The following is a 72,089-nucleotide window of genomic DNA, read 5'->3' on the forward strand; positions in this document are numbered from 1 at the left end:
ATTCTTGTGATTAATTGCAATGTTCTCCTAATCTTTTATTGTTATTTATACTTCTGCCTTCATGCAACTGATTATGCTGTACATTTACACCATTCAGAGAGTAACAAGAGGGACACAAAGTGTGAGTTTGCATGATGCAATAGAGTCTTGTGGAGATATATCTGAACTTGTGCTGACCCAAGCCCAGAGATGTACATCACTAGAAATTCTCATCTCAGAGCTACAAGGATGCCACGTTGAGCGCATAAGCTCTGCCTCAGAAGGATTTGCTACACTCTATGAAGAGCATGGAATCATGGTTTTTCTGCTTTCAGTTAAGCTCATGCTGTTTCCAGTTGGTGAAAAAATTGCAGGCAGTTCAGTGCAGGTGTCTCTCAGGAACACCCTTTGAGTGTTCCTTCCTGTATGTGATTCCTGTATAAATATCAGATACCAAATTTCTGCTAAACCCTTAAGGCTCCTAAACGTGTCTTTAAAACGATGTATATCCACTGTCTGTGCACTGATGTACATTAAAGAATCTACTGAGCAAAACCCCCATAAAAGTCTCTGCAGCTCCCATCATCAGGAAGAACAGAAATTTTGAGTTATCCATGATAACTTGCCTGTAGCAGGATTGTAGCTTGATCCACCTTGAGTTTACATTCGTCATTAAATGATTTCTGATTTTCCTTTGATGATTGTAGCTAAGGTAGCAAGCAATTTTAGGTGCCCGTTATTGGATACCCCAACCTGAGACAGATGTCAATAAATTGATTTTTGGAGAAATTTCAAAGTGGCTATCTCTGAAAATGAGTTAGTCCCTCATGTACACTAGTGTGGATGGCTTGGAGAGGTGCACACTTCATCAAGTAAAAAACTGGCTGGGTGGCTGGGCTCAGAGAGTGTTGGTAAATGGAGTTACATCCAGCTGGTCTCAGGTCACTAGTGGGGTTGCCCAGGGCTCAGTGCTGGGGCCAGCCCTGTTTAATATCTTTATTCATGATCTGGATGAGGAGATCAAGAGTACCCTCAGTCACTTTACAAATAACTCCACTTTGGGTGGGAGTGTTGATTTGCTGGAGGGCAGGAAGGCTCTGCAGAGGCATCTGGACAGGCTGGACCAATGAGCCAAGGCCAGTGGTGTGAGGTTCAACAAGGCAAAGTAACAGTGCTGCACTTGGGTCACAAAAACACCATGCAGCACTACAAGCCTGTGTAAGAGTGCTGGTTGACAGGATTTGAACATGAGCCAGTGTGTACCCAGGTGGCCAAGAAGGCCAATGGCATCCTGGTCTGTATCAGCAATAGTGTGACCAGCAGGACCAGGGCAGTGATTGTCCCCTGTACTCAGCACTGATGAGGCTGGACCTCAAATCCTGTTTTCAGTTCTGGGCCCCTCAATTCAAGAAGGACATCGAGGTGCTTGAGCATGTCCGGGGAGTTGAAGGATTTGGAGCACAAGTCTTACAAGGAGCAGCTGTATAGCCTGGAGAAAAGGAGGCTCAGATGAGACCTTATCACTTTCTACAACCACCTGAAAGAATCTTGTAGCAAGCTGGGAGTTGGCCTCTTCTTGAAAGTAGCAAGCAATAGGACAAAAAGGAAACAGCCCCAAGTTGTATTAAGGGGAGGTTTAGATAAGATATTAGGAAAAGTTTCTTCCCTGAAAGGGTGGTAAGACCTTGGAACGGGCTGCCCAGGGAAGTGGTCACTGTCCCTGGAGGTATTAGAAAATTTGTAGACGTGGTGGTTAGGGATAAGGTTTAATGGTGGACCTGGCAGAATTAGGGTAATGGTTGGACTTGATGACCTTGGAGTCTTTTACAACCTTAATAAATTTATAATTTTATGATTCTATGCATGTGCATAAAAAATTGCAGCATTGAAATGCCAGCTTAAGTTTTGGGGTGTTTTTTCAGAGAAGCCAAAATGTTCTGTGTTGTTTGAGATCTTTCTTATGTCTTCCTCTTCTATTAGTTTTCTGCTTGCTACACACCTGCTCTGATACTCTTCTGTTCCTCAGTCTCAAGCTTTTAGTTGCAATCTAATGCTATCTGCACTGCATTGTTGCCCAGAGGCCTAAGTCAATGCTGGCAAGATTCCTACTGGCATGTTATGTTAATAAACACTTGGTTTTGTTCTCAGTGAAAGCAATTTGTCCCAGCAACTGGGATTCATCCTGCTTTTCTTAGTGAGTACACAACTACACTCTAGTACAAATATTAAAGGCCAAGATCCTTAAAAATAGAAAGGTAGGAACCACCAGCATCACTTCATCCAAGCCAGCAGCTGCAGGATGCATGGAGTAGCTGCCTGGTCCAAACTGTACACCAGCACTTGTCCCCACCATCAAACCAGTGCTCCTGAGGGCAAATTTACATTTGCTTACTTCTGATTGAGGATTTTGAGCATCCAAGCATCCCCCTGCCAGCTTCAAATATTCAGACTTTTTAGCCAGGCAATTGTTGACATTTTGGCCCACCCTGGCATGTAAATACTGCAGGAAAAAATCACGCAGATAAGGACTAGCAATATACTGCATTAATTAATACACAGTAATGGGAATTAAGGTTGCAGAGAGCATGCTTGTCTGTAATGTACTTGTTCTTCAGTACATGCAAAATATGTCCCTAATATTACATGTACTTGTATTTGGCACTACAAGGATGCATCTCTATGGTGTAAGCTTGGCATTTTGACTGTCTGGGAAGTTTCAAAATAAATACCCCAGACAACAACAACAAAAAATGCTACTCACAGGCAACAAAAAGAAGTATGTTAAAATCTATATTTTTAAAATAAGTCTGTGAAATTTTACAGTCATTTGCATTTCAAGTCTGCAATTAGATTTTAAAAAGCCCACAACTGCAGCTGTGACAAGTACTCTGTTATAGGAAAAAAACCCCCATGTAAATAAACCTCTTGTCCTTCAGTGACAGCTCTGATGAAAATGAATTTTAGCATAGCACTCAACAATTGCCTCTTCAAGGTTGTTTTCATGCTTGATACAGTATGAATGGTAAACCAAAAAGAATTGGCATCCAAACAAGATATGTATTTAATTCTACAAATTGCTCTTGGTATTGCACATGACTCTTTACAGAGCATCTTCTCAGGCTTTTTGGATGAGCTGTAGAGCATCCCCAGAGCCACAGAGAAGCTTTTCCTGGCACACAGGGTGATATGGCATCCCATCAGCTCCATCATTATTCAGAAAAAGGGGAGATGAAGGTTTCTAGGGATGGACATCCATCAGCTCCCCTGGAGCTGGGAGTGCACATCCTCCCGGGAAGTGGAGCACAATACATAGTGGGTAGCCAGGTGTGCAGTGCTGGTTGTTGCCATTGCCAATGGTTTTCCCTGGTGCTCATTAGGGGTGATATTTGTAAGCATTTTTTATACTTAGCCGAGTTGGCAAAAGGAGGTGTTGAAGTTTGACACAGCCTTGCCCTGAGTACCTGGCTTCAAGTATGGACAATGACTTCAGTTTTAAACCCCAAAATAATCCAGCATTTAAAGTCTCTTCCTGCCAGCATTAATGCTGAAATTGTAACAGAGATGTGTTAGGTCTGAGCCCCAAGACCTCATGGAGGAAATGTGGCATCTTGGAAAATATCCATTGCCTATATCAGAAAGCAAGTGGACACAGCAGGGAAAAGTGAATTACAGACACAAAAGACAAATAAAAGTAAATGATGAGCTAAGGACTGGGCAGGGGAAGACACTGATGATAGTTATTGGGAGAGTGTGTTGAAATGACACAAGAGAGGACATGATAAGGAGGAATAAAAACAGTAGGAACAGTATATAATAATTTTGTCATTTATGATCCATAAAGAGGGTTATTATATTTTTTTTTCTACAAGAGGTGAAAGACTAAGATGGTGGTCAGGGTAGAAAAACACACAATGTGACTTAAAATAACCAAACTTGTTTCAGCTTAGCAAAAGGAAGATTGAGAAGGATGTGATTTCTCTCTAGAAATATATCACGAATAAATGCCAGATGGAGAAGGGCTATTTGAGCTAGTGGGCAATTTTGGCAAAAGAGCAAAAGGGGGAAAATCAGCCATAAATACTTTCATCTTGGAGAGCTTTCTACCCATCTGAGCAGCAAGGGTGTGCGCTGTCCTCTCAATTGGTGCCACTGGGGCAACATCTGAGATTTAAAACTAGAGCCTGATCACTGCATGGAAAAGAGTAAGTGACAGGACTGCCTGGCTTTGGCAAGGCAGGATGCTCCTAATGTTCAGGTCTTTGGGAAAAGCCAGTGAAAATGGAAATGAATGGATGATTTGCTACAGCCTTTTTGTTAGCTAGCAGTTATCAATAAGACTGAGTGTACTGAAAATTTCCACAGTTGGCTTCACCCTCACCCAGCCAGTCCCCTGAAGCTCTTACCTTCATGTTTTACAATCACTTTACAATGGAAAAGAATGCGTATCCGTGAAGACAGTGCTTTAGAAGTTACCAAGACATTTTCTTATTACATCTGAAGCTACTAAATATGCTTTTCAAAGTCCTTTGACATGCCAGCCAGTACTGAACTCCAAATAAATGGCACCTAAATAAATATTAGACAGAAATTCTTCCAAAGTTGCTAAATTATTGGCAGCATGAAGGTAGCCCCTCCTTGGAGGTTCTCCTTCATTTTGGTTGTTGTGATTTCTCTGTTCCTTAAACCTCTAGTAACTCACTCTGAGACTGCTGGACTGGTGTCAGTGGGCAGGAAGCAGCACAAGAGCCAGGCAATGTTTTTAGTTTTGTATATAGGAAAGTTTCTGGCCAAAAGATCTTCACTTCCCAAATTAGAACTGTCCCATAAATTCAACATGGTTCAACACTGTTAGGTCTCGATAAACATTTCCTTTCCAACAAAGCATGTAATATGTCTGATTAAACATCAATAATACATTAAATATTATATCAATATTTTTATTAATGAAGAATAATGAAAATAATTAAAATACCTATCTGTTGCAGTAGGGTGCCAGCCATCTGGAGATGGGGAGAGTTTTCTGACCTGCCAGATGAGGTCTGCTTCCATTTTTTGGTGGCGGTTTGGAAGGTTTTTTCATTTAGTTTAGCATTTTGCTGCTAAGGGGCAAGACTGGGTTTTGTGGACAACAGTGGACAAACAAAAACTCAGCCTGGTTGTTTTTCACTTCAACAGCAACAATGGAGTTGATTAAACTAAAATCACAAAAAATTCTATCCATTGTCTCTATTGCAATTCCTGGTTTCAGTCCACTATTGTATTTTGATCTTTCTTATAGTCATCTTATAGTCTGGAAATTTTTATATCTTATCTTCATATAGTCAATTAAGATGTAAATTTTCCAGCAGTCTGGGTAATATTAATTTCAGGTGGTATGAAAAGCCTGTTGAAACCTCTGAGAGCTTTTCTTTCAACTATAATGGGCTTTGGATCAGAACTCATAATAGCAGTAATTTGCTTGAATCTATTCTAGCTAATGAGTGATTAGCAGATGCTTTTTCCCCTCTTTACCTAACACTTGATAAACCAGAATCCATGAGGAGCTGTGTACTAAATAATGGTGTGATTTTACAACCCTCAAATTGCTTTAGAAAATAGATTTATAAATCATGCACATAAAGGCAGCGGATATTGACAAATTCTCTGTTATTAAAGAGGTGGCTTGCTGTGCTTTATGTGAGCCTCTCAACAATAAAGTGTTACCTGTGATGGGGCACTGGGAAAAACTATCAGGTCTTTATATATATTGGTGTCTCCTTTCTGTTCTCTTTTATTTGAGGTGATTTACATGTTTTTGGTATTTCAGCTCAAATTTCCTATTTTTTTAGGACAAAATCCCTGTTTAAATGCTGTTAAACAGTTGTTGCTTTGTGCAGGAAGAGAGTTATGCAAAGGAATGACTTGCTGTTATTCTCTAAGTCATCTTTCAATCCAAGCAACCTTTCTAAAACTGAAAGATACTGACTATCAGGATTTGTTCTACTCGACCTTTCTTGATATTTAGGCATCTGGCTTTCCAGCTCAGGTAATCAAGATGATAATTAAACCTACATCTTTGTGAATGTCAAAACTGTCATCTGCATTCAGGATGTTACAGGTCTGTAAGAAAACATGATCAAGAGAAATTTAACATCAGTGAGGTCATTAGCAAATTGTTCCAGCATTGGCTTCACCAAAAACTACCTTGTCAAAGCAAATGAGATACATGGAAGCGTGTTATATTAACTTCCCCTATAGAATACCTAATCAGTGTTGTTATAAAATAAGCATATTAGTCAAATAAAACTGTCAGCAGTATTTTAAATAATGCTCAAGCAGTGGTTGCAGGTAACAGGTATCCTTTAGAGTGTTTCACTTCTAATATCTTGCACTATGTGCAGTTGTATATGCATTTATAACACCAATTAATTACTTTTCTGCTGCAAATGGGCATTGTATTTTTAGAGAAACCAACAAAACCCCTCTATGCTTCACATTAAAAAATGGAAAATGAAATAGTAATTCAAAAATTAATTAATGACGCAGTAGCCTCCAGCTTAGAATAAGACAGAGTCAGAACTGTTAAGTTCATGGGAAAACATGTCTTGAAATTGTTCCCATTTGCAAATGAAGTCATGCCACAGTTTTCCAATCCTCAAACAATCAGAAGTAATTTTCCTATAGCCAGTGTGGTTCTGAGTTTTCAGCCAAAGCTGTAAACCCACACTCAGCTCTCACTGATACCAAAGGGAGGCGACCACTGTTGGTCATGATATGGGATCACTCACATCACAGGATGTCTTCTGTCATCTGCACTGAAACCGTTTCATCCAAAACATTATAAATATAGGCAAGTGTAGCAATTATTTCCATTTCTTTGGCATTATTTCTCTCTTGTGCTCCCTATCACATGCAAAATTCAAGCACAGCAACTCCAGCTGCAGAGCGGCATGCAACAGCACTTCTGTGCTGTTTCCTCTGCTCGGATCTTTCTTTGGAGATGGTTTTACAGCTAGTTGAAGAAATGAAGCTAAAAATGTTGGCTTGGAACTCCAAATGTGTGCTTTAAATAGCCAGGATGATAGTATGTATTTTCGTTTGTTAAAAATAGGGTCTACAAAGATGGAAGGACTAACTGGATACCTCAGATGAATGTGCCATGTGAGATGGAGTGAATTCAGTCCATGTGTTCTCCGCTGTGGCAGGAGAATTGTACAGCTCTGCAGGGCAAAGCAACACGTCCAGTGTTCAACTGTCCAGGAGCAGTAGCAAGAAATAGAGAGTGTAGGGAGAATCCATGCCTTGAAGGCACTCATGAGACATGCCTGGTACCCAAAGCCTGCTCATGACAGGAGACTCCCCTCCATCTTAGATGCAGTTAGATGTAGTGCTTTTGTCAGCTCTTCACATGAGAGACAGATGCCTAAAGCACTTGCAGAAAGGGTGCTCTGGGTCATGTTTCAGGATCATTCTCAGCTGAGCTGGAATTTCCATCAAAACTCTCCAGCTGCTCAGCCAAGAAGAAAGACCTTTGAAAGCAAGAGGAGCACACATGCCTGACTCCAGCCTAGCTCTTGACCAGCTTGTGTAGGGAGATTTACTGTCTGCTGGTTCCTACTCCTGCAGTTGTTTGTGCCTTTCACATTAAATATCTCCAATGGAAAAAAAGATGTACAGATTGTTGCTAGAAATATAAAATACTTCAGCATTTACCTACATTACTTGTGTTTTGGACTGCAAACTCTTAAGAGTAGCCCTGGGCAGGAAATTTTGTACCAAATTACTTCTGTCCCTGTAGATTAAATGTATAACTTGAAGCAAAATGTGAGCCTGGGTGAATGGAGAGAGGTTCTTAATTGTCTGACAGCTTGCAAATTCCTCTTTTTCTAGTAATTTTCAAAGGATGGGAAAATGGGGTCCCTAGTGGCAGTGCTGACATTTTAGGAGAAGGTGTGAAGCAGCAGCTCCTTGTTAGATTAATTATAGCATCTGATCTGTGAGAGACTTTCTAACAAGCAGAGGATTTAATGGTACAGCTGAGCAAGTCAGCACTTGGCAGCACACGCCTGCAGGTCTGGGCTCTCAGTAGCGGGGGTGGTTAACCTAATGCAGGGACAATGCAAACTCAGATCTGTGATGTGGATGAAGGATGGAGGAAATGCCCAGGAGAGTACTGCTGGGCAGATTTAAAGTGTTTAGAAAAACTCCCCATGCTCTGTCCCAGGTACATTCATATAAAAAGCACCATCATCTGGAGACAAGTGTGCTAACCCTTGAAGGCTAGAACATAACTGAAATATATTTAAATACAATATTAGAATGAATAACCTAAAGATTACCATGATGTATCTTAGCCCTGAGTCCACGTGCTGCTTGCCAGTGTACCCTCTGACAGCTGGGGTAACAGCTACTTTATCTCCAAGATTTTGCAGCAGGAGCAATAACAGCTGAAACAACCCAACTGCTGGTGGTAAGCTGGGGGATAATTCAGAGTTAGCCTAAGGCTCCCTCTGGAGTTAAAGGAATGATCAGTGCCTCCAAGGAGGGATTCAGAGATGGGATCAGAGTCTTTCTGGAGAGCTCAGTGTAGGGAAAACCCAGAGAGGTGCTCTCCTTTTGCCTTGCTGGAGCTATGCCAGTGAAGGGCCACTTTTTGGGTTTTCTCTTGTTAATGGGGAGAAGAAAACTTGCTAACCTCAATTAGGCTGCAATGCTGGGACAAAGACATACCACAGTGAATGCTGCAAAGTTAAGGGACGTTGTCCAAACAAATACTGTGCTTGCTTAAGCATTACCTTAAGTTCCGTTAATTAGTGATTTAAACTTTGGATGATTTTAGGGACAGTTGTTTTTTATTTTTGTACTATTACATATTCTATCTAGATAGCTTTAGTTTTCAAGTACAAGTGATGCTGTATGATGAGAAAACTGTCAAAAGGCTGATTTTCTGAACGTGCACTTCAGAGTCCACAAGTCAGCTCTCACAAGCTGTAAGGACCACATAAATTAAACACCCATGATCTGAAAGAATTTTTGTAAAGCTCTGACCCTGTATTTGGAGGAGTCTGAAGGCACTTAAGAGAGATTTCTTTGTTCAAAACCAATTCAGAGAAGCCTTGAGATTCCCACTGGTTTTAGTTCAGTTTTCAGCTATTGCTGTACCTCTTTTAGCAGGAAGCACTTGCTGTTGTGACAGTTGTGACTATAAAACCAACATCTGTGGAAATAGTCTTGATACTAACAGGATCATAACTATTTGGAGAAAAGAACTCATCGTTTTGACTAGAACCTGAACTCCTTTGATAAATGAGTAGTACTTAAGCAATTAAATAGTATTTATCCATACATCATCTCCAAAATACACAAGAAATGCACCTCTTAGCAAATATTCCCCATCACAAAACTGAGCTTACTACAAGGTTAATCTCTCCTACTCTACAATGCAAGCTGGACTAGAAAAAATAAATCATAGATGTTACTTACAACCTGGGAAGCATTGCTAAAAGTGAGCAGAAACATGCTAAAATAGGAGGGAGCCTTTCTGTTGATTTAAAAAGCCGTTACAACTATGGTGCTGAATATTTTATCTGCTTTTAAAAATTGTGACATATATCATTAGCTACTATGAGGTTTAAGCAAGCATATGACAGCTTGTTCCCACTTTCCAAATTTTCAAGGTATTTTTTGGTTTTGGTAGAAGGGGTTGTATCACTAATAGCAAGGTGTCTTTAAAACCCCCTTCCACAAAATCCTCTGTATCCTCACTCCTCTAAAATAACTTATTTAGCAATAAAAAGTTTAATGAACACAGTACTTACTGAAACACATAAATAAACATTGTCTTGTTTTGATATTAAAAAACTCTTTTGTGTCCTGGGTAGAAGCAGGCTTTTTCATACAAAGAACAGAACAAACTTTTTGCTCTTAACTGGCAATGCCACAGCTTGAAGACAGATTGGTTTGCTATTAAGAATCTTGCTAAGTCAGTGGATGTTGCTTTTTCCTGTTCCTTTATCTACTATATAAAGCACTAGGAAATATAGTTGTTCAGTGCTCCAGAATCTCTTCTTCTATTTGTGTGTTGTTTAGAAAATGCTTCCATATTTGGTGTTTTTCTGTAAAATGTGTAAGACTAATAATTACATGCTACTCAAGATTAAATTTGGCTAAACAGTCATCATGCTCCCACCATTCCCAGAAAAGAAAAAAAAAACCAAATAATTTTTAAATCCTTTTTAATAAATTAATATTCATTCATCAATATTTTCATAAAGCATCTCTTCATCATTCCATTTTACTATTCTTTTTTTTCACTGCAGAAGAATACCAAAAATACATAGCTGTGCCTTAAGCAAAAAGGATTGGGGTTTTTTTAGTTTATCTTTACAATGGGATGAAATCAACTTGGAGTAAAACCACCATAATAGTTCTTATGTTTACTGAGCCTTTCGGCTATAACAGAAGATAGTTCCTTTTTTTCAATGCCTTTTACAAATAAATTATGTGTAAATGTTATTTATAGTAGTGTTGAGTTACAAAGGAGTTAATTAGCTATGAAATACAATACTCTGGTGTGATTTAATTGAAATTACTGTTTTTAGTCTTAAAGCAATCTATGGTTAAAATAATATACTGCAGCTAGTGCACAGGGTCAAGAGCCAGAAAATGGGAGGTCAAGGCAAACACTGTTCTTAACACGTGGTTGTACGTGTGTGTTTTTGTGTGTAAGAAGTCGTGCTGGGGCTGTAGGAACGGAATTGGCAAAAAAAGGCACAAAAAATGTGTGTGTAAGATGAAGTGCTAACCTTAAGTGAGATTTTCCTGGCTTTTTTCAAGTCAAACCAATACTTGGATCTGTTCAAGGTTAAAGCTGTGACTAAACCAATGAATGTGAAATCTTTTGAAAAAGCTGAAATGTGCAACTGCCTACTTTTTGCAAGGACAGGCAAGATGAGGAGTACAGTTCCCTGAAGGGGGCTGCAGTAACATGCTGCCCTCCAGTAGTGCAAAGGGTAAGAGAGGGAGAGAATTCTCAGAGACTCAGCCCTCTTGCACATGCAGGTCCCTGAAAAATCCACATTGCCTCTTTGCTCTGTGCAGAGAGTAATTTTCTGCCTTCTTGGAAATTCTGGTTGAAGCCACTGAAGAACTGATTTCAGTGGGATTTGGAATATACATTACTATCACAACTAAAAACTCACTTCTTATTGAAGGTTTCTGCCTGGTTATGTGATTTCTAGGAGGTGGGACTTGAAGAAAAGAGAGTGCTGTGGTTAAATCATGAGGGCAGGACCATTCTCAAATCCGACTTCTTAGGGTAGTTCTTCTAGGGCACTTACCAGAAGACTTGCTTGGAGATTATTTCAGTAGGGAAACTTTTCTAAAGCAAAGCCTAGCATTTATAATTTTTATTAAAATGAGATATTTTGTTTAAACATATTTTGCTATTAAGATAAAAACTTAGGAGAGGTTTTCAACAATTCTATCTAATATGTACTTTGGGAGGGTGTTAATTGTTAGTTACTTTGATTATAAAGGTGACAGTGTGCTCTGTAATCCCTTCACAGTTTGGAGAGATATTAGAGAGCTCGCAATACATTGTGCTTTACCAATGGGACTTAATACTGAAGAGCTTTTAAACACCAAGTTTTTCTGCTCCAGCTCTACGGGTTCCTTTGAGGCTCTTGCTGTGTAGTTGTCTGCAGATATAGTGCTTAAAAACTGCAGCTTCAGCCACTTTGCACCATTGCCAAGGATGCAGCAGGACTGCGGCGCTGATCCTGCCCACGGCAGCAGCCGGGGTTCCGATGAGCATTCCTGGCTGGGGATCGCGCCGCAGCGGTGCTGCAAGGCAAGTGTGCCCAGCCCATCCATGCTCAAGGAGCAGCCTTGGGGACGGAACTGAAACACTTTTGCAAACCAGGCTGGAATTTCAGTCCAGAGCAAAGTTTCACAGTTCAGCTGCAAATAGGGGTGGGAACAGTAATGGGCTGTAAATGGCAGCAACCCAAGAATCAGTGCTCTACTCATAGGTAAATCAAGTCCTAGTGAGAACAGGGGGTGGTCATTACAGAGCCAGGACGGCCTTTTCAGTTTCATATATATTTGGTGGTTTTGCTAGATGCATATTCACACATATTTTTGCCCATAGACGTCTCCAGCTAGCAACCAAAGCTCTCTGTCAAAAAATCCCATTGATGTCCACAGGAATTTTGCATGCAGAGAACTGTCAGGGCTAAGCCTGAATTCTATTTTTTTAGATCTATTTATGCTACTGTATTTGTTGTTATTTGAGAATGTACATGATAGAAACACTGTTTACAAAAAATATATCTTCTTTTCTTTAGAAAGATTTAGTTCTGCTAAATAACAAATTAGGTTTACAGATCTGAAATTGGCATACCTTGATGACTACAATCTACTAAACTGAAAAAAGTTGGAATCCCAGTGAGGGAACAAACTGAGATCAAAACTAAAATAGTCACATTTGCATGAAGGGTATGTTAGAACACAGTTAATGCTGAAACAAAACATACTGTTGTGATCTGTGATGGCAGCACACTACCTTGGTAAGTGTAAGCATATACTTTCAGTATATAAATTAAATATGAAAATGCTCTGTTACTGAATCAAAGAATTGGAAGTGCTCTATTTGCTCAGCTCTAGAGAATAAAAAGTTATAACATCACAGAAACAAAAATATGACATAACATGCGGTCACAATAGCAAGCACAGGGAAGAAAATTATTGAGAAAATATACTTATATGCATATTATGCAAATATATTTTACATTAACATACAATGTTATAAGAATGTTAAATAATACGAATGCATGTTTAAAAAAGGCTACAGCTAGGTGATTTCATGTTGAAGTAACAAATAACCTGAGACATCTTCTATGCTTTCACTGGAATAACAATCTTTAAATCTACAGCAGATGTAGAGCACATTGACAGTAGTTGAATTCTCAGCTAAATTATACTAGAAATGTGCTGTTCTTTTTCAAAATGACATAGCAGCTGGAACCAGTCCAAGGGAAGGAAAATGTGCTGTACATTTACAGTACTTACAAAAGATTAATGTCACTGTTGATGGACACTTAGAATGCTTGTTTGAAATATTATAAACCTGTATATGTCTCCAAAGACCTACAACACTCCCATTATCAGCTTGCTTACTGCAGAAGAGAAAGCAAGAGATCATTAAAAACTATGTCCATCCTGGACTGGTAAAATATGTATTATGACATATAGAAACCCAAAAAATTTTAGCAAAGAAAAATAAATTTTGCTTGATGAAATGGTAGTTGATAGATCTGCAATATAAATAACTTATTTTAAACTTACCAGTGTAACTCTACTGCTTTATGATTAGTGTGTATGGCAGCATTTACAAAGGATGTTACTAAATACTGACTTTATACATGATTACAGCTGTTCAAAAATTTCTGACAATCAAAGTTTTGTAGTGATAATATACAACACTTACTTTCTCAAGGCTTGCTTCTTTGATGACACCTGCCTTTCAATTTAAAAAGTTCCTGTGAAGTGCATTCTATGTTAAAGTGTCCATAACCTCAGAATGAATGTGTTCATGTGTGTGTGCATACATATTCTTTTGCTTTGCAGTATGTGCTTTAAAGTACACACAGTTCTTTGCTACATGTATTCACACATACATGAGTATGGTCTACATAGTAAAAGTTCATACATATATTTTTATATATAAATATATATATATAAATATATATATAAACTCTGCAGGCAAGTAGTACTTCACTTGTTATAGTTGAAGTCCTTTAAAAAAACTAAGTCACTCAGTTAACATAGTATAGCCAGTAAATTAAGTTGAAAAGAGAAAACGTGAATGGAAACACCATTCTTGACCATCTGTCAATGGCATTCACATCCGTTAGATCCGGGATTTTTATTTTCAGTTGCGAAGACCTTCTTCGTAAATGGCCCCTCTTGCTATGGGAGCCTGTTCTTTCTGACGAACGCCTTCCAAGGCTTTCACGATGTGAGCTTTGTTTTCTGTACTGGATTCCTGAGTTGTCAAAGGATATAGTTGAATTTCGGGCCTCTGTAACGCTGGTGGTGACCTCGTTGCTTGCCACCTCATTGTGAATTTCAAGCGATGTTAGCAGAATGTTTCCATGTGTGTCCACCTGGGGGGGAAAAATAGAAACATAAATTCTTTCAAAAGACTTGACATCGATGAGCAGAATGTGGGTGTATGTAAATCTCCAAACCCATACAGATCTAGAAAAATAATGTAATTATTTTTAAGCATGTGATAATCTTAAAAAAGAAATGGCACTATTCAGCTGCCTAAAATCAGGCAAGTGCTTAAATACTTTTAGAAACAGTGCTATTATCATACTACCAAACATCCAGTACAAAACTGTACTTGGCAAACTCCACCATTTTCTTCTCCCACAGAACCAGCCACATTTTAAAGGATGGTGCAGTTCAATGAAACCTCTGCGTTGCTGGCAATGGAGGGAGAGAGTAAGGGATGGATCCTCTCTCTGCTACAGTAGGAAATTAAATTAAACTGGCTAGATTTTTTTTTCCTAACTGTGATCTAAAATAAGATAAAAAAAAGTGCCTGTGAAGTTTGCTAAAATCACAAGAACAGTTCTGATGTGCTGAACTCTGTACTTTATAATCACAGAGTTTATTTACAACTTATCTCCTGAAGTTTTCCTTCCAAAGTCATTTGCAGAGTTTTCCAATCATGACAATTTTTAACTGCAGAGATTTTCTGTCTAAGTGATTGATCTTAAAAACCAATGAACTTAAGGCATAGAAGAAAAGTAGGTGAATTGAGGAAATAGGAGGGACTCTTTCACTGCCCTATTCCAGAGGCAGTGACCAGTGTTTAGCACAAAGTATATTTAGTATGCTAACAAAGTCAAAGTCTTGTTGAGAGAAACTTGACAGCAATTTCTATGTAGATATTTTGTTTAGTACTAATAATACTTTGCTTAATTTAATAGCAACAGCAACTACAGAAAGGTCAATGTTTGTGTGAGCAGTAACCCATACCCAGTCAAGGACTAGACATCACCCTGATAGACAAAAAAACAGGACCCTGGTCAGCCATATCCCAGTGAGCTCCATACAAAAATCATCAAAACCCCATATAAATTTCCAAGTACAGAACATGCCATTTTCAGTAATAAAGAAAAAGGTCCTGATCATTTAGAGTCTTAAAATCTGAGCCAGACTCTCCAGTCCTCCAGAGTGGCAAAAGAGGAGCAGCACAGAGCTGTGTATGGCTCCTTCACTCCAGAAACCTTAAGAGTTCCCATGAATGGCACTGAGGAGAAATTCTAAGCAATGGTGTCTGAATCAGTATTTGATAGTTTCATTGGTGGGGCAGCACAAACCCCATGCCCAGGCCCAGGCCCTACACACTGAAGTATTTGCAGTCAATACAGGTAATGCAGGGATCAGCTCCAAATTTTCTGCCAGTTTTGGGACAAGAAAAATGATGGCTGAAGGTAAAAAATTTGTCATGTGCTGGGTATTTTCAGACAGGTAACACATGTGTGACTCTGTTCAAGAGAATTTAGTTCTCTGTGTCAGAAATAGTGAATCATGGAATACAGGATAATTTCCAGTTTTACATATGCAATTTATTCATCCATAATTCATTGCACACTTAATACATTTTTCTAGCCTGCCACATTATCTAGCTGTGTTAACTGTGTAGCAGTTGAACATTTCATTCTAGAAGCATCAGTTTAAAAGTGATTGTAAAGACAGACTATTGTCACAGCCTTCTGAAGTTTGCACAGTCATCTGATACCACATCCTTTGCAAGCTGTGTGATGGATTAAAAGTATGCGCAGCTATGTGTCTGTCCATACACATTTAACTTTTTTCATTCCTACTCAAATTTTGTGAAATGGATATTTCTTTCATCAATTATTGATGCTTCAGCTTATCTCAGGGAAGACAATTATGATAGTATATCAGTAATGCTTTGCCAAGGTGCTTGCAAATGGAAAAAAAGAATGTAAAATGCTATGAATGATATACAGGCAAGTAGGAAAAAAAATTCTAAGGTATCTAACAAATCCTGCTGCTGTAGGCAATGACACATTATGCTGATGAGTGCCTATAAATAAAAATAAACAATATGAACAAAAATAATGGCATGGAGAAACTTCAGTGGTGATTAAGAAGAATTTATTTTTTCCATTGCAGAAACCCTTTGGGTACAAAAGTAAGATCTCGAGGTTTATAGAAAGGAGTTCATGCTGTTGAGCAGTCTTTGTAACCAGGGAATAAACACAAGTGTCAAATACAGTCATGGATATCATCACTTCTTATAGTGGTCTCTGGAAAAACTGATTCAGTTTCTTCTGTTCTTCTTTTTCCCCACTAAGAGTACAAATTATGATCAGGATATTTTTTGCACATTGCGTAAAATATCTCAACAACCTGTTTTTTCCTTGTGAAGCTTAAAACTAAATCTCTCATCCAGACGCCCATGGCATCAAATGTCATCTTTCCCATTTCCTCCTAGGCTTTGAGAAATATCCTTCAGCTTACTAAAAATGTCATAGCAGAGACCATTTTGGTGGGCTTCACCCCTAGAGCCCTGCCATCCCCTTGCAGGTCTCCTCCTTTTCCTTCCACCACCTCAGATGTCAACTCTTCTTTCCCTCAGGATTTCCTGATCTCTCCTGATTCTGTCTGCCACCTACATATGCACAGACATCAGCCCATCCTGGGTGCTTTGTCCTTCTACACTGAACCTCGACTGTTGTGAGCTGTCAGTTGAAAGCCTGTATTATGGAGGGTACACCTATGCATTCAGGCTTCTCTTGATAAAGGAATTAATTTTATTCCTGTTATTTCCTTGCATGGCATAGCCTTCTTCACCTTATCTCCAACTTCACATGCCACCTTAACACAGCTACTGCCTTTGATGTGCCAACTTTTCACTGTTTGTCACTGCCTCTAGAAATCAAACCAGAAAGGCGGTCAAGAAAGTTGCAACTTTTGTGTAAATTCTTTTTCTGAAGGTACCAGTATGTCCTATGAAGCTGCATGACAGTATACATTTTTCTCAAAATGTCAAATGAAACATATTTGGAAACATACTTTAGAAATTCAGCTCTTTTCTAATGGAGCAACAGGCTTGCATGTCAAATATGAGGAAGGAGCAGATGGAGAGAAGGGGTCTGCAGAAGCTAAATCAGCCTCTGATCCACAGATACTCTTGAGATTTATTCTCTCAAATTGATTCCTTCAGAGGTTTTGAATAAACCACTTAAGCTGTTGACAACATTAGAGCACTATATGCTAATACTTTGTGACAATCTTAAGGTGATGTCTTAAAGTATGAATACTTAATGCATGCAGCATGTTAAAAAGTATTTGCACATAAACATGACTTTAGAATCATTTAGGCAATGATTTAAATTACTTTGACAAAGGTACACAAACTCTCTCAATGAATAAAGAAGTAAACAAATAATGACAGGGTAACCTGTGCAAGTCACCTCATGCTTGCCTGAATATACAGGGAAGGCAAAATCCTCCATGAGTGAACACGAGTGTTGCTCAGTGGCTCCAGGGAAAATGTTACCCCAGGTATAGATTAAGAAAAGTAGCTGACTGGATTACAGGCAGTCATGGCTGTGTATGACAAACGAGGCCAATGTCTTTGATAAAATTTAGTTTTACTCTGTATGAGCCTTAGAATACAATTTTATCACCTGGCTCAAAAAATGTCACTCTGTGCACTGGAAATTCTCCCCAAAATGCTAATAGCAGTCTTTACTCTCAAATGCTGTTATAAATTAGAGAGGAAACTGTGGATTTGGCCAATTTCCCATCAATTCTTACCATCCTTCTTTAACCAAAGTATTTCCCTTTTTTCACTTCTCTGCCAACCCTGTGCTTCCATTATTTTTACAGCCTTCTTTCTCCCCACTTTGGCTCCACTGAAGCCATTCCTTCCCATTTCTTCACTATGGTCTCCATGTTTGGTTCTCATATCTCCTCCCCAACACAAGCAAGGGTTGGTTGTTTCTTTGGAATGTTTCCCAGTAAATTAATCAAAACAGATGAAAACAGCTGAGTATCAAATCATTAATTAATTCTCTGCTGAATCAGCATGGATACAAATATGCAAAATCAGTGCTCTTATTTCAGAATAAATTTTTATCAAACTCCATCCCTCCCACCTTTGAGTAACTACAGCTTCTGCACCAGGGTGAAGTGACTGAATCTCACATAAGTGCACTTTGAGAAGCAGATTCACTTTTGAAGGTTCACCATTTCTGAACTAGGCATATTACAGGATAAGTGAAAAATTCAAATACCCCAGCAGCCTAATGTCATTACCCAAAAATGACTGTGACTCACCGAACTGAAGCCAGAAGGAGGAGAAATTAAGACAACGTTCACAAAGAACCTGCTCCTTGCTCTTGGAGGAACACCACATCACCAGTGGACTCAACTTGGATTATATGTTCCAGGTCCAAAACTTCAGTGCCCTATTATATCTGGGAAGTCCTTAAATCTACTTCTCAATTCTGCCTAGGATCCAGGCTCATTTAGATGTTAGCTATTCTAGTTTAAAAAACAAAATACAACAGCTGCTATTAAATACCTTTCTCCAATATTTTTTTAAAAACTTCAACTTTAAAGACAGTTTGAAAGCATTTTACTAGGTCCAGAAAACTACCATAAGCCTTGATTTATTATTAGGTAGAGTCTGAATTGTTTCAAGTTCATTTAGTTCTCTGTTTAATATTCCATAAATTTTAAAGAGTATGTTACAATGAAATATCTTTTTCCTCGTAAGTCTTTCAGAGGGAGCATTTTGCTCAAAAATAGGAAGCATTTTATTCAAACCCCATAGGTATGTTTACTTGTACATCAATCCCAAATTTTCAAATACCATGTAAACCCTTCCCATCATGTGAAGCAATATAAATGCAAATAGGGGGTTTAAATAACATAATGAAAAGCTCTGTCGCTGTAGTTAATCTTGCATTATTGTACATCAAAATTAGCATTTAAGTACATACAGAATCACAGAATATTCTGAGCTGGAAGGGACCCAGAACAATCACCTGGTCTGACTCCTGACTTTGCACAGCACCATCCCCAAGGGTCACAGCTTGTGCCTAAGAGTGTTGTCCAACCATTCCTTGAACTCTGTCAGGCTTGGTGCTGTGACACCTGGGGAGCCTGTTCCAGTGCCCAAATACCCTCTGGGATAAGAACCTTTTTCTAATATCCAACCCAAACCTCCTCTGACACAGCTTCAGGCCATTCCCTTGAGTCCTGTCACTGGTCACCAGAAAGATCAGTGTCTGCCTCTTTCACCTTCTTTACTTATGCAAAAATGGCTTTCCAACATGTAGAAAAATATGCAATCAGGCCTTAAGTTTTATCTGTGCTTAAAGAGAAATACATTGACCACATTATGCCTTGGATATTTAAAAATAATTTGAAACTGCAGGCAAAACAAAAATTATAGTGTTGAGTGTTCTCCCTGAGTCTAAAAGTTGATACTTCTCTCACTGCCATTTAGATATGTTTATATTAATTAATAAGTATCAAAAAGTAGAAGAGGTAATTATGTTATATCAGCTTAGTAGATGAACCCAGGATAACCAGCAGAACTGGGAAGATGGAAGGACCTTGAAAAACAGGGAAAGCATGAAGAAGCAAACTAATTAGGAACTTCCATATTATTCTCACTGTCTATCAAATAATAATGAAGTTTTACAATTAGCCTTGATATATTTCAATGGAGGAAGAAAAGGAAACAAATGCATAGTCCTCCTTTGCTCTGTATTCCACATTGTATGGATTATTACAGTCGCTGAGATGTCCTATGAATTGCCATACAATCCTTCTTACTGTCTCAGGATTTGCACGATTCATACTTGTGCAAAGTGGTTGCAAAACAAAACTAGTACATGCATGAGTCTCAGTGCACAGTAAATGTCCTCACCATGAGCTACAGGATGAATGTTCTTCCCACAGAACTGTGCTTATCACCCTTGACAGATATATTTCAAAATTTGGTACCTACTCATCACAGTGGTGATATAAAAATCTCCCACTGTTAAAAAAAGCACTGAAAAAAGTATCCAGGAAAGATGAAGATACATAGGAGAATACTGCCAGTTTTGCTATTCTCGTACTTCCCAATTTAAACTGAGTGATAATTCTTCCACAGAAGTCAAGATATTGATTTTCACAATAAAATCCCACTTATGAGAAGGGTTGCTACAATTAACAAAACTGCTATGTAGATGTAAGTGGCCTGAGCCTCTATTCTCAGCCATGCCTAGTGGGAAGCTGCTGCCTTGGCCAACAGCGGGGGTTGGAGCCAGGAATCTCCAGAGCTAAAAATACATGCAGACACTGCTTGATGAGAAGGGCCTTTTTATAAAGGGTTATTGCATTATTCTTGTCAGAGGAAGCTCTTCCCACATGTCTTCCAACCATCGGGGGTTTGAAGCTTGAATGAGCTTGTGTGATTGTTACCCTCCTGCTTGATACTCTGGGGCTGAACTTTTGGTCCCTCTAAACTGAAAACATAAATAGCCACAGTTTTAACCAAAAAGCAATGCTTTCAGCAGGGGACTTTAGCATATATCACATAAGCCCTGTGGATTGGCCCAGAAGGAGCAATGTCTGAAACACATGCTCACCATCTGATTATACAAGTAGCCTCTATCACAAGAGTGAACAAGTGAGAACAGGATTGCCTTAAAGCTGATTTAGCCATAAATTAGGCTTTATCTGAGCCCTATTTAAAATTAACAACTTATGTAGCAGAACTGAAAGCTTTGAGAGCTACAAATGAAGCCTCAATCTGCCAACACAAACAGGATAAATGGAATTGATTTGTAACAATGGTGATCAATTTTCAAAGGAAACATTTTTAGAGACCACCTATTCTTTTCTGACAGTTTTTCTACAATCAGAGGACTTTAATTTAAGCATCAATACCCTGTCAGGAGAAATATTTTATGAAAAATAAAAATTAATTTCTTCCTTGATCCTAGAGCTTGCCCTCACATAGGAAGCAGAGCATCGAGGCTTTCAAAAGAGAGTTTTCAATCCCAAACGAGCATGTGTATGAAAATTGGTTATACACAAAAAAAAAAGCAGCATCCTGTGTTTGTCTTAGTAACTATGGTTTACTGCAATAGGCTGGAACAATTCAGTGAGGAATACTATTTACAGTGCATTATCTGAAATAAAATGTGATGCAAAAGCAGTCAAAAGAAGAGACAGCTAAGTGTGAAATTCCCTCTGTAGTCAGCCGCTGATCCACAGATGAGTCACTCGGAAAGGATCACTCAGGTTTCATCTCATCACCAGCTCTGAATCTTCTGAAACCTTTTGCAGAGATTCAATTTAGTCAGACGTGCTTCAGCCATCATGCCACCTTCAGCAGTGCTGCACAGGAGAATACAGCTCAGAGTTTTTCTCTCCCCACTGCTTTTCTTTGACACCTCTGCAATGTGAGGACACTGGCTGTGCCAATTCCATGCTGCAAGAGCTCTTCTTTTCCTTACACCTGGAGCTATTTGGCTCACTGGTTTCAACATGGACAAGCAGCAGCTGGTGGAGCCCTCCTCAGCACAGCAAGCCTTAGTGGTAACATATCAGGAATAACTGAGAGAGAAGTACCTAAAAGCCTGGCACTGGAGAGGCACATCCATAGCAGCAGCACCAAAATGGGGGTGGCCGTGCCAGTTTTGGCTTTTCAAACCCATAACCTCTGACAATGCAAACGCTTTCATTATGAAGACTTACTGAGTGTGAAGTTACTGCTTTGCAAAGCAGTTATCAAATGCAACACAAACATACCCACATCTGTGCATTTTGTAGTCTAGAATATTTTTTCAGTAAAAACCTCCTTTTCTCTACAGTCCAATAAGACTAAGAAAGCAGGAAAAGCCCTTTTGCTACTATTAAGAGGACTGTTTTTAACCAAGCGTGCTAGCTTGCACTCCAGATTTCAGTCCTCTTATGTGTAAAAAATAGACTAAAATAGTAGTATCCACACTGGTTCTATTGGTTTTCATGGGCTAAAACACTTCTGAGTGGAAATAACGTGCCATTTTCCCACTGCCTTTTCTTGTTCCTTTTGCCTGAGAGAAAGACACTGTCTCAGCAGCACTGCCAGTCTTAGAAACCATAAAAGAAAAGCTTGAACTCAGGGCCTGAGCACCAGGAAATGTGTTAAGCTGCCCCTTCTCTGCTAGTGCTGCCTCCTAACACAAGGGATTTCTACCACACCACCAGCCCCTCCTGACTCTGGCTGGACCTGATACAGCACTAAGTTGTTCTGTCACTACACCCTACACTCACAAGTTACAGCATCTGATGTGGACAATAAATTGAATGTTTATTTTTTTATTCAGCTAAGTTTGTTTTTTGATTTGTTTTCTTTTGTTTTCCTAGTGCCCTGAGCTAGTATTCTTAATCAGTGGCAGGGAGCTCATGCACATGGTCATAAAAAAGCAAATTCAATTACTAAAACAAAACAGCAACAGAGCAACCCAAAATAGTAGTCAGAAATAAACTAATAATAACACCTTTTGCCAGTTTTATATTTGAACATTTTTCAATCTCCTTTCCAGCACAGCTTACATTTGACAGTTATGAAATAGTGGTGATAAGTGCAATGTGGGCTGCCTGCTTTTGGCATTCTCCCTTTCTTTAAAAATTTTCCTCAGCCCCAAAACACATGAGATTGGAAATATTTTCCAGGATTAGAAATCTTCCCTTTCTGAATGGAATTACACTTCATGGAAGACTGAAGCCTCAGCAAAACTACAAAACCATTAATTTCATTGAACTTGCACAAAGTAGTCTTCATGTGTGTCTCTGAGCCTCCCTTACTGTGCAGTATTGGGGTACACTGCATGAGCCTGTCCCAGAACATCTAGCACCGGAGTCCCAACTCTAAAGCAAGAAGCAAGCAACTGTTATTTCCATCAGATTCAATTATTTTCAAGAGCCACCAAAGGAGAGCTTGGAAGTTAATCAGTCTTTACTATCCCTGAAGTGGTCAGAACCAAGGTTGCAGAGCTTTCAGGTACTGTCTTCCATAAAAAGTATGTTAATCCAGCAGGATCCAGTCCTGTTGCATCCATGGATATCTGTATAGCATGGTAAATGGTGGACATGATCCAGAAGACATTTTCCTGTTTCAAGGCTGTGGTATCTCAAAGCTATGAAAAACTTTCTCCAAATATATCTGTTAGATATATTTTCCCTGAGATGCGCCTCTTGAAATCCATGGGACCTCTTGCCTGTTCTGATCAGTTTCCTATGCTTCACATCTGCCAGTGTTTCTCAAATGAGAAATTTGACATCCTATATCCAATGAATCTTCTATCTATGTTTTGTTTCAAAGGAAGATTTCCGATTAGCTCTACCTAATGTTTCTGTCTGTTTCTGTTGCATGCTGGCACTGCTTCTCTGAAGGCACTGAATCCAGAAACTGGAACAAAGCTCTGCTGAATTCCCCAGCTGAGGCCTGAGGATAAAATGTTTTCTACACGGAAAGGGACCATACCATATTATTTATCCTGTGCTATTTGATCAGCAAATATTCGCTGTAAATATGAGTATATATGATTCTACAATGTATGCAGCGCTCCCTTTCACACCTGGGACTCCAAGGGACAAAGTAACATACTCTCCTTTAAACTCTGGTACACTGAATTTGTATCCTTATTTGACAGAATCATAGAATCTCTTAGGTTAAGAAGTCCCCTGAGGTCACTGAGTTAATCTATTAACCCAGCACCATGTTCACCAATGAAACATGTCCCCACATGCCACATCCACCTGACTTTTGAACTCTTACAGTGATGGTGATTCCAATGCTTGAGTTCCTTTTCTGTGAAAAAATGTTTCCTAATATAGAATCTAATCCTCCCCTAGTGCAACTTGAGGCCACTTCCTCTCATCCTGTCACTTGCTACGTGGGAGAAGAGACCAACCCCCACCATACTACAACCATGTCTTGAAGTGCTGCATCTGAACATCTTTTAAATATCTCCAGGGATAGTGATTCAACCACTTCCCTGGGCAGCCTGTTCCAATGTTTGACAATGCTTGCTGTGAAGAAATTTTTCATTCATGCATGGTTGATATTAAACCAGCAGAAAAAGCAGAACAGTTCATTATATTTGCTTGGGATGCTTCAGAAAAGAAAAGGTTGTAAGTCAAAAGCCAGGAAAAAAAAAGATTGCTATATGGTATGAGCAGATCCAGGATATAAAAATGGCATGAACGGGGTGTAAAAATATACATTTTCATTAGTTAAGGTACTTATGAATATTTTGAAAACAGAGATAAATTGATCTCAGGATAGAAGAACTGTCAGGCATGGGGTAGAATTGGACCCATTAACAAGTCTTGTACTGAATTATGTAAATCATTTAAATGGATGAGATACACCAGATGGTTTCCAGCAGGAGAATTAAACCTTAGTGTGTACATCTGCATTACCTGCTTGCAGTTAAAATCTTCTCCATGGCTTTCAATTTGGATACTCTTTTATTTCTCCATCTGTATTTCTTTTATTATTATGACTATTTATTTTTCCAGTAAAGGGAATTCCTTTGTCCTGATATCTTAGTTCTAAGTAGAGCTGCCAACTGTGATGAGAATCTGGTTTCATAATACAGTGGAAAAAACGTGTTTACTGGTTTAGAATTGTTTCACATATATGAGTGCTGATAATTAGGTAGTTCTGCATTACATTTACTGTAGCAGACAAAATCATTAGGATAAACAAATATAGATTGAAATTACTTTTATGATACTGGTTTTGATAAACAGGTAGCAGTTTTGTCATTGTGAATTCTTCTGATTTATAGCTGATAGAAAAAAAAACAGTCTTACTCAACAATGAAATGAAATGAAATGAAAAAGCCTCACTGGGAGCATTTTGGTAAAAAAAAAAAAGATGTTCTATTCAAACTGATATGGTTTGTTAATGTCAGATACTGCTGAACACCTTGAAATTTTCTTCTAAATATTAAAAAAGGAGGTATTCACTGGATAAAGTAATACTCCAGGCAAGGAAATAGGCTGGAGTATAATTAGCATAGACCTTGCCAATACCATGCTTCAGAAATCAATCTGAAAGTTTCTCTAGGACTTACACTTTTCTGCTGGTTTTTAACAGCAGCAGATGACAATACCACACACAGCATTGAACTATGCTGCCCAGTTAATTAGCGTGGCAAAACTAATCCTTTATCTGTTCTCTCCCATGGTAAATGCATCTCCTCTAAGTGAAGTGAGGAAAGGTGTGCTCAGATCCTGGATTTGCTTACACAGGAAATGTACATAGGCACTTAAAATCACAGTTAGATTATATTTAATTTAGAAAAATAAACACCTTTGTAGATCTGAGCCTTTATTTTCAAGCTAGCTTCCCTCCCACTGTCTTCTTCTTACACTTACTTGTCATACAGATCATACTCACTTCTACATCTGTATGCCTACATATAGTCTTCTATGTCAATTTCTGAAAATGAAAATGGCCAAGGTTGTCCACAAAAAGATCTGGTTGGTTGTCACCAGATGGTGATGTTTTTGCACAAGCCTTTTTGGTTTTTTCATACCAATAGTCTTTGTCATGTAAAAACAGAGTATATATAAATTCAAGAAACCTACCCGATTGCCTTCAAACCTTGAGCGATCGTTGTGTGCCTTTGTTGTTTTTTCTGCAAGTTTCTTCTGCCTTTGAGGGCCTTTTCCAAAGAAAATGTAGTTGACAAAGGCGTATTCAAGTAAGGCCAAGAAGACAAACACAAAGCAGCCCATGAGATACATGTCAATGGCTTTAACATATGGAATTTTAGGCAAAGTCTCTCGTAGGTGAGTGTTGATTGTTGTCATAGTCAGCACAGTCGTAATTCCTATACAAAGAAAAAAGATCACATATCTTACAACTCCAAGCATTCAGTTTTATTTTCCTTCTTGACAAATATGCTTTGTCAGTGGGAAGAAGCTTAACAATTTGTAAAAGACGTCTTGCAGGTGACATCACTGCAAAAAAAAAGCAAAATTAATACTTGATGCATTATTATTCTGTTACAATTATTTCCTTCCTATGAGTGGGGGAACAGCTAACAAAGGGGTCTGGCACCACTTCCATGAGTTAATGTAGCTTCATGGAAGCCAAGTGTAGCTGTATTGAAAATCTCCTCCATGGACACCAAACTGATGTATAACAAGAACAGTGCTCACACAGACGGTGAAAGACTTCTCACACAGTTTTAAATTTCTAAGAGTTAGGCAGTTGGTTGATGTCAGTCCTGTAGGATCTCCCTGTAGACAGGGAGAGACAGGTACTTTTCTTGAGCAGTTCATCCCATCTAGTTTAGATATCTATTTCAGGAAAGTTCAATGTATAAGTGGAATTTGATACGACTAATTTGGAGCAGTAGGCTAGTTACATAGAAATAAGTGAGGTGAGCAATGAGAGACAGAGAGGTATGTGAATTTTTGGAAGGAAGAAGGAGGGAGAGTAGCATTTTTATAGTAACAAACTGGACACTAATAAAATATCTACAAAATATCTATAAAAAACTTTTGTCAAGGTATTTATCTAAGGATGGACATAGCACCTGAAAATATATTACAGAGCACTGTTATGAAAATCTGGAAAGAAAAGCAAATTTATTGTCAGTCTGCCTGAATTCACAATAAACTGCAGGATCTTTATCTCTGCTGGAAATTCTATGGGAATTGCAAATCACAGGTTGCTGAAAACACTGATTTGTGGAATAAGTCTCATTTCAAGGCAAGTCATTCTATTAGTTCTCCTCCATTACTATTTTCTTTGATTCCATAATTATACCATCAGTTTACATGTAGTCACTAAAATACAGGCAGAACAAAAATAAAGGACAAAATAAAATTGCTGCCATATAATAAAGCACAGCTTCTTTTACCTGAAGAGACAGAAATAAAGACAATATAACTCAAAATCAAGCTGTCAGTGTAAGGAGTGTCACTCCAGGGAACTGTAGTAATTCTCTATGAGATTGTGTAACAGCTATTTTGGATATTTAGTAGGTTAGCGTCATGTGGTTTTCAGTGTTTTTCCTCTAAACTGTGAAACAAGTGTGCCTTGATGCCAGATGTCTGGTGATCTGGAAGATTAGGCACACTGAATAGAAAGGTGGCTATCACTAACCAAAGGGAAATACATTCCCTGGAAGATTCTGAAATCCTGTGGCCAAATGTCCTTCTGAAGCTCAATAATTTATTTTAAAGCACAGCTGGAAGAGAAGAAGCTGACACTCCCCTAAGACAAAAAAATAAGATAATCTTGTGATTATAGTCCTTCCTACAAGGGAGGACTCCAGAGATTATTTTCCTCACTCTAAGGACTGAATTTAGGAACTTCTGGGGCTAACTAGCAAAAAGTTGAGAGAGCAGAATTGATAGGTTTGAATATTTCTCTTGAGATCAGCCCTATATCACCATCTGTCTGCAGTGTCCATAGTACACAGTCTCTGGAATGAGCACCTTGGCTTCACTCTGGAGGCAACTATTTGGTTCAGTGCAGCAAGGGATCAGGCACAGGGGCAAAACATAGAAGTGAATGAATAGAATCAAGCTCTTGCAGAGAATATAGGCTTCTTGCAGGGGTTGGATAAAAGTTTGTGTCCCAAGAATTGCACAGGGAATGCTTCCTTGAAGAAATACTTAGGAAATCAGGTATACCTTCTCTGTACTGCGCTTTTCAGAGCCAATCATATATGTCCAAAGGCTATATTGCCTTTAAACTTTTATACCAGCTCACATTAGGATGCCATGTAAGTTCACAGACACTACATAACAGGGACCAGCTGTTGCCTCCCCTGGAGGCAGGAAAGCCCTGCAGAGAGACCTTGCCAAATTAGAGGACTGGGTGGGCAATCACCAACCATGTGAAATTCAAAGAGGGGAAGTGCCGGATCCTGCACCTGGCATGGGGCAAATCTCAATGAACAGACAGACGGGAGAACAAAAGGCTGGAGAGCAGTGCTGCAGAAAGTGCTGGGGGTCCTAGTGGATGGCAAGTTGAACATGAGTCAGAAGCGCCCTGGCAGCCAGGAGAGAGCTGGGGAGCATCAGGCGCAGCATGGCCAGCAGGGCAAGGGAGGGGATTGTCCCTCTCTGCTCTGCTCTGGGGTAGCCTCACCTTGAATATTGTGTGCAGTTTTGGGCACTGCAATATAGAAAAGATATTGAACTATTAGCAAGTGTCCAGTGGAAGGCAACAAGGATGGTGAAAGGTCGTGAGGGGAAGCCATATGAGGAGCAAGTTAAGTCACTCAGTCTGTTCAGCCTGGAGACCTCATTGCAGTCTACAACTTCTTCATGACAGGAAGAGGAGGGACAGGGATTGATCTCTTCTCTGTGGTGACCAGTGACAGGACAAGAGCTGGACTCCTGTGGGTCCCTTACGGAACCTTCCAACTCACCATCTTCTGTGATACCAGCTTAAGACTAATAAGAGCGGGTACACAAAGGAACATAGGATTAGACCCGTGATACTGAACTTTATTATACAAATGCCACTAATCATGTGACATAATCACCAAGGCACTAATTGTTTTCTGAGAAGAAACTATTAGATGGATTTTTGTCCTCTCAAAAGGACTTTCTACCAATTGTAAATAGAACCTCTGGTCTCCTGAGCTTGCCTTGTACTCTCTGATTTTTGTTCTAATATTTGTTTTACAGTACATGATGAACTTGTGCTACACAGAAATGGATGACATGAGATAGTCTTGCTCCTTAAACAAGGAAAAATCTCATGAACCTGTAACAGAAGGGCATGGAATGTCACTGGGTATGGTAACTTCTGTCTAACCATCTCTTCTCCGCAGTCCTGGCCAGTATGTATCTAGATGCTTCAACCATGGTTGTGTTTGAAGTGCTGCCCTCAGGAGCTCATTTATGAACACATCAGAGATGTTTGGGCTCTATGCCCCACTTCCTATTAAGCTACTACTTAGCTTCGAGCTGCCAAACAAACAGTGGCTGCTGAGTGGTAATGCCAGACTGTGTCATGCCCATACGTACCAGCTAACCCACAGTATATGCAGAATTCCTGTGCAGTAACTGCAGTTAATCTACAGTATCTCCAGCTACCCAAATTCAGAGGCTGGATAATATGTTGCACAAAGGTGACTACCCTGCCTGCTTCGGTATGTGGGACCTTGGGAGACATGGGATAAGGAATCAGGGAATCACAGGGACACGGGCTGGAGTCTGAGTTTGCTGAAAAACATTACAGAAAAATGGGGGAACTAGGGAATATGCTTCTCTTTTAAGAAATAAGAGAATACAGCAGGAAGATAGCACAGACTTAGTGACAAGTTTTGGGTAATGGGGAAGTGACAAGGTACGTGTAATTGGGAAGCACAGGGTTGAAGACAGAATTTGGGACAAGATGAGAGGCAGAAGTATTTATAAGGACTTATAGATCGATTTAATATTCCTTAGCTATAGCTATCCCTAAGTATGCTTCTGTAAAGGATGAAATATTTGCTGGGATATATTGTCATAAAATCTGTCCTGGTTCTGGCCAGGACAGGGTTAATTTTTGCAGTAGCCAGGAGGGGACATGGCTAGGACCCAAAGGCTATTCTATACCACCTCACTATACCACCAGTCTTTTTCTGGGAGGATGTTTCTCTTCAGGTTGGGGCAAGTGTGGCCGCCATTGAGTCGCGAGTTAGTCCACAATAAGCATTTTTGCTTGGGAATCACTCATTCTTTTGTACAGTTTTGTTATTAGTATGTTGCTGTTCTTTTTCATGTCTTATTGCTATTTCCAGTAAATTGTTCTTACCTCAGCCTGGGATCTTTGCCTTTTGTGCCTCCAATTCTCTCCAGCCACTCACAGGGGGAAGGGGGATGGGGTAAAGAAGGCAGCGGTGTGGTTTTAGTAGGACCACTAAATTGGAGAATATAATTCCTAAACTATGACCGAATCACAGAATGGTTTGGCTTGGAAGGGACCTTAAACATCATCTAAGTTCACTGCCATGCGCGGGGACCTTCCACTAGATTGAGTTGCTTGAAAACACATCTAACTTGGCCTTCAACACTTCCAGGGATGGGGAATCCACAACTCCTATGAGCAACCTGCTCCAGTGCCTCATCACCGTTACAATCAAGAGCCTCTTCTTAATCTAAAACTATCCTCTGTCATTTTGAAGCCATTCCTCCTTGTCCTGTCACTACACGTCCTTGTATGAAGTCCCTTTCCAGCTCTCCTGTACCCCCCTTTGGGTACTGGAAAGTGCTGTAAGATTACCCTAGAGCCTTCTCTTCTTTAGACTGAACAAAACCAAATCTCTTGGCCTGCCTTGACAGGAGAGGGGCTCCAGCCCCTGATCACCTTCGTGGCCCCTCTCTGGACTCACTCCAACCATGACCTTCTTAAATTGGGCATCCCAAACTCGGATCCAGTATTCCAGCTGGGGTGTCATGAGAGCAGCTGAGGAGAAGAATCACCTCCCTCACCCTCCTGGCCATGCTGATTTTGGTGCAGCCCAGACACAGTTGGCTTTCTGGACTGCAAGTGCACATTGTTGGGTCATGTTGAGCTCCTTGGCAACCAACACCCCAAGTCCTTCTCCTCAGGGCTGTTTCTCAATCCATTCTCTGCCCAGCCTGTACTTGTGCTTGGGATTGTCTGACCCACATGCAGGATCTTGCACTTGGCCTTGTTGAACTTCATGGGGTTCATGCGAGTTCACCTCTCAAACTTGTCAAGGTTTTTCTGGATGGCATCCCTTCCCTCCAATGTGTCAACTGCACAATCTTCTAGTGACCTTCCATTTAAAGGATACCTTGATCTGAAAAGTCCTTGGGCAGGAATCACATACCTGTGCCAAATCCAAGTTTTTCTGTCATGAGGTAAATGACACTTTAAGCTGTCATAAACATGCACTTAACACACCATGTACTCTGAGGGTTAGGTAGCATGGTATGGTCCATAGCTGATGTGCCCCTGTGTGCTGAACTAGCAATGGTTCTTGAAGTCTGTTCCTGCCAGTGTCAGTTAAAGCAGCAGGAGCAGCCTCAGGAGGAGGCTTGGAGCCACATTTGTCCTCCTACACTGAGCTGGACTAAAGCCCACGCTCAAGTATGATTGTGGAGCTGGTGTCCTGGATGGACTTACTGACAACAGCATTAACTTTGATGAGAACAAGTCTGGGACCTGTATGAGCAGCTCATGCCAGAGATCTAGTAGTAACTACACTCTTGCATGAAGGGGAAAACATCACTTTTGAGGCAATACTGGATGACATGATTTTGATGCAAATTATTTTGGAATTTCAAAACACTGACATCATGTTGTAGTTTTTAACAACCTCTGAAGGCTACATTAAATCTGACATTTTAATGTCCCACTCATTTTTACCACATACCAAGGGCAACTCTTGCTGCTGATGCATCATAATTGATCCAGAATGACACCCATGATAAAATGGTAATCAGTATGGAGGGCATATAGGTTTGAAGAATAAAGTAGCCAATATTTCTCTTCAACCTGAAGCTCAGTGAAAGTCTTGGATAGGCACCTGAGAAAAGAGAGAGGGAAACAGTATTATCTATACTGAAGGAAAGACGCTTGTAGATAGCTGCCTTCAGTTTTACACATTTTATGGGGTAGTATGACATCTGCAGAACAGTAGGGATGACACCTTCACTGTATTACTCATTTGTATTAAAAGAAACCTTGCAGTGAATACAGTGATAGCCAAGTAATTTGCATTGGGGAAGAAAAAGAGAGACAGTAAATTACTTTAGACTATTGAACAGATAGGTGAGCACCGGTTAGTTTTTAAAAACAATTGCTTAGGTCTCCAAGTAAAATGCTTCTCCAAACACACATTTTTCTGTATAGAATTTATATTGAGAGAATAAGTAATGTGCATAGTTTTTCATGAACAATGAGGAGTTGTTCAAGAGATCAGGTTTCTTAATTACATCTGAACTATGAGAAACATGCAACCTGTGATGTCAAACATAAATTGTAATGAAAAGCCTTCAGACTAGATCCTTTAACATCAATTACAACCAGCCTGAATTTTTCTTTCAAACACATTTTAAACAAAACAAAACAAAACAAAACAAAACAAAACAAAACAAAACAAAACAAAACAAAATTAAAAAAAAGTGTGTATATATGTAGTTCACGAACAGTTACAAACAGAAAAAATTAACAATGAAAAGAATTAATAAACTAAATACCAACTTCATTTCAAATTGGTGTATATCTTACTAAATTGGTGTTAATCTTACTGAATACATTTTAGACATTTATATATATATTATATATATATACTCAGACTAATATATTTAGAAATCTCAAATTGTTAAAAATAATTGTGACTTTTTTCACTGAATGCAAAGATGATTAAATCTGAGTACAGCTGTATAAGAAAAAGGTAGTCATTCACACATTAACTCCACGACTTCAGTGTTCGCACTACCAGTCTTAGATATAGTTCTAACAGCTCATCCAAAAGATCTAGTTAGTCAACATCCTAAAAAAATATTGAGCACATACCAAGAACCCAACCATGTATTAGAACACTTCCCACCTATTCTAGTGCAAATATGTAAAAACTATGAAAGATTACATCTAGAGAAAAAATAAAAATTGAAAACCTTCCCTTTAAATTATATTCATGTGTTTGCATATGAGCTTAAGAAACTACATTTGCCCATGTAGACATGAATGATGGATTTCCTAAGAAAGAAAGGGAAAGAAGGAATAGAAAACTGCAGATTTCTCTCCATCACATTCCTGATAGTTTGTTACACTTTGAGTCAGATGACAGAAAAATGCCACACCATTTCCAGCCAGCAGGAGCATCAAGGTAATATCAAACTTGTGCAAATATCCTTAGCTGTTGTATCAAACAACCTCAGAACAACTATCACCAGGAAAAGAAATATCTGGTACATGTATCTGGTTGTTGTGATTACTTCAATCAGTAGCATTTATTACAGAATGAAACACCTTTTAGTTTCACCAAGAGAAGTATATTGGTGGAATCAGAAGGATGTATTTCATCCTGATTAGACCAAGGTTTTCTGCTGTCTGGAGCAGTTGACACAATTTTCAGCAAGCAAACATCTATTCTGCAGATTGCTTAACAACTTCATTTTCCAAAAAACAATGTTTCATTTCAAAAGACAAGTTTTCTCATTGAAACCAGCCTTGCTTTTTCTTTTGCAAAGCTGAACATTTTCATTTGGATTCTTATGAAAATGCTTTTGTGGCCTTGTGTCTGCAGACTATATAAATAAAACAGGAGACCATAATGAAATATATAAACTCTGCTATCATGAAATACATTAAAAATACAGCAGACCTGATCACCTTTCTGCAATAAGAGTAGAGCATCAGACAGAAATCTTTAAAAAGCTCTGTTGAGAAAAATTACTTAATATAATACACTACCCACTCAAAGGATTTTCTATAAATATGTATAAAACTTTTCAAAAGTCCTGTCCAGGTCTGGATATCTGTGGAATATTATTGATAGAGATGACAACTGAAATACTGATTCTTTAATTAAATAGTATGAAGGATTAATTCAAGAAAATTCAGTAGAACTGAATCACTGAATCAAAGTCAATTCTTGGTGTGCTCCAGAGCCAAGGACCCTGAATGCACAAGGGAAATTCAGAGAAAGAAGAGAGAACTTCACTTTTGATAAAACACAGAAAATGGTGTGGGTGAAAGAGGTGTGTATCAAGAGGGGAGAGAAAAATGTGTCACATATGTTAGTAATGTTCAGTAACAAAATCCCAAACTGAGAAACCATATAACAGAATGAGCTTTAGACATTTATCTTGAATGCTTCACCTGTGACCATCACCCATTACATCAGCACCATTTCTGTCTAATTAGGTAAGGTAATTACTGAAACTAGTGAGATCTGGCCTTAAAGGTGGACTCCCAAGAGAGCTGACCTCAAGGCTAGAGACATCAACCTAAATATGCTTCAAGCACCAGGCTCTTTGTCCTGAAGTTGGAACCTCAAGAACCATGTCTAGGGCCAGGGCTGTCAGTGCCTTCTGTCTTCCTGCTCTAGAGTTGGAGTTGACTGTAACAGATTCAGTTGCTAATCCGACAGTGCCTTGATCCTTTTGAGTTGCCTTGTGACATCTCTCAGACACCAGCACACAGCTGATGGACATGATATACCCCCTACATCTTTTTGATCAGCACATGGATACCATGAAGACTGCCTTGTGCCCTCTCAAATAGCTGTTGATTAAGCAACTAATTTGAACTGCTTACACATGAGCTTGGTTTCGAAGCTCCAGCTCATCCAGTCAATCTAGCAAATGAAACCTAGACAATTAGTCACCACCTTGTAAAATGGACTCCTATAGGTGTACTGAATTTGTCTCCAGACTCCACCAGCTGCATGAACTAGGTTCTGATCAACTCAGACACCTAGTTCAAATGTAGACACTGAAATTATATTCATCATAAATCAGAACAAGATTAATCCAGACCCTGCAAGTCTCAGGGTAGATTTTGATGGTGTGAGGCTCCTGGGCAATATAAACAAAAGTCTTGCTGGCATTACAGCTGCTTACTGCGGTTGACACGTATAGTAGAGTACAGACTTTGTTAAGGTCAGGTTGAAATTGAAACATGAACTGGTAGCCTCATTTTTTATCATACTACATAGCCAGAGTTCTCTTTTAGGTACCTCTCCCTGAGACTGTGAGAGTTTATATTACTGTCAACTGAATTGCTTTTATGTCTTCAAAAATTATCTATTGACCCTGCATCCAGCCTGCCATTTCTGCTGCAGTATCTCACCTCCAGCAAACAGGCCACAGGAATCTGTGGAAAAAAACAATTGAAAGAAGTACCCCTCTTTATTTCCTTTAGTTAATTCCCCCTCTTTGTCTGAATGGCTAAAGCTCTGTGAAAAAGATGGGTCCTAACTTTCATGGAGCAAGGACTGTAAGTCCAGATCTTTATTTATCTAGAAAAATTCATTCTGTGCATTACTTATTTAATATAAGTTGACTTCTGGGTAAGCTCAACAATTACAATGTTACTTGTCTGATTATGATTGCATAATGATTTGTCAATTGAGGCTCAGTTCATTTAGAGATTAATTGCCAGGAAATTCTAGTTGTTAAGTTTCCGTAAAAATTTTCTGGTTTTTTTTCCTTTTAACCTTGTTTTGCCTTGTTATCCTTCCTCGCATCTCATATAACATGTTGATATATATGTGCTAATTTAAATATTACATGAATAACAGAATTTTGCCAGAAGTATTTCAATCTAACAGAATGAAAGTATGAAAATAAATACTTAATCAATACTTGAACCCCAAATGTTCCTTTTTCACATTTTTGGGCACTTGATAAAAAGAGATTACTTGTTTCTGTTCCAATTTCATTAAAAGCTAGCAAGCTGAAATATCTGGCTTCAAGGCTAAATTAGTCTCTTGCTGTTTTATCCAAGTATGAAACAAGATAACAGAGTTGGTCAGTTACAGAATTCTTATTTTAATATGTTCTTCTGGGAAGGTTCTTTGGCTAATTGGAAATATACTTTACATACTGATCTTTCAGAATACAGCAAATATTTAATTTTCAAATCTTTTAAGACTACCCTGCTCTTACCAACAGGTTGCTAATATGGTTTTAACTGCTAGGTGACTTGAAGCCTTTAGATGGTGCTTTACATATCCCCATTCCTGTTCACTATCCAAGCATTTTGGGATAACAAACATTTAGGAGGCAGATTCAGGTAACAGATTTAGCACTACATTTCAGGTGTTTGAATGCATGTATTTGCTCATGCATGGAGCATGAGCTGTTAGTGGAAACCATGGAGATCCAGGCTGATCTAGCCAGCTGATTCTGAGGGTGTGATTTAACTGTCTGTACTGTGGTGGCTAAAGCCATTTGAGATGTGATAGGCTAAGGAGGAGCAGAACAGAACACTACTTAAGTAATCAATACTGAAGCAGTAGATGGTGAACATAGGACGCAAGGCTCTAAGATGCCAGAACAGCAGCCTAACTGCTAAGCAAGATCTTCTACAGCAGCTCAAGAAGCAGCAGATTGTTATGTTTAGGCAACTGAATAGTGTCTTAAAATATTCATTTGAGAAAACAGAGGTATTCAAGAGCTGAATAGCTCTTTAGGCTTCACTGACAGCACTGACTGGATAGCATTTGACTGTGGGCTTAATTCAGTTACTGGCACATGGGCATCCAGTGCCATTTAAACATCTTATGGTATCCTGTATGGCCTTCAGTTGGTGTGAGAAGGATAGTCAAACCAGGTATTTCTTCTTCATAGCAATTTAAAGATCATGAAAAAAGGGATCAGGGTACATGGCTTTGCAGATACCTTCTAGACACCTGAAGGTTTTATTTAATTCCCAATCAAGTGCTCTCTTTTTTTAAACTACATGGCCATACTTGTTTCTCCACTAATCTCAGGTATGTTGTTTTCTATATCTTCACTCATATTTGCTTATTTTCCATAAACCCTCTTTTATTGCTCCATTACTGCTTCAAAGAGTGCTACCCTTGACCAAAAATACAAAGCTTCAGCATTATCAATGTACATCAGACTTCTTTTTATTATGAGATTCGTGGTTTTGTTTGTTTCTTTTCTTTTTCTCCCAAAAACAACTTATTGGTTCATATTCAGTCTGAGATCAACACCAACCCCTATATTTCTATACACAGAACCCTAGCATAACCTAGCATTCTCTATCCTTAATTTGGAAAGGAATAATTAGTTGCACAGGTGCTGTATTTTGAACTTGTCCATACTGAATTTTAAACTTTTTTCATACACATGTTGCTAATTTGGCAAGATAAATTTTAATTTCTATTCCATAGAACAGGCATGCAGTTCCTCCAGCACTCTTGCAGCTCCACCCAGATTTCTGTCATAATTGATGGGGGTTTTCCCATGCTTATCATTGCTTCTCAGAAGTAACTATGGGAACAGATTTCCCTTTGCCTAAGCTACACAAGGTTATACAGTACAGTTTCTCTTGAGGGACAGGAGAAATAACTAATCCAAAAGCTGTTTATGGCATGACTCTGAAGTCTTCTTTTAGTTTCATTCAATCAAAGCCCACTAGGACTGAAATCTCTGAAATGTTCCCTGAGATATTACACTCAAAGAACTAATATCTCCCCCTGAGACTTAAATAACCTCAAAGCCAAAAACATGCCTAACTTATTTTCCAAAAAAATGTAGAAACTGGCCCTAATTACTAGGACTGTAAAAAACTCTTGAGAAGAAACTTGAAAAGTGTCTGCTGACTTTATGTATCTGATCTGCTGGCATGCTTTAGATTTAGATTTAAATGTGGTTTTGAGAAACAAATGTGATGTTTCCCTGCATGGAAATACTTGTCATAAAATGTCATAATTAATCAAGCATTTTTATAGTGTCCTGTATCAAAGCAATAGTAAATTCAGTATCGTGTCTTCATCAGTGAAAAAAATGGCACAAGAAACATGCTGTTCTCTGTGAGTCCCTAATGCCAAGCTGTCTTAAACCCTGAAGCATGAGACTTTTTATTCCTTTCACTAGTATTTTTAAGAAAGAACCATTAATATTCTGAACATTTGGTCAGTCACAGAAATATGCGCTCCTAGGTTTTAGTCTCTCTTGTATTTGTCACATATCTCTTTGGATTTCTTGTTTTCCTGATTTTTACAAATCTCTCATCTCTACATTACTAAGTCATGCATTTAGTGAAATATTTCATACTGAACTAAAAGGTGGCCTTGGACTGTCATAAAAGTCACTCCACAAATAAATTCTCTGTATTCTCATTGTTGTCTAAAAGAGCCTTCCTACAAAAGCATATCCAGTCCTGTGGAGGGGCAGGTAAGCCCTGGCTGCCAAAGGTGACACTAGCTGCAGGACAGAAGGATATGGGATTAGAGCAACTGATTCTCTCTTTAAAAAATCTTCCATTCACAATGGTAACTGAGAACAGCAGCAGCTGGCAAACCCCCTTATACTAATTTCAATCCCAGCAATATTTACATTTTGTTCTGAAATACAGCTCGTGTTTCTGTGTACTTTGAAACAGATGCTGTGTCCAAAGAGTGGGTGAAGTGATGCTTACAAACATGATTGAGCTGTGCTTCATTTGTTCTGGTGTGCTGAGACAGATGGAACAGCACACTCCTGTGGTCTGAACAGCACTGAAAATCTGAAGGCCCAATAATGAACCAAATAATGGCCCCACATGTGCTGATGGCTTTCTGTGTTGCTTTGCCTTTGTCACACATATTCCTATTTTGGTGTCTAACGCCAAATATGTAAATCAACCTTACACCTTGTAATCTAAAGACATCCAGTGCTGTGAGTTACTACTAACTTTTATTCCATCTTCAAGGAAACAAGCAGGGATTTAATTTTAGCACTTTAACAATGACTACAAATGCACTGGATGGCTATGTATAAAGTACTGTATATCTATCAGTGCAAATCAAGAGACAAAAGACATTACGTTCACTATATAACAACAAAAAAAACCATGCACTGATAAGTTGCAGGGAGGTGTTTATAAAACTGGTGGCTTTGTGACCTAGCATGCCAAAACACATTTATGTATGATCAGTTACCCTGCAGGTTACATTTAAACTCATGATTCAGAGGTGAATGACTTTATACTTATTTAGACCATAGATATTTAGGTGTCTAGTTAAGTGTCACATACATACACAAAAAAGAAAAATAAACAAGGAGGTAAAGAATCACAAAATGGTTTGGGTTGGAATGGACCTTACAGACCACATCGTTACAACCCCACTGCTGTAGGCAGGGACACCTTTGAATAGACCAGGCTCCTCAAAGCCCCATCCAACCTGGCCTTCAATACTTCCAGAGATAGAGCATCTACAACTTCTCTGGGCAGCCTCCTGCCTCACCACTGTTACAGTAAAGAATTTCTTCCTGTATCTAAGCTAAATATACCCTCTTTCAGTATGAAGCCATTTGCCCTAGTGCTATCACTACATGTTTTTTGTAAAAAGTCCCTCCCTACCTCTCTTGTTGGCCCCATTAAATGCAGGAAGGCTGCTAGAAGGTTCTCTTCTCCAGGCTCAACCTCAACTCTCTCAGCCTGTTTTCATCGGAGAGGTGCTCCAGCCCCCTGATCATCTTTGTGGCCCTCCTCTGGACTTGTTCCAACAGGTCCATGTCTTTCTTGTGCTGGATGCCCCAGAGCCGAATGCAGTACTGAATGCAAGTCTGGAATTTTCATGGGCTCCTACCTCCAGGTTTTGTCAGGTAATTTCTTTATCCAAACATGCAACACAGGCTACATATTGTGACTGGTAATAATAGTTAATTATTAATTATTAATAAAACAGTAATTTTCATGCACAAGAGAATTAAACACTAAATGTGCAAATGGCAATACTTGCCTGTGGCAAAGACAACATTCTTTGACACCAGTCTGTATTCCACGATAGAGAACTGAGGAAGTTCAATCCTCTCCACGCCAGTGACGGCGTTATCTCCACCTCTCCAGTAGAACTCTATGTCATCAGTTGTGTAGCCATCTGCAGGCAAAGCAAGAGAGTCAGAAATAACAGCAGACTCAAACGTAGCTCCAAACATGCAGCTTGTCATTTGTGACAACAAAAAGAATTGGTACAGCTGGAGAGCTGTATGGTATTTTGCCTGTGGGAAGGTCTCCCACATTGCTACACCATTACAGTCTGCCTGGGAATTTTAGGCAAAATACTCAGCTTTCTTTTTATTTTACCTTTTTTTTTATCATTCATGTATTATTCACTAATGGTCACAGTGAGAAGAAAACACTATCCAAGATTTAGGATATCAAATGCATTTAGCATTGAAACCGAATGTATATTTACACTGATAATCACCAGAAGAAGGTTGATTATTCAATGAACACAGAGAAACATAATTGGGGCAGACCTTTTCCATTCACAGTAAACTGTGTGTTGCATCATTTCCACTAGCTTCCACTAGTAGAGGACTACAGCTGAATATAGAATATATACTAGTATTTTCTGTATATGGCCCACATTTTCCAGCCAGTAGCAGAAATGACCCAGATAATTCTGAAGAGTAAATATACACCTGAATATTGCAATCCTAGGACATGACTAGGTGAAAAAGAGAATACTGTTCTTTTTATAACACAATTTCAAATCATAAATGAGGTCAGTCTGAAAGCCCAGGGTAGGTCCTGCACCAAGATGATCCATACATAATAAAGCATATTGAAAGTGTAACACAGTGTTTGCTCTCTTGAAAATAAAACTGATAAAAATACAAATATTCATTTCTCATGTTGAAGATTAGCATCCAGTCACTACCTCTGCCAAGTTAGGCAGGAATACTAAATGACTTCATTCTGTCCTAACCACATTTTTCCAGGATGTATTCCTCTATCTAGAAATGGATGACTCCTTATATCTTTTAATAATTCAAATAAACAGACAAAAAAAACCCTAAATTGTGATAATTACATGATTCAAATAGTGTTTATAGACACATATGTAAATATTACACAGTTCTATTAAAAAAAAAAAACAAACCAACAACAAAAACCAAACTAGAGTTCACATGCATTTTCTTAGGTACATACAGCTTTCTATTTCCAGAGTACAATTTTGTTCATCTAATGGGTATCTTCTCAAGTCCATCATACATGCTGCAGTGGTTGTGATTCTGAAATACAAGCATCAAACAGTTTTACCATACAGCCAGTAATCCAGGTTTTGGGTGATGGGGTTGTTTATCTTCCAAAGTGAAGACCTTCTGAAGAATAGCTTACAATAACTGAGAATCTGGTCCATATTTTTACATTGAACAGCAGCCTAATGGAGCAGCAATTACACTGACTTTCAGTGGAACAACTCGCTGTGAATTACCTTTGTGCAACCAGCCCCTTTGGGGTTCAATGGACCTATCCTCATATGCAAATATTACGTGAACATTTGCTGAGATTAAAAGATACGACTTTATAACAGAAACCATGAAGGGAAAATAGTCTGCTATAAAATGTCAAAAGTATTACAGCTGCATGAATAACTGATTTCTTGGTTTTGTGGCAGGTCTTGAAAAAAACCCCTGAAATGTTGGAAAAAACTTTTAAGTTCAGCAAAATTCTTTGTTTTAAATCTTACTTCCCTGGTTTTCAAATTGAAAGAGGATTTTGTTGTGAAGCTCCATGTTGAAGTTTTAAGTTTTCTCCTCAAATAACAATACACTTTTGCTTCTCTGTCTATTTAACCATTTAGCACTCTAAGGATGGTTTTGCAAAATATTTCACTATTGATGAATCAGCATTATTCATCAACCTCTTGTATATCAAGAGAGTCAACAATAAACATGTGCAACCAGAACAAGTATCTTAACAGCTTCACACAGCACTGTCGCTTCATTTTGTAATTAATGGATTTATGTATTTGTACTAACTTTAGACAGATATAATCATATGCTCACAATTAATCTGCAGCATATTTTGATGTTTTTCTGAATCACAGCCTTCACCAAGGGTATATACATTATTATGCATCATTGTTTTTATAATGGCATCATATAAAATATCTTCTGAATCTGACTAGCTCCATTCATTACTGATCCTTTTTTGATATAAACAAGACATGGACCTTGCACAGTTTGTTCCTAAACAAATAATATTCTAGTGATAATTTATGCTAATAAATACAAGATGGGAAAATTCCTTAAATATACCACTAAAAGCTGAAACCCTCAATGTTAATGTTTTTTTCATGTGTCTTCTCTGAAGTTCTTTCTTCTGCCCATTAACCTTCTAAAATTACAGTCTTCTAATCTGGTAAATTAATATTCCAGGGCAATGTTTCAAGAGAAAAAAGTAGTTAGGTGCCTTTCTTCACATCTTTCACAGTAAAAAAAAAAACCTATATTGCTATTATGAATGTTCTATCCAATCTCAAAGAAAAGGAAGGAAAGAATGCTTATCCTTAGTATATAGGATCTGTCTGTCCTCTGAATACTCTTATGCTAGTCCCACAGTACAGGATGTCAGGTACTAAGTACTGTATCACAAGAGGATACTTAGGTCAGCCTTCCTCCAAGCTGCTTCTGGGAATTGCTGTGGTTCCTCTGTTAACACAAATTCCAGTGGGCTGGAACAATGTACAAACAGCAATTCCTCAGTTGCTCTGCAGTTTAGGGAAATGTCTTCTCTGCAACCAACATTTGCAAATGCCCTTCTGGAACCTCAGGCAGGATGGTAAGACACAGAGCTATTAACTATGGAAATGATTAATCATCTGGGTTGTTTAGCCTGGAGAAGAGAAGGTTCCAGGGGGATCTTATAGTGGCTTTCCAGTACCAAAAGATAGGTTACAAGAGAGCTGAAGCAGGACTTTTTAGAAGGATGTGTAGTGGTAGGACAAGGAGGAATGGCTTTAAACTGAAAGATGGTAGATTTAGATCAGATTTTAGGATGAAATTTTGACTTTGAGGGTAGTGAGGCACTGGATCAAGTTGCCCAGAGAAGTTCTGGATCCTCCATCCCTTTAAGTGTTGAAGCCTGCACAGGACTTTGAGCAACCTGATCTAATCAAAGGTGTCCCTGCCGATGGAAGGATGATTTTAAGGTCCTTCCCAATGCAAAGCTTTCTGTGATTCTTTATATGTCTCCTCAATACAGTTACTAAGAGCAGCTCTAGCTAAGCATATAAAACTAGGATTAGCATACAGTCTTAGAGGAGCAAACTTATTCTTAAATCTGTGATTATTGATAAGCAAGCAATGATGCCCTTAACAAAGCCATACTGATTGTGCAATGAAAGGATCTTGCTCCTGAGTCAAATAATAACTGTGTTCAAAGTAAAACAAGTAGGCATGCTTGGAAATTGTTGATATGAAGGTTCTCTCCCATGCTTTAGAAGATTTGCCTACACTAACCTAGGTCTCATGCAGGATCCTGCAGCAGAATCCACATAAGCTAAGTTGATACAAAAGGGAATGTGCTAGCAGACTCTTTACTGTATTATGTTGTATAACTAGCTATAAATGCCAGCCTTACAGAACACAAATTATTAATTTTACATTATTGTAAAAAATTATACAGCTGGCAAATGTATATTCAACTTAATAACTGTGTTATGACTTTTAAGGAATGTATTTTTATTTTGGTCTGTTCACATACTCTAGTGGGTTTGCATCACAAGTTCCAGTACCAGAAACTGCACATTCTTGCTCAAGAAACTTTTTTACACTACAGAAAAAATGAACTAGAAAATAAGATACAGCCAGAAATAGACAGAAACAAATTTACCTCATTTTTTCAAAGTAAGTTTAGTACTCAGAGGTCCCTCCTGAATGAACATTCAAGCAACCAAATTTAACTTGCACAAATGCACACCAAAGCAAATATGAATGGCTCAGGCTTGTGTATGCTCCCAGGAACAACAGGTTTACTTTTCATGGGATGGGATGGTGCCTGACACAAGACAACAAAGTTTCAAGAACTCATCATCATGGCAGTGACAGAGGAATGATTATGAGCCAGACGAAGATGAAGCGGGACACAGACACAGACACACAATTTGGGTCAAAGCAACACACAAACAAAATGTTTTTAATTTTTTATAATTTCCTACTATGGTTTTCTTTCCTCTGGATATAGATTAACTTATCTTTCTCTGGTACTATATTCCTGGGCCCATTGCCTTTGATTATACTGCCATATTGTATAAGAACCCCATCTGTGATGGGCTGTGAGGTGCTGCATACATAACTGAGAGAAGGATATTTTATGTCCCCAAAACCTTCACAGTATGAAGCAGTCTAGATACTGCTATATAGATACTTCATATGTGACTAGGTCACAGTCCTGACTGTTTACTTTCTTGATACAGAAATACATTAATCCAAAAAGAATAGAAGTGTGGTTGCCTTGTCTGACTGATCACAATTAACTTTTTCACCCTGCAAACATTCATCATGTTTCAAATATGGGTAATAATTATGTGAGTCCATTCAGATAAAATACATATATTCCTCCACTCCAGTTACTTTTAACATTTAAAATTGTACTGCCTAAAAACAAGAGGTTTATGCATGAGAAACACAAGCAGTCAGACTCTATTTTTGATCCCCAGACTATAAAATAGTTATTTCTTCCGTAGTCTCTTATGAAAAAAAAAAAATGCTGTTATATCATAATTTTCCTTGTAGATTGCTCTGAAGAAGGTAGAACAAATTCAGTGTGTCAGCCAAAGAAAAAAATTCCGCAGAAATGGTCTGAACTTCAAAAAGCTACTGTTCCATTCCCTCACTATCACAGACTTCTGCTGCAGTAGCAAAATGCTTTCTCTAAAGCAGAGAGGAACCTTGGATGACTGAAGGTCAAGTCCTTCAAAACTGTGATAAATCCTACATTGTTCAGAAGAGAACACACATCCAGTGTGGCCTTGGGATCACTCTCAATCGTATATGTGTTGAGAAACTGCTTTGTTCTGTGGATGTTTTGTAATTGGTTGCAACCCTCCAAAATTTCACCTATTATTTTGAGTGACCCTGTGCTTTGTAGCACATAAAACTCCCAAGTTCTGGCCTCAACCCACATTGCCCTGGACTGCAGCTTGAGCCCAATGCCATTGGGATGCTCTGAAGCCATGAAAGAAGAAGTAGGGTAGTGATGGAACTTTACATCAGCAGAGATAAGGCTCAGATATTTTCTTCCTTTTGATCACAATGTTCTATATTTTGCCACAACTTAATTAAAGACAGTCATTCTTCACTATGTAACTTAGCTGCTGCATATCATGGATATCTCACCCTGGATATTACATGCTTTCAGAGAAAAGGAATGGGAAGAAGTGTACTTCATATGAGCCACTGGTGCAAATCCTGCTGAGCAAATCCTATTATGTGAAATGCATCTGCTGTGGACACTTGTATTTTGCAGAAGAGGAAGCCAACTTATCCAAATACACTACTCTGTAACAGATAATCCTCACCTGAATAGGTACAAATGTTTTTAGGCAGTGACAGAAAGACTTCCACATATTACTAGGATCACAAGAATTCTAATCTCCTTTACTTTTTTATTATATTGCTTGTGAGGATATTTCTTGACATGAAGAAGACAAATATATCTCAGATACTTTTTTCTTACATGTAACCACTTGAGAAAAGTATCCTAAACCTGTAGTGTTCCATACTAGGTCAATACCTTGCAAAACAAAAGCCTCCTTTTGCCAAAACAGGTTAATTACAGAGAAAACATTCTAAACTTTGAAGTTTCATATTAGGCTGAGTCTATCTCTATACTATGTCTAGAAAGATTCATTCAATTCTCCATAATGTAATACGAGTTAAAAAGGTGAGGGCCAAGACCCAAGTCAAGTAAAAAGATCTGCTGTTGATAAAAATGAGAAGCAGGTAAAATATTGATACTGGGTATGTAACACATCTGCACCACTTTTCTGATCTATTTCTATATTAGGGATTTTTTATCCTTCACTACCTATGTGCACCAATCTTGAGTATTATATCCGCTTAAATATACAAGAAACTTCCAACTATGGAAATGGAGCTTTCACTGGCAAAGACTTGTTTTGCTGGTTTAAACCATTGGAGCAAATGAAGTAACCTGTTCAAAGAAAGCAATATTTTGATACTACTGGGTTTTCCATAAGGATTTTTGCTAGCGTAGTTAAGTTTATTAAGGGAAGGATACTTCAGCATTTCTAACCATAAAAGTTATGGCAGAAAAGAAAGAAAACACAAGTCAAACCTAAAATACATAGAAAGTAAGAGAATGTAAGGTCACTTTGTACCTCTGGTTTGAAATGTAACAATTACATTTGCTGATTCCTGCTTGAAGAAATCACTGAAAGCACTGGGTCATGATCTTAGCTGTGGCCGACTCTCCCCAGCCAGGGCTACTTCTGGCTTTTGTTATATAGACTATGAACACATCAAGAGACAATATAAGCACCCACATTCAATCTTACTGCCTGTATTTTGGACAGGATTTTCAGGTTTACAATTAATATGTGCTTTTCTGTTTCCTATAGCCAGTGGGCTTTCCAGATAGGGTGACTGTACAGAAACAGATAAAACCTGACTGAAGGCGCTTCTGGCAAAATTAAGAAACATCGAGTGTGTCATTTGTTTTCTACTGGCATCTCTTAGAGTTACAGGGAAGGTTACATAATAAACTAACCAATGTTTGTAATAACCTTGTACCAGGAAGCAAACATCAACAACACATAACAGCAGTGATGAAATCTTCATCATGGAAGCACAGACCTGAGGCCGTAAAGCACCGTTCCGTCCGGGTGAAGGCGAATCATTCGATTCTTCACAGTAACACCGTGCACAAATGATTTCTTGTCGTTTAAGAAGTAAGTGTCAGGCACCCAAAGCTGATCTGCCACTCGGTTATCAAGCGTGAGGTTGAGAGGTATGCCAGCATAAGCCAGCCTCTTATCTCTCCAGTACTGTTGAAAATACATAGTCAAAGTGTAATCCTGGTGAGGAAAAAAAAAGAGAAGTACAACAGTCAACCGTATTTTGTGTAACTAGGAGAATAATATCCCTGTTGATGGCTTATTCTGCTGTTGATTAAATTTAAATTTAATATTTTAAAATGTTTAATAAAAATTAAGTATTTGTATCACTTAAGAAATAGTTCATATCATTCAAGTATCGCTGTAGACTAAGGGGGCATTCCAACTCCTATGAAATTCAGCAGGTATCAGTATCATTTGTCCTGCTTCTGCTTTTCTTTCATGTAGTTCCACTGACAACTGCCCAAAATTATCATATTTGTGGAATGATAAATGACATAATGGGTAAATTCTGCCATCTTCCTAATTTTTAAAAATGACAGATAAATGGAAAAACATTTAAAGTATTTTAAAGCAGTATGCAAATTTCTGTCTGAAAAATAAGCTGAAGGTATGTTGATTATACATGTACGTTTGTGTGAGACTGCACAAATATTTTCTCATCAACAGACTACACTGATACTTTCATTAACAGTAAATTGTATTGAAGTCCCACTAATGTCAGTGTTTGCTTTTCATAATTTTGTCAGTTTTAAGGTTTATGGTGTCTACTGCAAGCTGTGATCACTAATGTAAATGCCTAAACATGGATACAGAAGCGTAAAACATCCATTTAAAAATTCTTTATTTCAGAATTTGCTAACCTGACTTCTTCATATCATAATAATGCTATATTGAAATGCTTTGAAAGGCTTAGATGGTAGGCCTCATTCATTAGCTTCACGGTATTATAAAACATTAAAAAATGCCTGTGAACATTTTAAAGTTATGTGCCAGCAAAACTGAAAAAATAAATCACATGAAATAAATGAGACTGTAAGTACAGGCCATTAAAACTCTGATTTTCAAATTACAGAAGCACTCTAAACAATAAAACTCTTCATGAGATTCTTCACAAAATACTGAGGAATTTATGTGATCTCCAAATGCATTTAAATATTTAGCAGCAGGTGTGCAAGCCACAGGATACCTGCATTTGCATCTGGTTCTGCAAGCTGGTGATGCAAAACCCCTCAGGCTTGCCGCTTGTTTGGGAAAAGGATGCTCAAGTTTTCTAAGCACAGCTGTGGGGAATGGTCCATTCTTGTAATGGGCTTCATGGACACAATCCAACTCCAGGCACTGCTCCTGCCCTGTTTCCTTCAAGCCCTATGGTCTTTCCTTGAAATCATATGAAACTTGAGCCTGCCTTTCACACTCAGAGACTTTGCATTTTTGATTCAGTGATTCATTCTCTTTAATGAGGGAGCGGCTAAGGTTTAAAGAAATCAAATCTAATTGCTTAGAAAAATAAATCATTATAGATATCAAGGAAAAGCTGTTCCCATTTCAAGAAACTAATAGGAGGTATATTTGAAAACAAAAGGGCCCAGTGATGGGAGAAAGGAGCCCACGTGGAACTGCCTGGAAGGAATCTCATTCCTCAAACCTCAAATCTGATGTGACTGCTCAAGAGAATGAGCTCTAACCTTTTTGTCAGCAGCTTTCTTCAGTGGGACTGATGGTCCCTGCTCAGCAGTGAATGAGGTGCATGAGACACTGGGTGCACCTCCCTCTCTCCCATTACCAGGTCAAAAAGGCCACCTCTCCTCACGTTCTCTGCAATCAGTTTTCTAACACTAATTCATTAGAACAAATATCCTCTACCAGCTCTGTTTTGCTCTCTTTAATTAAAGCTTGTTTCAATTAACATTCAAAACTTGCTGGCTTCTATAATGGCTTGCACAGCAATGTCAAAAAATTTGGGATTATAAAAGTTGTGGACACAAGAACAGCACACCAAAAGCTCACTACGTGTAATTGCACAGTATATGCACAAAATAATACTAAGAAAATGAAATAAAGAAAAGGGGTGGCACTGCATAACATTGAAAGCGAGCTGGCCAGCACCAAAATATAAGAGAAGCAGTACATCTGAAAAAAAAAAAGCTTTCTTTTTCATTTGGTTTGAGATAAAATATATGCTAACATCTAATGAATGGAGTAATTAATAAGCTAAATAAAACATACATAACAATAAAAGCACTAATAATCCGGCATATTATTTTAAAATACAATTTACTATGTCAGGGAACAACTTTACAAATTATGCACAGAAGTAAAACAACCATCAAACATCCAAAACTTTTTGTGTCTTGAACGAAAAAAGGACTTCCAAAACACATTCTCTAAGGTACAAATTTCACCAGTGCTTTCTGTATTAACCCTGCTTACTTCTTATATCATCTTAATTTTAAATTTAAAAAAACTCTCAAAACTCTATGTCTATTAATGTATATGATTATATTTGCATTTTTTACATATGGGCTCTGCCAGCCTCACCTGCTCAGAAGATGATGACAGAAAGAATTAATATGAACCATGCTTGGCCACCATCACACTTTTTCAGTCCTCTCAAAAAAAAAGGGAGCAGCAAGCTTACACAAGAACTGCACTGAAACTGCTTGGCTGTACAAGGAGTGATAAATGAGCAGGAAAGGCCAGTTCCTTAGGGTGGCTCCACCAAGTCGCTCACTACCTGCAGAAAATATACTTTTTAAAACCCATACAGATCAGTTCCAATTCATTGATTAACTAATTTTCAAGACTTTGTATGTATAAAGAAAGATTTTCCCTAGCCTGGAGGAAAATGCAAAAATGTCTTGAGTGTGGACTGGAAAATATGAACTAGATATTACAGCTAAATGAGAAAATGAACTTTTACTACTCAGTAAGTAGTCTACAAAGTTTATTAAGGGCCACCTCCCTCCAGGGAGCTTCTGATGACTAGTTCTGATATGGAGGTCAAGAGGGTAGATGTCTAAAGCCAGAAGAGATTCATACCACTACAGCTACTGCATTAGGGTGCTATTGTATGTCAAAGACGACACAGAGCTGCCAGCTTTAGGAAATTCTAGCTACTGCAAAGAGCAGTGGACAATTTTCTCAGCAGCAAAGACCTCTATAAATCATATTTTATTCCCCCAAACAATACAATGCAACATTCAACATTTACCTCTCCAGATCCTCACAGTTATAACACGCTTCAGGTCAAGCATGGTAACAAAATCACTCAAAGCTCTAACAGCCAACAAACACATCGCTTCTCAAGTACAGGTGAAATGTCCTCAGAATGGGAAAAGCTCAACTGCACAGGCAACATGATCTTTCTTTTGTGCATTTAAAGACCCTGAAAGGGTCTTTATCCCTACAAGGATAAAAGACAGTGCTGGGCATCCTTGAATTTCTAGCATGGCAACAATGCCACTAATGTAAGGAAAGGCACACAAAAAGTTGTGATGGCTGTTCTTTCAATATAGCTTTCCTTGGACAAGGGGAGTGGAAAACAAAATTAAAAAACCTCAAATATCCAAAAATACTTTGGATATTTTTCAAGATACGACATTTAGGTACAACAATAAAGAGGCTGATATCACAAATAGTGTGTAATACATCTATGGTCTCCGTGGGTACTGCTTATGATTTTAATACATCTTAAGCAAGAACTGTAGACTAACAAATATTGTATGTGCTAACCATGTACAAAGAAATTTTAAGTGTTTTCTACATTATATATTTCTCTCTTGGACTGAGCATACCATGCAGGAAACACAACTAACCCACTCCTAAAAAGGCACTTCAGACAGATAATGTACAGTACCTAATGCACTGACTATAAGACCAATTAATGAAAAATACTAATAAGCTGTAATAGCAAAGAAAACAATTACTTTTTTTCTATTACAGGGCTTGTTATCTCTAGTTTTCCTCTCCTTCACTCAATAACAGTGAAAGAAAAATTCGAAAATATAGTTTGCTCATCAAAATAAAATTAACATAATTATAGCAGCAATTATGCTCTAAATTTGACTATCACTTTGCTGTCTTACTATATCATACTTGAATCACTGATGTTACAAGTTTTCTATTAGCTGTAAAAATGTTGCATCAAAATGATTTCTAGATAAACACTGCAGTCAATAATTAAGATGGAATACTGTTAATATGGCAAATAAGCAAAAGAAAATCTTAATGTAAAATGAAATAATATATTTAAAATTATTGGATATTATTGAAAAAAATGATGCAACAAAGAACTATTTCACTGCTTGGGAAGATAGCCTTATGTCTACCTAACATGCAGGTTCCTGATTTAAATTTGCATTCGGATGTAAATTCACATCCTTGTTTTCTTGACCAAAAGACAAATGTGATTATTACCATTGTTTTCTGGATTATTTAATTTTGATGATTTAATAAAGTAAGTACTCATTTAGTGGATAAGAAGATTTCTTGAAAGTCCATGCCTTAGTCTCTTTAATAACTTCAAAGTCTCTTCCCTCACCTTCTACACGATTTCAAAAATTAGATATGGTTCCTGTAGTATAAAGAGCTATTTCTGCACCATTGCTGATTGAATTATATTCCTCCCAATAAGCCCAAAGTGAGTTGCAAAGCCAAACTCATGAAACCTATGCTTTGACAACATATCTGTAAATCTGTTTACACATTAAATCCATACACAGAAGAGTCCTGACAAATAGATTAATGCACACATTAATTCACATAGCTAAAAATGAGTTTAAATAAAGACATATTCAAAAAGGCTAACCATAAGAAAACAGAATTTACCAGCAGTGCTAGTCAGTTGTGTGAGACAATCACAAACTTTTTTCTCAGAATTCAAAATTTTCTAATAGCTTCAGCAACTTTCATATTAAAGAAAAAATTATTAAAGAAATAATTTTGAATCATAGAATCATTAATGCTGGAAAAGACCTCTAAGCTTATTGAGTCCAACCACTAACCACCATGCTCAGCACATGGTGAACACCTTATCCTCACATTCCACATTTACAGGCCTTTTGAACATTTCTAGGAATGGTGATTCCACCACTGCCCTGGGAAGCCTGTTCTAATATCTGAAACCTGTATTTTCACATTATATTTTACTTGTTGACATTTTGAGTTGTCCAACATCTAAACAATACAGTTTCTTACTTAATTGCCATAAAGTGGAGAAAGCCACCAAAGTCTGTTTTTCTGTGAAGTCTTTTACAAGAGAACTGCCTGATGAGAATGTCTCTGGCAATAAATGTAGTTCCTGGGCAGCCTGAGTGAAGGAGACCTGAGCATGCACACAGACACACACACTCATCCACTCTAGTCCACCAAAGCTTCTTCTTCCACCATTTCTTGGGTTACCTGCTCTTACAAGTAAAGGTTCATCTCACCTATAAGATCCTGACTCGAGCTTTTCTTTGACATTATGCAAAACCTCTACAATACTGACAAGTTGAAAACATAGCACATATTTTCCTGAGCATGTGGCTACAATACTCTTCCAATTAAGCAAATGCTAAAGCAGCTCAATCATGCTGATTTCAGTGTGACCCTCCATACATCTATGTTGTCTTGGTATCTTTTGTACAAAATTACCATTACTGTTTTCCTCTTCTACTGAAACACGAAAGAATGGTGTTATAAACAAAAATTATTTAGCTTCCAAGAATGTACTTGATTCTACAAAACACATTTCCAAATAAATGTGTGATTAAATGGGTCTTTCCTGCCCCTCATACCCTTTGGCACAAGAGCTTCCACCTCCACTGATACCCCAGTGCCTTCTCCAAAGAGTCTGTTTCCCATCGAGCATCCTTGGGTGCTCCGAGGAGGGTTGCCATACCAACCAGTGCTTGGCTTTCTGCAGGCAAAGAGAGCACAGTTGACATAGCAACCAGCCAAAGCAGCTTCTCCACTGCTTTTTGGGCACAGGTGGTGGTCAGTGCAGTGGAATTGAAGCTTCTGAGCAGGAATGAAGGGAGCAACCAGGACCCTGAGGGGTACTGCCCCTAGCACCTTCCTGCCATGGCCAGCAGAGCTCACTCTTCAAAATCTGAGTATTGTCTCGTTTCTCTCTGTTCCTCTACCCGCCCCAAACTGATGGGGATGCTTTCCTGCTCTTGGAGTGTTCTCTCATCTCAACATCAGAGGACACTAGCTGACAAGAAAGCAATTGCTTGGGGTGAGCTTTGGAAGGCAAATATAGAGAAAAAACAAGCTCCCGCAAATATTTAATTTCAGGGACATAAGACAATAGGCAGACAGCCTGGGCTATTTAATCCCTGACAGATGAAGGTGGGGGGAGAACACTGCAGTATACCTTTTCTGATTCAGACTATCACAGGTATTACAACACCACAGGCTTCTCAGTAATAAGGAATTTCTATTCCCAAAGGACTGATCAAAGGAAAACTAACACACACCTTTACACATCATGGGTATAACACTCTCTGACCCAGAGCAGAAAGCTAGCAAAAAAAAAAAGTGTGGTCTTACACTACATCCCTGAAGAGCTGTCCAAAGAATTTGTAATAAATTACAATCAAATTACATTTGCTGATGGACAGATAGAACAAAAAATTCAGTATCTGATAGGTCCCTCCTAAGAAAGAGGAATAGAAATGCCAGATGTATAGATGCTGTTCTTGAAAACTCTAAAAGAGATCAAGTCACAAAAAAATACTATCAAATGACCTAAAAAAAAAAAAAAAAGACATACAAAAGAAAAATAATGCTAGGCTAAGTGATTCACTGAACTTGTTTCAAGAAGCACATTTTAATGCCAAAAAGTCCTAATGAAAACAGGTACATTTAATTGCACTAATTGAAATCCTGCTAACAACATACAGGGAAGAAAAAATCAACTTCTGTCAGCTGTCAGCTGGTTCCCACAAGAGGCAGCTGACCTTAGAGGGATGGGAACTGACAACTAATAGAGTGTGCCTCCTACACAGTAACAGGATGTGCCACCAGTGAGTTGGAGAAATGAGCTACTGCCCTATAATCTTAAAGCTGTAGGTTTACTTTTTTTTCAGCTTGGAGGCATGAAAAGAGGTTAAAAATTTGGGATATACCAAGTACCCATTTTAGAGAATGAAGGATTTCTCACACTTCTACTTTGTTCTTTCCATAAATACATAATCTTATATCTTTCCTTTGCATTTCTTGAATTATCAATATAAATCTGGAAGGAAAAAAAAAAACTCAGAGAAAGCCCTGTAAGTTGATATTATTTGTTGTATTTATTCAGGCCTTCCAACTTCTTAGACTACTGAATGCATGCACTCTTTTAGTGTCTGCAAGGTGTTCCAACACAGACTCTAAAGTTGGGCATACAGAGATGTGTTTTAAATACTGTGGCCATAAATACATAGCTCCATGCCCCTCTTATTTGCTGTGATTAAACATTAAAAACATTCAAAAAAAATTTAGTAAACAGTATTTCATGCTGAAAAGTCTACAGTTTTTTATCACCACATAATTGTAAAAAGACCATTGTAAAGGCACTTGTAGATTTTTTTTTAATCACTTCAGAGTCTACAAAAAAATCAAAACTGTATTTAGGAACAGAAAGCTGATGGATACACGCACTTGAATGAAAACACGTATCTGTTCACATCCACACTTTTTGGTTAAAAAAAAAAAAAGGAGTATTTACTCCACTGTGGGAAGAATTTCTTAAATTTTCTCATCTCTCAACCTATCAATTTGCTGACTCTGGGAGCCAACCAATTTCACTGGCACTGGAGCATCAAGGCTGACACCCAAAGTTCTACTTGCTGTCTGCAATTATCTGAAATAGCAGATATTCTTACAGAAAAACGCATTCAAGACAGACACAGTGAACAAAACACCCTTTGAGAAAGAGAGCAAGAGCACATTACCCATCAAATGCTTTAGCTATGCTAAACTTGAAACATAATCTGTGTATTTTCAATACCAGGCCTGGAGGGCATCCTCACACCCTGCCAGAGCCAAGGGCCCAGGACTCCAGGTCAGCACCTGGGTCCATCAGCTCCTGCCCCATGGATGCCACAGCAGGGCTGGTCTTCCACAGCCCTGCCCCAGCTGGCCCTGGGCCAACCAAGCCCAGCCCACCCGTGGGGCCCTGACTTGTCCCCAACCCCAGGGAGGTGCCCACACCCAGGGCTGGGGCTGTCCTGGTGCCCCCAGCTGCCCTGCTCTGGACTGGGATGGGATGGGCCCTGGCTGCCTGCTGCCTCTGCCTTTCATGAGGATCCCCTGCCACTACAGACACCTTGGCCACTGTGGCTCTCTATATGTAAGAGGGTAGTTTATTTGTTCCAGGCTTGTATGTGTTCATTTCAGAGTAAGAGAACGAACTGGAAGAGATTTATCCTTGGTGGCTGAGGATTGCAAAGGTGATGCCTGAGCTATCCTCTGCTGCCTCCTCCCTTCCCTCCAGACGTGTCACTCACACTGCCAGCTTCTCTCACATCTTCCTTTCACTCCATCAGTAATGCTAATTCCAGCTTTATATCTTACAGTAACAAAATTAGGATGCCTGCTAAGTCAAAGGGAAAACATGCATTTACTAACAACTCTTACAGCGAGTAACAAACTCACCCTGTGACACGGCACTGCTCATGAAACTCAGCCAAGCACAAAATAAATACATGGACAAACCCCCCCAAATGCTGTACCCAAGAGGACATATTGCAAGCATACCTGATATTTAACATCCACACAAACTTCTTGCTGTACAGAAACCTATGGAAGAAGTGGAAGAGAGTGTGTCCTTCTGACAGTGTTCTTTAAAGATCAGGCTGTGAGTGACTTTATAGAGAAATATCCTGCCGGAGGAGAGTCTTCCCTCTTGCATGGGATCTGAACATCCTGCAAAGGTCTGCTAAAAACCTTTGGAAGGGAATCAAAATATGCAATTGCAAAAAGAAAAAGGAGGAGAGTTTCAAACTACAATGCTGCCTAACTCCTTAAGCCACAAACAGTATGGTCTATAAAGGCAGACATGTCCAGGGATCTGTGTCCACTTAGGATATTTAGAGCAAAACTGATCCTGTAGCAGATAATTATTTTCCCCTTTGTGTGAGCCTCATGCAGTTCAATTAGGCCAAGTGCAAGGTCCTGTACCTGCATCAGAGCAAACCTAAGGACAGATACAGGCTGGATGGAGAATGGATTGAGAGCAGCCCCAAGGAGGACTGGGGGGTGTGTGGGAAGTGGGACATGATCCAGCAATGTGCACTCATAGCAAAATTCCTCATATACATCTGTGCTAGGTGGACACACTGATTTCAAAGACACACCTCAAATTCAGAAGCATGGGCAGAGACAAGTTATTTACAGAAACTGAGTTGTCTTTCCCACAGGTACAGCCTATAACCACTGCTCAATCACTTACTTAATTCATCTACTATTGTCAAATATTTCAGAAGCAGGACATGCATTTATGAGGCAAGAAATAATTTTCCCCAAGAGGCCTTTGGGTGGAAAAAATGTGTCTGTGTAAATCAGCATGAGCAAGGTACATTATATACCATTGCTTTCAGATAGAGATTACTATTCTGTAGAGTCACTCAGCTAGGATGACCAGGTGACCTCCCAGATATGAAAATTATATCCTTGACCATCTATCTACCTCTGCTCTTGCTCCAGCAATGTCTTTCACGCTGGCTTCAGACAATGGTGTAGGAATGGAGGGTTTACACTCATGAGGAACTGGACAAACTTTGTACAAAGTCTTTACAGGAAAAATGGGATTCAGATAAAGCTGCTGTAAGTAAAAACCAGGAAGATCACTGAAGAAGGAGATTGAATAAAAGACTAGAGGAAACTTAAACAGGTGCAGAAGAAAATCTGGCTTGGGGATATATCATAGAAGAGTGAAATTACAAAAAGATTTGTATCCTTGAGAAGAAACATGGGACAGAAGTTCATAAAACTCAGGTAGGACACAAGCTCATTCTGTGCCTGAAAATACCATTTAAAGATAGCATAGAAAAAAATAGCAACCAGATCAAATACATACATCCTACTATTGAAATGCTACAAGTTTTAAATTAAATAAAGAAACGAGGACGCTTAGTTTTAAGAGACAATATTGACCTAATAGGAGCATGAAAGACTTGATGAAAGGAAAGGCAGTCAGTAGAACCTACAAACTACACAGGCAAGAAAAAAAAGGATGCAGTATATGTTAAAGAATGCTTTGCATCAGATAATTGTTCTGAATGTTGCACATTATGGATTAAGACACCAGGACTACAGAAATGTTAGAAAAATCCCTAATCAGGATGACAGTGGTGTGAGTGAGGTACCAAGAGAGATTTAAAACACAATAAGAAAATAAATTAGTAATCAGAAACTTCAATCACCCCCACAAAGACTGGGTAAATGTCAGGTTGGGGTGTGATGAAGAGACTAAATGACACCACAAATGACTGATTCATGGAGAAGCTTTTCAGCTAAAAGCTGAAACAAGCCAAGATACCCCTGACTGGGTTCTGAGAAATGTGCAAGTCATGGGGCAAAATGCTGTCACAGAAACTCTGCTCATTAACCTGATGGAATTGGGAAATTCTCTTTTAGAACTGAGAAAACACAAAATTAGCATAAAAATTGTTTTTGATTTCAAAAAATAAAAAAACTTGCTTCAAAATTGGAGAAGATTGTTTATAATCACCATAATATAATTTTTTAGCTATCGAAAGCAATTGTTGAATAACAAACAAACAAACCCCAGAATGTTTACTTTATTACAACTAAAAATATGTACTTCAAAAATAAGAATCACATCCAAAGGAGAAGAAAATAGCTAAGAAGATATACCAGAAAAGCAAAATAAAAAAGCAAGACAAAATTGCCTAGGCATTAATTATTTTAAGGCATAAACACTTACTATAAATCATCAAATAATATTAAAAGAAAGCCTTGTAAAACAAGAATGTTTTATATTTAGATTGTTAATGACCTGGGATAAGACAAGAAACAGAGACCAGCAGTTTTTGCAACAGTGGGAGGTCACCTGCAGACCTGAATGAGGATGTTTGCAGACCTCCATCATCCTCATAAACATGACAGACAGGAGATGAACACTGAGGTACCTAAATTTGCTTCAACATTTCTTTGAATAGTAAAAATGAGAGGTGTGAGTGTGAGGAGGTGCAGAAGGACAGCAGTATTCTGTATGCCTGAGTGATAAAACAGAAAAAAAAATCAATGCTGATGCAAAGTAATGCACATGGGGGAAAAAAAGAAACAGTCCTAACTATGGACTAATTTGTAGGTTCTGAGCTAACTATGGCCACTCAGGAAAAAAAGAAATTGTGGTATTAACCAGCATTTTTATGAATAAGTAAGTTCAATATTCTGTAAAGTCAAAATAAGCAAACATTACGACTATTTGGAAAAGAGAAAGGCCAGTCTGAATGGAGCTCTGTGCAATCTGATCTAGTGAGTGGCATCCCTGCAAATGGTGGCAGGGCTGGAAACAGATAATCTTTATGGTCCCTTCCAACCCAAACCATTCTATGGTTTCTGAAAGTGTTGAAGAAAAAAAAGAAAACTCCCTGCACTGCATCATTTTAGTCGACTTACATGTTGAATACTGAGTACAGTTCAGGACCCTGTCCCCACAAGGGCAGAGCATAGCAAGGTACAAGGAACTGCAGCAAGGGGAATGAAGGGCACAAAACTCCATCTAAAACCAGACTAAACATGCAAGGACTTTTCTGCCTACAAAAGAAGCAACTAAGTGATAAATTGAAAATATCTGAAATAATGTTGTGGAGGAGGCCAACAGCTATTTACTCCTCCTCACTTTTAAGAAACAGAGACCAGCAAATGCAATTACCAGATGCTGAGCTCTGAACAAATTATATGTATATGTATATGTATATGTATATGTATATGTATATGTATATGTATGTTTAAATCAGGCAGTCCTTACCCACTGCTTGACACCAAAAATAAGCAGATGTCCCAGGAAGCCCCTGAGCAGTTCCACAGTTTGCTGCTGGAAGAGTATCAGAGAACTAACATAACTTAGTCTCAACCTACTTTTATACTATGCTAGAGCATTCATCATTGCCCACAGCAGGAAACTGAATACCAAGAAAGGCAGATTTCAGGTTTAACTTTGTAAAGCCATTCTTGTGTCTTTATCTTCTTGGAGAATGCTATGAAGTCATTTAGGACTCTGCAGTGTTGTTCAGGAGCTGATGTGACTGTCCTGTGGTGTTAATAAGTATTGCTGTCAGGGCTGACAACTTATCTTTCCCAGGGGAAAGGAAGTAAAAGTTAAAACCTGAAACACTTACACAATTCATTTTTGATCCAACCGCATATGATGATTTTGAACATGAGATTTTTGCAAATAGCACAAATATGTCAATGTAGAACATTTTACTGCCTGTCAAATTTCAGAAATTATTTTAGAGTCACTTCTTTAATGATTTTGAGTGATACTTATGTTCACTTTAATTTGTCTAGCATCTGCTCCTGGCAAATGTAAGCAGATGTGTCTAATTATTACCTTTTGATACTTGTATATGCATAGCATGAGTAAGATCATGAAGAAAACAGACTTTTGCGAAGAGGAGGCTAAAGACCTTTGAAGCCAATGACATGGCAATGAATCAGATAGCTAAAATATCTATTTTATAGTCGTGAAGTTGGCAAATAATCACAAGCCATACATTATTCCAACAGAAAACATAATTTGAAGATGATAGATACATATGTAAATTTAAATTAGGTTGGAGCTCAACATCAGAACCATGTTCTTTCCAATTTAAGCTCACAAAATCATAGAATATCCTGAATCAGAAGGGACCTAGAATCATCGAAGTCCAACTCCTGATGGGTTGATCAACAGGGGTAATATCCTTGACCTTATTTTTCAACGGTAACACCATTCACATTTTATTTGAGTGGGTTTTTCCTATTGAGAGATTTTAAATTGGTTAAAACACCAGTTAAAATGGTGCTTTTTAACACAACACAACAATTACAAGTAGAAGTTTAACCATAAACCCCCTGTAGAATCTCTAACCCCACAACTGCTTGTGCAGCTTCTCCACCTCCCTCAGGTACATCTATAGTCTTGGATTTGGGCCACTTGTTGACAGTGCAGCTCCGGGACTTGCTGTTCTGTCCAGGGACAAATTGCTAGAGAGTCCCTGGAATCTTTGGGGTTATAAAAAGTATGTCAGAAAGGGAGTGTGGTGGGTTTCTAGGGTGATATGATCAGGAAAAGTTGAAATCTGATAACTGCTGCGAGAGCAATGTAGTCTCAAATCAAGAGGTCGCGCTGTTCACACCAAATGCAAAGTTAAGTTACGTTATACACAGAGATCATGTCAGTAAAGGAGGAAATATTTTATTTTAAAGTATCTATTAAAACCACAGAAAAATTCTTTTAGCAGTTTAAATTTTAAGAATGTTTATTTCTCTATTATGTTACCTGGTTGCTGACAAAATGATTCTGCTTATGACCAAGTATCAAAATTTGTACATGGTTCAAAACTTGTAAATAGTTCAAATTCTGCTAGATGAGAAAGATGTACCTAAAACCATATTGCATGCCAACATAGATCATTAGAGAAGCTAAACATAATTGTTCTTCCACCTTATTGTACTATATTCAAATTTGATTCTGTTTCTATTTATACAAACAAATACTTTTTCTCCACTATTGGCTACTTTTTGTGACAGCTACTACACTGATTATCTTTTTTCAAATGAGATTTGTAGTTTTCAGCTACAAGCAGAAACAGAATTACCAAATTATTAATTGTACAAAACAAGAACATAAAGTAACCCCTATCTCTCACTCAGAAACTAAATGTAAATCTATGTGTGATATAACCAAGTTTTACATTATCTCTTTCACGTTTGTCCAGGTTCATCTCACAAAAAATTCATTCCTATATGACCAGCTGTTCTACATGGTCCCAAATCCAGCAGCTCACCTTCAGAGTAGAAACTGATGGATGCTGAACATGTTAAAACATCTGATGCTGTAGTGGGAAAAGAGATCTCAGAAATTTGGCTGTAATGTCAGAAATGGATGCATTTGAAAAACATGGTTGATTGATTATCTTTTACAGCTAACTGTAACAAATGTGTTTACACTAAAAAAAGAACTGACTTTCTTTGAACCCAGACTCTGTTCCCCAGCAAAGTGATTTATTCTATGCTTAGAAAAAGACCTTTGCTTGAGTTATTGATCTATGCATTATTACTACAATAGCATGACATGGTAGATATATTGCAAATGGATTCATAAAGTGGGTCCCTGATTATATAATGACTAAATACAAATATAAACAATTTATCTTTCCTACTAGGAGCACAGATTATACATGCATTTGTACGTGCAGACATGCAGTCTCTAAATCCTGGTTCCATGCTACTGTATATGAGAGAGACACACAGTGTCTTTCTGTCACACTAACTCGTCTTTTCACTAACATGGCTCGCCTACCTAGGCTTTAAAAAGGTTCTGGGTTATAGTCAACTTTCAAAACAACTAATTTGTGATCATTCACAATGACCACCTGAAATATACATGAAGGGTTGAAGCTATTGTTTCAAAACCTTTACCTGTGGCTATGAATTCTAGAAGGCTAATGTAATGAGAAATGATTTTTAAAATATCACTATGCTTTTTTGAAGAAGAAGTATTTATTTCACATACTTCAAATTTTCAAAATCGATTGACATTTCTTTGCAGGAATAGTCTTCAAAAGTCTACAAAATGCAATGCCATTTGGGTGTTTCCATTAAAGACAATGAAAAACTATATTGAAAACTGTGAAAAATTAGCCCCTGCCTTTCATAAGACTAGACTTTCTTTGACTGTCATAGTTGGAGGTACACTTCAGTTACTCTACTAAATTAAGCTCTCCTTTCAGTCAAAAGGAATTAAACTATTTGAAATTGAGGAACACAGAAGAGGAAAGTTGAGTGCCCAGGGACTGAAAACAACAACAGCTGATCAGTCAGTAGAAATCATAGATTATTAAGCTGGGTATTTTGGACAGTTACAAGAGCACTAAGCATATGTGCCTAGTTATATTGGTACTTCATACCAATGAAATGCATATGTGAAAGATGGTACTATAATCCTAGCATGCAGCTAGGATGGACTTGATGGAAGTCAAAGTGCCACTGCACAAGGTACCAGTTCAAATTTCCTCTAAAATACACTGAAAAGTTCTGGTCACCTTTCTTCAAAAACTTCAGCAGGGAAAAGTGCAGGGGAAGGGCTATTGAGAGCCCAAGGCAAGAGAGCATCTGTCTTCTGAATCAAACACTGGCTTGTTTAGCTCAGTGACATGAAAAATGGAATGTATGGTGATTCTATCCATGCACTACATGCACTGTTTCCTTTCAGACTGAGTAACCAAAGATGGACAGATCATGTGCATCCACATGCAAAACACACTGTCAGCATGTATCTGCTTAATTTACTTTGATACTGAAGAAGGAAATACTCCATGCTCAGATGTAATCTAAGACAGTATACAATTGATTGCCTCAAGAACTGCCCAGGCACAGTTCTTCATTATTTAGCATTAACTTTTCACAGAAAGTCAAAAAAAACTCCAACTTTTATAAAAAAATAACCAACAGGTCCTTTGTTTTTTTTTAAAGGTGTTAAGGTGCAGTTATGATGTAGTCTCCTAAGCTACCTATGATCTTGAACTCCTTACTGAAGCTCTATGCAAACAAATTGTTCAAATTTTAATGGGAATTAGTTAAAATAATTTATTTTTTTTATTATTATTTATTAGGGAAAAAACATTAATTATATTTAGAGGCAACAGTTGCCTAATTAATGTTGATCTGATTCATTGGTTGCTGTCATTGATTGCGACTAATGAAAGATTCAAGTAGTGTTAAAACCAGAAAATCTGAACTAAACTAGAAGCTGTGGGACTTGTCCAAGCACTCTTAGGTCTAAAGCCAGAAATAGTAGCTTTACTTATGCTATAAGTGGCTTTACTAAGTACTGTACTTATATATAGCAATCGTGTTCAAATGTGTACTTCACATGGCACACATGAGCATTTGGAAACCAAAACAGAGACCTCAAGAGCAGTGAAACCATGTGCACAAAATCTGCTCATATTGGAGGGATGAGGAGACAAGACCCTGCTTTGAGAGTGCAGTTTGAGTAGCCTGATGAGTCAGGAGACAGGAGCCCTTTGTGCTCTTGTGATTTGAACTGCAGAGTTTCCTAGGAGTGGTCTAATGCCCCAGTACAAGGATCCAAGTGTGACTGATTTACAGGGAAGAGCTCATGAGAGGCTGATGAAGACAGAAGACACAAGCAGGGCTAACACTCTTTGGCATCCCAACACCTTGCAAAACCAGGATGTAAGTTCCAACATAGGTATAAGCAGTTTCTGCTTTCAGACTCTTTCTACATCATCATGTCAGGATGATGTTTTATTTTAAGTATGCTTATTCTGGCATTCAAAGGTTATGCTCACTTTTGACTGAAAGGAAGCATCACATGGAGAAAGTATTGACAAAAACCTGGAACAACAGTGATAGTGTGCAGCTTACACTCAAATACTGTTCATCTTGCACTTAGATAGGATGAAAGGACATTCACTGCTTTAATGGAGACCTCTGGCATGTCCATGCCCAGATAAGCATTCTCTAGAACACAGCCACAGCAGAAGAGCTACCCATTTTGAATTATTTCTGTCACGTGATTCAGATTCTGGACTGAGCTCAGACAGACAATTTGCAGATAATGGGCCACATTCAGCTAATGTGATGCTATTAGAACTCTGCAGGTTCTGATGGGGTTGTACTCCTGTGTAAAGGACATGTTAATTTCTCCCAGTAAACAATAAAATAATGATTCATGTAGAATGCTATGATGCAAGACTAAATACAACCCAAAATTAAACATGTATGCTTCCCTTCTTTCAGGAAAAGCGCTTTTTCTGGCTTTTTCTGTTGTGTTCTGCCTACTAGACATTTCTTTCTCCTATAAACTGTGTTTCTGCTCAGGCAAATTCTTCATTTATTGGTTCTTTTCTTTTTACTATTCAACCTACAATCATCCATGATACAGTCTCTGTAGCTTTATCCTTTTTGCCATATTTTTGTTTCTGAGTGTATCTAATTTGATCTGTGCTTTTAAATGCATTTCTCCTTCCATGGAAATCATATTTCTTCCTCTAAATGTATTCTCCCATACTTGTTTCTGCCACTATGTGCTTTTTAGATTACCTTTGTTACAGTATTATCAGACCAGAGCAATACATTCCTCCTTATTTCTCCGCTGTGGATTTAGTCGGAATTCACACAGATATAACGGTGCAGAAACTGAAATAGAACATTTGAAGATGTTGGAACCAATCTTTTTCCAGAATTCTTGTATTTATGTGAATGTGTTTTAATATTTCTTTTCCTTCTGAAAGTGCTGTGAATAACAAGCAATCATGGAATTCTGCAGGGGTGGTCTTAGAAATTTTGCTGGTTGCTATTTGCTGGCTTTTACCACTTTTCTGTCCGTCAACTGTGTTTATTCACTTTAGATGTAACCAGTTTAAATCTCACTTATCTAAACCTCTCTAAAACACATAGGTAGTAAACATAACTCTCTGCCTTGGAAAAAAATGTACATCTTTGAAGCCACCTAAAAACAAACCATTTTATCAATACACTCAGGTTTTTACATATTATCTGAGCTACCCAGACTCATGTTTATGCGGATAATAAATTCAACAGACAGAAGGAAGAGGAAAGACTAAAAGACTTCTGAAGTTCAACCAGAAGCATTCTTCATTTTGTTCTAAGATTTACATGCAGATAAAAAAGGTAAATGGCTACTGATCCCTCTCTTTCTGGCAGCTTCATGGGCTGATACCGATGTGTGTTTTAATGCTGAATTACAGGAGGAGGTAATGGTTCATTCAGGTCTCACTACCTGGATATTTATGCATACAGCATTAAGGAAATGGCACTTAGTATTTTGGAGACTTTCCTTTGAATTTTATAGATTTCAAACCAGTCTGTCCAGAGGGCCTCAGGATAACTGTTGAGAATAATTAAAACATTCATTATCAAGGAATGAATCACAGTAGATTGCAACCAAATTAATCTGATGCAGGGACTGCATTTCCTTATTTGTTGCCTTCATAAACAACATATATCACAACCTTCCCGGGATGCTGAAACATCCTTCAGATGGATTAGACAAACTATTTCTAAGCAATTTTTAAAAATCCATTCTAAAAATAAGTAATTCTTTTCCAAATATAGTGCCCTTACTGAACATTTTGTTCTTTTAGTCTTCACATATTGCATCTTTACTGATCAATTCATTCTTTACTGAACATTTTATTCTTTTAGTCTTCATATGCAAGGAAAAAGTTGACATCTTTTACTCAAAACATACTAAAATATTCTGGAGTGTACACACTTTCCCTTCACTGATCATTTTAACTGTGAAGTTGTTACCAGAAAATTTTAATCAGAAATTCTTCAGCAATCTTGGTCCAGCAAGTTTTAAAGGAACTTCCAACATTCTTTGTTGTTTTCTGTCTCAGAAGAAAACAGGAACAATCTTAAAACCATAAAAATTCAGCCCTAACATATTAAACCTGCAGTGCAGTTTTTACTAGGGCCTCCAACCATAATGATGAAATCCCATTCATTTTGTGTAGCTGTCACTCCACAAAAAGAAACAGCTTTGCAGAAAACATCACAACTGATTTGCACCCGTTTGCACCTGTACAATTTAGTTACAGTCTAGAAATAATCCAAGTAGCAGAGATGGAAACCGTTTGGAAATACAAATGTTCTGTTGCAATGAAGTCAGCCTGGCTTGAGGGGTTGTGCTGTCTCTCCTTTGACAATACAAGAGGCAAATATTTTGATTATCTATTGCTGTCACATGACACAGTGTCACTAGCTGATAGATTTTTAAACCATGCAAATGAAAGGAGCACCCATACGCAATAGATACTGACCCTAAAATATTTACATCATATTTTCACTGAGGCTGGAGGGAAAAAACCCAAACTCTAGCACCCTTTCCTTAAGAAGCCTTGCAAGTATTTCAGCAAATGGAGATTTGGTATTTTTGCAGTTATGCTTTTCCCCAGAGAACCCAGACTTCTGATGAAAGAATAGAAATAGCTGAAACACTAGGAGAGTAGCACTTTTCACATGATTCAGTTAGGCAAGAAATGTTATGTGTCATTCCAGTGCCTGAAACAATTTGAAAATGCAGATGTTGGAGATTTAGTATCTTCATAAATATACATATGAAAAGCAGGAAGGACCAAAGTAAAAATCATAGAATCACTCAATGGTTTGGCTTGGAAAGAACCTTAAAGGCCATCTAATTCCAACCCCCCCCCCATCATGGGACACCTTCCACTACATCAGGCTGCCCATCCAGCCTAGCCTCCAGGGATGTGGTATCCCCAGCTTCTCTGGGCAACCTGTTCCAGAGCCTCACCACCCGCAGAGGAAAGAATTTCTTCCTTCTATCTGATATAAATCTACCCTCTTACAGTCTGAAGCCACTCCCCCTGGTCCTATCACTACACATCCTTGTACTCAATTCTTCTCCAGTACTCTAGTGGGCCCCTTTAGGTAAAGGAAGGTGCCATAAGGTCTCCCTGAAACCTTCTCCAGGCTAAATTGTCCCAACTCTTTCAGCTTTACTCCATAGGAGAGGTGCTCCATCCCTCTGACCATTTTGGTGACCTTCCTCTGAACCCCTTCCAACAGAGTCCCTTGTCTTTCTTGTAGTGGTGACCTCAGAGCTGGATGGAGCACTCCAGGTGGGGTCTCACGGGGGCAGAGCAGAGGTGGAAAACCACATCTCTTGATCTGCTGGTCATGCTGCTTTTGATGGACCTCAGGATGTAATGTGCCGGTCCCAATACTGACCTCTGGAGGAATGTCACCAGGACATGGGGCAGTTGAGGGAGACCATCCAGACAATGCTTCATCCACTGGGTGGTCCACCTACCAAATCCAAATCTTACCAGTTTAGAGAAGAGAAGCTTGTGTGGAACAAAGTCAAATACTTTTCTAGGCTTGCACTATCACTGGTACTATCAGTGAGGAGACCTCTGCATGTGTAGTCCTGGGAGAAAGACAAGACCCACAGATGGGATTTTGGGTGGAGTGTTTATGACCTTCTTATTTCTGAACACAAGGGAGATTTCTCTTGTATCCACACAATGGGACCAGGAAAACAAGACTTTTCAAAGACCCTTACTTTTTTTGTGTTTCCCTTGTAAATAAACACCAGTGCTAGACCAAGCAGAACCAAACACATTAATTTCCCTTTCTCACCAAAAAGATAACAAGATCCAGTATGCTATCACTCTGTATGAATCTCAACACAGTAATATCCAAATGTGCTGCTACAGTTGTAATGATTAATTAACTAATATTCACAATCTAATATTAACTAATATTCATACAAATTTTCATTATTTAGCATTTACAAAATTGATTCTTCCTGGAAGACACATCATGAAGCATCAGACGAATGGAGAAGATGAAAGGAGACATGCTCAGAGGCTGTTCATATATTAATGTACTTTAATACGCTTGAAATAATTTTTCAGAAAAACTTTACTTTTCACTTCAAACGTTGAGACATACACCACTGTTGAAGTAGAGATAACTGTCACCCTGTGGATGCAGAACAGAGACAGACAGTTTTACTTTATACATACAATATAAAAAAGGTAAACAAAGGAATTCCTAATTACCTCTGTATTGAACTCAAGGGCTGGCTGAATCAGCTCACTCCTAGAGATATGCTACCATTTCAGTGCTTCCCATTCAGTAAAACATCAGTCTACAATAACTGGAGTATGTGGTTAAAATACAAGATTTGTTAATTTCCTGCTTATATAAATTTTATTATCTTATTAAATGAAATTAATTTAAAAAAATAAGTTGCCTGCTTAAGAAATAACAAAAGCATCTTCAGCCTTTGCTGAGGGTAGCAGGTGAAAACACTTCTTTTTTTCAGAATCAGTGACTGCCATTTCAGGCTGCAAAAAATAGAAAGCAGTAAAATGTCAGCTGACACAATGAATATCTGTATAAAAGCAATGATACAACTTGGCTAAAGCTAGGGAGATGTATGTGATAGCTGAGGGCAGTAGAGCTGTCAGCCTGCTATGCAGATTTTATTGTATTTCTTATTTAAAAAAATAAATACCATTTATATTGTGCACTACAGATACAATATTTTTGCATTTGTTAGTACTTACTTTTCTATCAATATTTTTATTTTGTCACTGACATAAATTTGAAGTATTAGTAGCCACAGAATAAAGGTATGCAACAGGATGTAGACTTAATTAACTGGCATCTGCTTGTACATTTGTTCAATTAAATCAGGTCAATAAAAGTGTTAAAACAAACTTGATCAAAAAGTAATCTTATTTACTTAGATAAACAAAATAATTGCATTAATCAAACTAGAGCATCTGCCAAATTTCCATTATGTCAGTTTTAGTGAAGAAGCAATCCCAAACTCCACGGGCAGCCACTCCAATGCTTCTGAGGATATTTGACCTACACAAGTGCACATCATTTGCATCCCCATAAACATGAGAAAAACACATTTCTTTCTTACATCTGTCCTCTTTTGGTAGCTTTGGACTATTATGTGACCTCTCCTACCAGTATAATCCGGCTGGCACTAATTCAAAGAGTTTTGTTCCTGCCAAATAGTTTTCCCTATGACAAAAAAGCTTCTTACTTCTTCTGTACTCCCACACATATTTACATCCATCTTTGATAGCCTGTGGACTGCCAGGCCTTAGCAAACACTCAAAAAAGTTTGCAGAAAATAAACTGTTCTAGCTGAAGAAAAACTAATTCAGAATGTTTTTATTGTCTGAGATAATATGTTAATATTCATACCGTCCACTGCAGTTGGTTTGATGTTGCTCTCAATGGCAGTACATAAAGACCATGAGCTCATAAAAAACAGGACAAGGATTAAAAGAGTATCTAAATGTCAAATAACTTAGGGAAACTGGGGTCATCAGTAAACACCATGGTAAAGCCAAAATGTATTTTCCTGGTACACAATGCTGATGTGACAACAGATAAGAACAGTGAGAGTAGTAGCAAATGATGTAAACCACTTCCTACTCATACCAATACAAACCCTTATTTTTTTTTTTTTTTTTTACAAAAAAAAAAAAAAAAAAAAAAAAAAAAAAGACACCATATAAAAACAGGATGGAAAATCAGTGGCAATGACTGGTAGGAGATTTTATTCCATTTTTTACTCTTAATGAAGCAAGAGCACAAAAATTATAAATGAAAATAAGAAGAAAATTATACCAAACAGACACCGTTAACTTACACTGTAAGAATTTAACATAAACTCAGCTAGATCTATAATCCTTCCAGTTTTGATGTTTGTGTGTACACATTACTTGAAAGGACCTATACATAATTTTTTTTTTTTTTTCCTGAAATCTGTAACGTAGTCATGGAAGCATATTTGTTCCGAAAAACAACCATTACAAATATGAGAAAACCTATTCAAATCTAGGACAGTAAACACTCAATATGAGATAAATTAACTTAAAAAAGTTTGGGCTTTTTTCCCAAACAGTACTTATTTTAGGGTCTCATAAGACTTCAGTGACTCTTTACAAAATGATTCCAGTCCATAACTGTCTTCAAGTGTATTACTAATAGCTCATTTAGTGCTCAGGGTTGTGCTTTTTCAGTGTGCTCAGAATCTGGCATCCAAACACCAGTTTGTGACCTTGTAATACAGTAACCCATCTCACATATTTTCGAAAAAGAACAGATTCACTCTACTGGATACTTGACATAAGAACAGTGAATATTTGGCAATTTCAGACAACCAGATGAGGACACCATTTTCTGAACCATGTAGTAGCTTGCTGGCTACTTCATAAAACAGCTCAAATTTTCCCATTCCAAGCTATGACTTCTTTTTCCCTTACTCTTGCCTTTTTTCTCTCCCCTCCCCTTCTCTAACATATGCTTTTCTTACTCCAATTCTTCTTTTTTTTCTTTTTTTTTCTTATAAAAAATAGCAACATCCATCATTAGAACCACTATGCAAAGAACCACTATGCAAAGAAACTCAAGTGAATGGTGTGTGACAACAGGAATGATACTCCTTGAGCTCACCCAGGATACTCTTGCTGTATTTTAGTGCTAGTCTATCACATTCTTAATTCTCCAGCCCTGGCTTCCTCCTGAGCAGAGATGCACACAACCATTTCCCTGCAGAAAGATGTGATTGCATATTTCTGTTACAGCTTCCATATTCTGAACACTTGCGATCACAAAAACTCTTTCACTGCCAATAATACCACATATTGCTGGACACTAAAGAGGCAAAAGCCTCTAAGGAAAGAAATACTACACGCTATAATAAACATCTGAAATGAGGCCAGACTTGTATTTTGTTTTATGAACAGTAATTCTAGGTAATTCATGCTACATGGCAACCACATTTTCTTTTTCATGAATGACAGAAACAAGGAAAAAGAAAACTGCTATTAATTCTTCAGAGAGCATCAAGTCCTTAGGCCTAGGGTCACACTGCTGTATTTCAAGTACTTACATGAATGAGATACGTAATTGCCCCAGGCCAGTGGAGAAGAATATTTAGATCTTTGACAAGCTGAAGCCTCTGAGGGGCACTTCCCTTTCCATTGACTGTATATGCAACCTAGGACAAATGCACTCATAATTTAGATGTCTCATATGAAGCCCAATACAGATTTCATAAGCAAGTTACTCAGCCTGGACTAATTAGGGTTGAAACAAAGCCATCTCTGAACTAAATACTGTAGACTCCAAATCAAATGTCTATTGCAAATACAGTTTTAGATTTGCTGTTCCAATTTGCACCACATAATTGCAAGCAACTGTTGCCTGTTTCAGCTCCTCCTTACATTTCTGGAGCTCAAGAGTTGATATTTGTTTGTAATGGGCGTAGAAAAAAGCTTTACATTTCACTTTCCTGATGCCTCTAAATATTCTGTTAAGGGAAGGATTGTTTACTTACCCCTCAAGAAAGTAAACAGATAACTAACCTCCTCAAGTACAGCACGTCTCTATAAATATTTCACCACACATTTTGTTGTAGAAATAAAGTGAGAAATAACACACCCACTTCAGCTAGAATTGAGTCTGGCACTTACACTTGCCGGACAGACTCAACGACTACTGGACAAGCATTGGTGTGTGGCTGTCATCTTATAATTACACTTTAAATTCTAATCCCAAAGTTATAAATAAATAATTTGTATTTACAAGCCCCACCTTAATTTTGTTAAACTATCTAAAGCTGTAATTCAATATTTATTAGAAAAGCTTTCTTGTTTGTTTGTTTTTTTCATTTACTGAAAAGAAAAAGGGGGTAAGTGAACAAAGAAGGATCACAGAATCATTTAGGGTGGTAAAGACATCCAGGATCATTGAGTTCAGTCTTTGACCAAACACCACCTTGTCAACTAGACCATGGCATTGTCCCACACTGTTTCTGGAACACCTCCAGGGACAGTGACTTCACCTCTTCCCTGGGCAGCCCGTTCCAATGCCTGACCACTCTTTCCATAAAGAAATTTTTCCTGATGTCCAATCTAAATGTCCCCTGGTGCAGCTTGAGGTTATATCACCTCATCCTGCGGCTGGTTGCCTGGAAGAAGAGCTTGACCCCCACCTGGCTACGACCTTTCAGAGAGTTGTAGAAATTATAAGGTCCCCTCAAATTTCCTTTTTTTCTAGGCTAAACAATCCCAGCTACTCCAGCCACTCCTCATGGGACTTACCCTCTAGACACCTCACCAACTCCATTGCCCTTCTCTGGACACACTTCCAGCACCTCAATGTCCTTCTTTAATTGAGGGTTCCAGAACTGGATATGGCATTTGAGGTGTGGGCTCACCAGTGCTGAGTACAGCAGGACAGTCACTAATTTGATTCTGTTGGCCACACCATTGCTGATACAGGCCAGGATGTCATTGGCCTTCTTGGCCACATGGACACTCTTTGGCTCGTGTCCAGTGGCTGTGGACCAGCATCCCCAAGACTTTTTCTGTTGAGCCATTTTCCAGTCATAAAATAATTAACATTACAAAACAAATTTTGACTCATAATCATAATCAGACCCTAAGCCCAACCTAGCCTTATTCTTATTTCCACAGAGAAATAAAATCTTGGTCTAGAGAAATTATTAATCACAAAGCCAAGCCAGTATTTCTATATTAGAAGCACAGCATGGGGAAAAACCCTTGTCTGCTCAGCAATTTATTACAATAGGTGTAATTGTGGAGAAGTGACTTTATCTCTGACAATGAAATTCATCCTCCTGGAGCCTACTGTATTTCTGCACTCTGCTCTGGCGCATCTTGGTGTTATCTATTTCTGTGCTTCACAACACCCTGGAGTAATGCCTTCGGCAGGCCTGGAAGACAATTCTCCTGTCCCTTTGGTACCTGTGAGCAGGGTTTGGTTACCAAGATGCGCAAACCTATTCCTCTTGGATAGCTAAAATTTCTGCACAAAGCTGCAGATGGGACATATAACTATCAGATGAGCCTGGAACTCTGTTCCTGGAACTGTACCTGGATGCCGGATAGAATAATTGCAACACCCAAAGGGACACTGACAAGAGATACTGGC

The 72,089-nt window shown here is 38.3% G+C and overlaps 1 protein-coding gene across 1 annotated transcript; it reads right to left on the reverse strand.

Moving 5' to 3' along the window:
• Positions 1-10,176: 10,176 nt before the first annotated feature.
• On the reverse strand, positions 10,177-46,550 carry GABRB3 (gamma-aminobutyric acid type A receptor subunit beta3). The gene is made up of 6 exons (XM_053970210.1): positions 46,330-46,550; positions 40,658-40,740; positions 39,462-39,599; positions 31,428-31,580; positions 25,660-25,904; positions 10,177-14,126 (listed from the first exon to the last, which is right to left on the reverse strand). The coding sequence occupies exons 1-6, from the start codon at positions 46,533-46,535 to the stop codon at positions 13,776-13,778; spliced, it is 1,176 nt and encodes a 391-aa protein (XP_053826185.1). The 5' UTR covers positions 46,536-46,550; the 3' UTR covers positions 10,177-13,775.
• Between the last annotated feature and the right edge of the window lie 25,539 nt (positions 46,551-72,089).

Source organism: Vidua macroura, chromosome 2 (assembly GCF_024509145.1).
Source record: "Vidua macroura isolate BioBank_ID:100142 chromosome 2, ASM2450914v1, whole genome shotgun sequence".
Classification (NCBI taxonomy): domain Eukaryota; kingdom Metazoa; phylum Chordata; class Aves; order Passeriformes; family Viduidae; genus Vidua; species Vidua macroura.

Bases quoted from the DNA above. Each gene is read 5' to 3' on its own strand.
- GABRB3 (XM_053970210.1), bottom strand. From the start codon at position 46,535: ATGTATTTTCAACAGTACTGGAGAGATAAGAGGCTGGCTTATGCTGGC. The intron at 31,581-39,461 runs GCAAGTATTGCC...CTCTTTTCTCAG, and splicing joins GAATGTTGTCTTTGCCACAG to GTGCCTATCCAAGACTTTCA. The intron at 25,905-31,427 runs GTATGTGGTAAA...TTCTTTGTATAG, and splicing joins AGCAGCAAGAGTTGCCCTTG to GAATTACGACTGTGCTGACT.